Genomic DNA, 51,181 nt, shown 5'->3' with positions numbered 1-51,181 from the left:
CTAGTATTCTGTGCTAATTATCGAATAAATCAGAAAGTATTAGTCGTTAGTTATCATTAGTTATTTCAACTTTTGGAGAATCTAGAAGATTTAAGATATTTTGCTATTAATGAAAAATATCCATATATTTAAACTTCTAAATAACCCTAACCTTAAAATTCAATTTTAAAAGTATTAATGATGAAAATCTGTAAGATTCTCAAATGTATTAATTTTTGGCGTCTGAAACTCGACACACAAATAAATTTAAATTTTTTAATTCAAATTAGATATTACGGAGACTAATGTTGTGCTGTTAAAGACCTTTTTGAAAATCGACATTTTCAAAAATTATTTTTTTTATTATTTCGAAACAATTGTCAATTTACTGGCAGAACTTTAGGCTTGTTAGATGTAAGTCATATCCCGTGTTGAGCACTGTGGCAAGCTGACTACTGTCAACTCATAATTAGGGCGAATTGTCAAATGTCAGTGAACGATTTTACATTTTTTGTTCAGCGATTCATTTTGTAAAGTTATCACAAAATCATAAATTAATAACAAAAAGCAGAAAATTCTAAAATATAATTTATAATAACAGTAACTTTGGATTTTCTATTCTCTAATGAAAAAATCGTTGCTGAAATAAAATATTTATAGAAACTGATAAAAGAGCGATAAAATAACGGAAGCGGAGGCTGCTTGAACGGAGGGCTGAGTGGAGTGCTGTCAAAAGTGTACGATAAAAGACAACACGGAGCATAACAACCAAATTTGTGTTGGCTAATAATTAGAGCCATAGAAGACAACACACCACTTTCAACCTTGGCCATATAGCACATATTTTACAACCAAAGATGTCTAACATGTCTGTGGGGCAGATTATTATGGACGCACAGCGAATTGCCAGTCGCGTGAAAGATTTAGAGATGTTGGGTAATGCTTTGTTCGTAGAAGCGGAGGGCAATAATCGTTTGGTGGAAAGTTTACGTCAATTTCAAGATGACATGGACTCGTTAAACCAAATTTCTAACAATAAATCGAATTCCGAAATGGTCAATCGTATACAACAGCAGAATGCCACAAGTTCAGAAATATTAAAAGAAAATAGAGAACTGAAAATATGTATTGAAGATTATGAGCGCACCTTGGAGTTTATAATGCAAAAATATCGCGAGCATACAAGCAGTAAAATTCTCGAAAGTAAAATTAATTTTAAAGAAGTTTATAATGAAGAATTGTGGTTAATAATACGAGAACAGAGAGCTAAAATCAGGGAAATGGCAGTTGTTATGCAGCGTGCTGCCTCGGCAGATGATGATGCGGTACACCGAGATATGGAAACCATGTCTAGACTGCGTAAGGAGAACCAAATTTTACGTGAATTACTACAAATTTCGAAGCAATTTGGCTCTGCCAGCCAACCCATACGTGTTAATGAGCATATGTTGGAAGAAAAAGGTGTACAAACAGATGGTGCTGACGATTCGGCTGATGAGTTATCATTGTCGGGTGCATCAATTGAAAATTTCAATAACAATTCGGTGATTTCACTGCTACCTAATGCTGTTGCTGTAGCTAATGCCATTGTTAATGCTACTTCTAGCAGTTCTAATGCTAACACTGCCGATAATATCAATGTGAGTAAGGGGACGACGACACACACACTTGGTGAAAATAATAATGGACCTTTACCAGGTGATGAGTCGGTCACTATTTCATTTATGCCTCCAATAAATCACCCGGATACAGTAAACACTATAACCAACGCCAATGCGGGGAATACTAGTGTCATTGAAGTTGCTGCTCCTGTTTCTTCAATAGGCTGCCCCACTCCAGCTACGGGGAACACAGCTAGTACGACAGGCACGACAAATACAACCGGACCAGTTGAAGCACCAAAAGCTACAACATGATAGGGCGGGCAGTGTGGGCGACTACATCGTAGGCGCCTATCTTTGGTTCTATGGCATGAACAATTATACTTTAATTTAACATTTTCTTCTGTTCACATAATACCCATAATTCTACAACTTTTTTTTATTATATGAAATTATAATCATAAGCATTCACTACCACTAACTTATTAAATGATCATTACTACAACGCAAGGAAATTTGTATTTAGCACTTGAAACTGTTACTAATCTAACAAACCCAAGATCAACAACAAATGTGAGTCACATCTGCCTTTTGGATGGATGTGATGACCATCTTTATTCATATATATATTAAATATACATATATATATTTAAAACGTAAATAAATTAATATGTACAATATTTTTAGGCGTTGATTCATGGCAATTCGTTTATACTCTCTTTATATCTTTTTTGTAAATTTTTAAAGCTGAAGTGGTATTCTTCGCAAAATTACAAATAATATTATAAGCATGTCAATATTATTTTTAAACAGGAATACGGGCTTGATTTTGGTCGGACAGCTAAAATGACAGCTTTAGTAATTTAAGTTTGATTTCTCAAAAAAAATGGGGGAATAGTCCCCGTCGAAAATCATCGGTTTTTTTGAAGTGAACAATAAAATAATTAAAAAGGGGTCTCCGCAGGGTGGTGTCCTTTCCACGATATTGTTTAATCACTAACTTTAGAAGCTCTTACCACCACCAGAATAAGTTTCTATTACCTCAAACGCAGATTATTGTCCGACAATGACGTCGGGCAATGAAATTGATGACAAGTGTTCAAAAGTTACAGAAGTATAGAGCCGCAAGATGCTATCCGACAGCGCTTCTTCTTTTTTGGCGTAGACACTGCTTACGTGGTGATAGCCGACCTTTTCAATGGTAGTGTTTTTTACGTGGAGGGTCCCAAACCCAGCGCACAACCCTCTGGAGAGGATGTTTCTCTTTCTCACTTAATCTCGCCTTCAAACGGCTGTTTTCTGGCTACTCAGAATATACTTGATTTAAGATCGGAAGTCGTGAGCTGCTTGAGCTATATGTAAAAGAATCGTGTCTGCCCACTCCCAAGTGAATGATAATCGGAGAACTTTCCTCACTTGCGTGAACTGCTACACATGACTCCATCCTCCGGCAGTACTTGCGACAAAGAAAAAGAGACGTTGTTGGCAACACACAAGGCCGCTACGCCATCCCAATACGGTTGCCTGGATGCAGCAGGACGCAGATGGAGAACAGTACACCGCATTCCGCACTATAATAGGATGTTTCCCATCGAGTATTTACATTGCGATGCTCGCATGTTGCCTGAAAAGGAGCAAAATACGCTTCTCTTCAAGCTGTTTCTGCTAGGATGTTTTCGCGGAAACTATGCTTGCAGCGGAGTCGCTTGCTAGGAACATCAGGAGAACATTTCTCCAGCACGTCTACGAACTACTAATAATATACTTGGAGTGCAAATACCACCTATTTTAGAACAAGGGCCGGAGTTAAATAACACTTTACTCAGAGCTTCGAATATCAAAATGTTCGTGAACGATATTTCGATTTAGCTCACAAATCTGACTAGTTTCGTCAGTGCTCATTCCTATTCTGAGCATATGTTTGCGTAGTCTGCAGTGTTCTATAAGAAATCCTGTTAGTATTCTTATTTTTGCTAAATAAAGTAATATTTTTAAATCTTCTGGTGTTGTAAGCGTCTATTAGTTGCTTTGATAGTCTCATTCCGCCACTATACCAGTATCCGTTTTCTTCTTCGCATGTCCCAGTTTCCCTTTTATAGTCGGAGGACTCATTGGGAAAAAGGGCTCTAGTCCCGTCGACGACCACTTTAGCAAGTTTGTCTGCTAGTATGTCCCGGAACCAAATGTAGCTAAATTTCATTCTGTTCGCTTACTGCGTATAATTCCTTTTAACATTCCCATACCATGTTAGAATTTTGGCTGCCAACCGTCGGTATGACTTCTGTTTTTTGGCTGATGTGTTCTGCTTTCTGGATGAATTCTTTGTGCCCTTAGTGTTGTCCACGATTCTAACAGAGGTTCTCCTTCTAGTACTGGCGATTCCGGCATACAGTTGCGCTAGTGTTGTTAAAGGCACTACATTTCTACCGACTTTGACTACGACCGCCCCGTCTTCTCCTTACATAGTGGGTCTGATCTATATGTACCCTTGGCGGGTGACGTTTCCATGACTCTAGGTCCTACACTCCCAATTATAGTTGTGGGTGTCGATTTCGACCACCTTTCATTTCCCGACTCCCGACTCCATCTTTCCTCATTTGTTGTTTACGAAAAATTCTTAGTTCAATGGGTCCCACTCAGAGCCGTTATCTGTCCCCCGAAATGTAGCCGCCGAAAATGGTCCAAAGGTTGTCTCTCACATGGCCAAGGCGACTAGTGCAAAGAGTTAGTCAACTCAACCAAAACCTACCACACCAACTAAATTATGATAGGGGAGCATACTCTGAGGTCTGCCATGGTTTAACGGTACGGAAGCAGTTGCGACATTAGTCCACTAGCCTTTTCTGCTGAGTGTCACCGCAGCATACTCCGGTGACAGAATATCGCCACCGGCACAGCGTTCAAACCGAAATTCAAAACCGTTAATTCCTAATTAAAATCCATGTCAAAGTTGAAGTCCATTCCGGGAGTTGGTAAGGCCAGAGGCTATTTAGCGTTACCCAGGAGGCCCGGCACGTAGGCGACCTGCATTACATCGTGGCGTGTGTGATTTTTATCGTGGCAAGAGAGTACGCAACTCCCCATGTCCCTAAACTTCAGTGGCACATGGTTTACGAAGACATCAAGACGCATTATTTTTAGAGACCTGTTCCTTCGAGATGGAAAACATCACACTTCTGTTGGTTCTTAAATCTATTAGAGTAGGTGTGACTCCACAAAACTGCTTTAATATCTGTGACTCTTAACCGCTTGGTTTCCGCAACTCGGTTTATTTCGTATTCTCAGAGTTCTTGACCACTGTGCCCACCTACACAAATGCGTCCACATCGCATATGTGAACGGTAAATGTTCACAATGAGTGCAAATGTATGTTTCAACAAAACGTTGCAGTCGCTAAAAAGATATTAACAAAAAAAAAAAAGAAAAATTAAATTAAGTGTTCAGAGTCAAATTCTTACCACTAGTAGTTATGCAGATGTTGGCGCGTGTGCCTCTTAGCAACGGTAAATCCAATGATCATACCCGAAAAAACAACAAGTTTAATAAAAGGAAAACAGAGAGTGAGCAAATGACTACGAGAGATATACATACATTGGCAGCTCGCACTCAGTTAAGGAGCGCAAGATTTTCCGAATCTTCCACTTTTCTGCTTAATTTTTGACTTTTCACGAGTTTTCCGAGAACTTTTCGCAACACGAACATTCAGTTCTTCGACAGACGTACGAGAGTTCGCAACGATTTTCCCAACTTACCGAGCCGCTACAACGCCGTTACGAGCGAACGTGCAAATATCACTGTCTACTATTGGTGCGAAAGGGATGAATAGAGACAGTTATTTTTGAATTTTAGGAAGAATGAGCACTATGAAATATGTAGATTTTTTCAAAGTAAAAGCTGCAGCGGAATACAACCAGTGAATTAGCACAAGTTAATGCGGTAATTTCAAAAAAAAAAAAAGATATTTGAATTGAAAATTATTTAAAATTTGTACAAAAGAAAAATGAGGAAAGTAATTTTGTGGAGTGCAGAGTTCAAACGATTTATGGTGTCTGCAGAAAATTGAAATCTTCAATGCGATGTATCGTGTGTGCGTGTGTGTGTTGTCTGTGCCGCCAGAAACTTTTAAAGTATGCGGCTATTTTTAAAACACAGCTAAACATTTCTGCTGCTTTTCGACGGCACTTTTATGTGAAAATTTCAATAAAGCAGTAAAATTTCGATAGAAAATAAATACAATAAAATATGAAAATCATATAAACACAGATATACAAATATATTTAAAGATGTATTTTATTAGCAGCTGGAGTCGCGGCGGTTAGAAATTAGTCAAAAAAAAATTTAAAAAATTTGGAAAATTAAAAACAAATAAAATTACAGAAAAAAATAAATTAATTATAAAAAAAAATATTAAAAAAAAATTTAAAATTTTAAGAAAAATAAAAATGTTCTAATAGTGTAGTTGTGCATATGTTTGTGTGTATGTTAATACTTTTAGGGCAGTGCGTGCACACGTTCCAACTTGAGTTGCCAGTTTGTGTCTTTTGCCTTTGTGCCAGTGTCAAAAAATAGCCAAATATATAGCGTTCAGATATTTTTGTATTTCTGTTTGGAATTTCAAGAATTCCCTTCCAAAAAAAGAAAAAAAAAAAACAAAAAAGAATAACACTACGCAGCTCGTGTATGTATGTGTATGTGAATTTTGGTAACAACCGTTATAAGCATATTTTCAAAAAAAAACAAATAAAATAAAATAAAAATAAAGAATTACACTGAGAAAAAGTGTTACGCAATTTGATAAAATTTTGCTTTGTGAATGAAAAACGTAGTTTCTATTAGCGAGCAGCATCAATACAAGCAACAACAAGAACAACAGCAACAATTATCATAAACAATCGTCGCGTCAATGAGTAACCGAAAAGTCGAAGCAACAGCCAAATTGGCAGCAGCAACGACGAAATAATTAGTAAACGGTGCAAAAGAAAAGCAACAACAAAGTGCACTAGAATAGCTATAAGAAATTTAAAAAAAATATACATATGTACATAAGTACTATTTATTGAATAATATACGGAATAATTGCGGCGACAAAGGCGCTCATTAGGTAGTTTATTAAACTAAAGCAGCGCTTACAACAGCTGACAAACGTGCATTACATGCAAAAATCTTATATTCGTACATAAGTATACTATATATGCAAACATATGTACATACATACATATAAGTATGTAGTACATATGTATGTATGTGTATATGAAAGTAATTAAAAGTACCGTTACTTTGTTAAAATGTCCGCTATAACTATTTTTAATCACCGTAGAGCGTATCGGAGCTCTTGCGCCAAGAATTCTCGGCCAACAATATTGCTCACAAGCCAAGAAAATAAAATTAACAAAAAAATATTAATTATAAAACAAGAAAAAACGTATCTTCGGTGGCAGCGGAGCTAGAATACCCTTTGTTGAGAATTTTAAAATTCTTAATTTATTCTTCAAAACCTGTGTCTTACTCCTTGTATCCTTTACACTTGTGCCAACGTTTTTTTCCAATCTTCGAAACAGTTGTTAAAGTCAATTTCCGGAACCACCCGTAACGCGCCCAGCGATTCTCGTTTAATGTATTCAATTAACTCAAAACGGTTTCCCCGAAGCGATCGTTTAAGTTTGCTGAAAGCTAGAAGTCATATGTACGCAGCTAAATCAGGCGAATACGGTGATTGCGACACGATGTTGGTTGAAAATTTGGAAAATTTGAAAAACTCACGAAGAATCAATGTAGTATGCGACGGTGCATTATCGTGGTGCAAAAAGTGAAGAAGTTGTCGGTCTCTTCTTTTACGAATACCTTCGCACAAACACTCAAACAGTATTCCTTGTTGACAGTTTGGCCGGTCTGTAGGAATTCGGAGTGCACCGCATCTCGATAATCGAAGAAAACTGTCGACAAAACTTTGATTTTCGACCTGTTCTGACGTGGGTTTTTCGGCTGCGGCCGTGATATTCGGCCGAGTGATCGTCTGTTTCCGAGTCATAAGCATACATCCATAACTCATCGGCAGTAATAATACGTTTTATAACATCCCGGTAGTCGGAAAGCACTGTTTCACAGACGTTAACTCGACGCTGTTCTTGGAAAAAATTAGTGATTTTGGAACCAATCGTGCTTTTACATTTAGGCTCAAACGATCTTTCAAAATGGTTTTCACTGGTCCTTCCGATACTACAAAGATGCCAGTAAGATCTAATCGTCGCTTCTCAAGCACCAATTCCCGTATTTTATTGACGTGTTGATCAGTTGACGCTGAGGGTTGTCCTGGTCCTGGTTCGTGTTGAACGTATTCTCGACCCTCTTTGAATAATTTGTACCAACCCAAAAATCCAAAGCACTTGCTCTCGATAAACATAATACATTATAAGCGAAGGCCTTTTCCAACATTCTGAATGTTTCGGCACCAGAAATTTGATTCCGCACACAAAATTTAAAGGGGTATTCTAGTCTAGAAGCATGAATTTCAGATAATTTTTAAAGTGTCGTATTTTTAGTATCCATTTTTTATTAGTTATTTGTTAATTTTAGAAGAGTAGAGAAAAAAATTAAAAACTAAAAAAAGTAAAAAATTTCAAAAATTTTGAGCTGACGAAGTGGGGGGTCTCTAAAAATTTCCACATGACCATGCCCATGATTTCAACCCTCCTAGTTATCTGAAACCAAAAAGTAATAAAAAGGATTATTAATCTAGAATAATGTCGCAATGGTCGGAACTACGGAAAAGTGGAAGGAAAACAAATTTTTCACAAAATGGCGACTGCCTAAAAAAAAGTGTTTTTGGATCACTTTTCCTGACTTTTCGAATTTTAAAAAAATAATAAAAATAAAAATTTGGAGATGGGGCTAGTTCCAACCATAGACAAGCCTACAAAGAAGACTCTATAAAAATTTCAAGTAAATCGGTCCAGTAGAACCTGAGAAATCGTGGGTATCGTTCCGAAAAAGTCAGTTTTGAGAAAAACGCGTTTAAAGTTTCGCGTTCCGGCCGAACCAGTATGGATGCCGGGTCAGAAAAATGCCTATATCTCCGAAAATAATTTGAATTTTGAAAAATCCTCTTTTATACATATTTTTGAATAGTTGAACTTTGAAAATATAAACAAAAAAAATAATTTCTATTTTTTTAAATTTCTAAACTAGACTACCCCCTTAATGAGCTTTCTTTGTTGAATAATTTTCATTAAAAATCGCCGAATCCATTTTATGCACTTCAGAAAGAAAAAAGGAAAGGAAAAAGTATATGTGCAAATTTCTGATCGACTTTTCAAAAACTGAGGGACTATTTCGCGTACATACAGACGGACAGACGGGTATGGCTAAACCGGCTCAGTTCATCCGCTGATCATTTATATAAGTATATATGTATATATTTAAAAGAGTCTCGGAAATTTCCTTGTAATACAAACTTCGTTGCAGACTTAATATACCCCGTTCAGAGTATAAATAAAAAGCGTCCATTAAATATCACTAAAAGTCATATTAGAACTCACCAGACCGAGAATTCTAGGCCAGCAGAATTTTTCATAAAACAACGAAAAAAAAGTTAAAAAAAATTAAGAAAAACACTCCAAAAAATTGTAAATATCAATATAAAAAAAATTAGCATACGCTAAAAAAAAAATAATAAAAAAAATTATATAAATTTCCAATAAATAAAATTAATTACAAAATCTCCCACACCAGGAACCATAAATACCGAAATTTTGACGGCATATTGCTAATAAAATAATTTGTATTGCTGCCGTCACCATCACCATCACCAGCCGCCATAACATCAGCAACAACATCAGCATCATCGTCAGCGCATCATCAGCGCCCCACTCCCCGCATAATCGGTGAGTATCCAGTGGCGCCAGTAATGATTGAGCATGCCACCATTAGTGCATATTGCCATTGTGTGCCCGTTTTCGCGGTGCGTCTTTTGTGTATTTTCCAAATGCGTTTACGTAAAATTCGGGATGAGCGGCCAAAAATAGGTTACGAGGGAATGCAACCAAAAAAAAAGCAAAAACAAAAAAAAAAATAAAAATAATATTAAAAATAAAATTAAATTAGAGCAAGTATTTCCTGCTCGTATCTCTCCACGTAATTACATTTCGCGCAGAGAGCGCTTGCTCTCTTTGCTGACTTTGTGATTTCGTGGAATTATTTTTGCTTTATAAAAAAAACATGCGCATTGTTTGGGAAATAACCCATTGCGCATATATTTTATGCTCACGTCGAAAGCACTTCACTCTCCCTAAATAACATTCAGCGGCACCACTCAAACTTAATTGCCGAGCGTATGTTTTATCGGTTTCGTAAACAGTTTTGAAATCGTTCGTCCCGCTAGTTTGCGAAATACCACATGCACTCTTTTTTGTCTTTGTGTATATTTAGTTTGTATATTTCGAAATTCATAAAATATATGTATATCGAAATTATATTCACCTGTTGATTGATTTTATACTAATCGGTTAATTGGTTTTCATAGCAGATGGTTTTATCTGCAACAATTCGAATATCCGAGTGTATGATACAGAAAATAAATAAATAAGATAATATACATATTAATGTTTTTTTTTTGGAATTTAATCATTTATGACTTTTTCAAACAATAATTATAGTTCTTCCGCTTTCTGAAGTTCGAAATACTCCTTATGGAATAAAATATATAAACCTCAAAATGTAAATAAAACGCAAAATATAGTAATTAATTACTTATCAATATTTATTTAGCCGTCTTCAAAGTAATCCCCACCAGATATAATACACTTAATCCACCAATTTTTCCAAACTTCGGAACACTTTTCTTAAGCCTTTTTTGGAATGGCCTTCAGCTTCTTCATCGTATTTTGTTTTATCTCTTCGAACTGAAAACGGGTTCCACGGAACAGCAATTTCAGTTTGAGGAACAAGAGAAAATCACGCGTAGCCAAATATGGTGAATATGATGGTTGATCGATGGTATTCATTGCGTTTTTGGTTTTAAGTTTGGTCACAATGCGAAAAAAATTCAGCTTTATCGGGACGAGTTGAGCACGAATGCGTTTCATACTCAAAATATCCACCAAAATCATTCGAACGCTCTCATGCCATCTCTCCAACTCTTGCCTGACAATTTTCAAGCATCATTTCCTTTAGTTTTTTCATATTTTCATCAGTTAAAGAGGTCGAAGGTCGTCTAGAACGAGGCATGTCTTCAACGATCTCACGACCGTCTTTGAAGTCTTTGTCCCACTCATAGTAGGCTTATGTTTTTGATAAAACTGAATCACCGTAAGCAACATTTTCAACGATTACGCATACGAAATTTGGTTAGAAATACAAAGTTTGAGACAATTTCTTTGTTCGATACGCATACTGACGTGTACCGACTTAAACAGCTGCTGACTGACTTATTATTAAAAACATCGGTCATTCTTATTTACATCTTAATGCAATTCAGAGGGAATTTTTTCCTGCTAATAATGGATAGAATTGGGTCAATATCTCTCCTAGCTTCCATCTACCTGTTATAAGTATTTACAATCCTCCGTTTGAATTTACATACATTTGTATGTATGTATATCGGTCAATCTGTAAGCTATCTTAGTAAAATTAAGAGAACGTATAATATTGGTTATGTTATAATATCGTTAGAATGAGTGCAAACGATTTACGAGACATTCCAGCCCAATATAATAATAATCCTTATTTTAGTGGTCTTTATACAGAATAAAACGGTAAAATTATGAATTAACTTAATGAAATATAGTGAAGATATGTTCTAGTTTACTATAGCTTATTTCCTAAAGTAAGTAAAGGATATTTGCTCAGTTATTGATTTGCCAGGTCTAAAGCCACACTGATAAGGTCCAATCAGTTTGTTGACGGTGGACTTTAATCCTTCACACAATACGCTCGATAGAACCTTATACGCGATGTTGTGGCATGCTTTCGTCCGACCATATTCTACAAAGAACCAGATGCATGCTTCTTATCAGTTCTTCGACGCCGTGTTTAATGGCAATAGAACGTCTGCTCCATGGGGAATCGGGTTAGCCGTAATCGGCGTTATACTTTCACTACCATTCAGCAGGCTGGAGAAGTGTTCCCTTCATAATTTTAGTATAATTAGGACATCAGTCACTAGATACCTCTGGGGGTTCTACAAGAGTATGCTCCGGTCTTGAAACCTTCTGTTAGTCGCCGCATCTTTTCGTAGAATTTTCGAGCATTACTCCTGTCGGCCAGCTTGTCAAGCTTTCTTTCGGTCTTTCTCTTTTTTTTGTCTGCAAATACATATGTCTCGCTTTCCTCTTCAACTCTCGACATTTATTCCATCCCGCACGTGTTGTGGTCGATCGTAACGTTGCGAGGTAGGCAGTCTGTTTTCTTTCCGTTGCGACAGGGCACTCCTCGTCGTACCAGCTGTTCTTTTGCATTTTCCGAAAACCACTGGTTGAAGTTGTACGTAAGAAGCTTGAAATGCCGTCCCACAGTTCTCTTATACCGAGTTGTTCACGAATGCTCTCAGAGAGCAGAAGTGCAAGTCGAGTAGAAAATCGTTGGGCTATCTGTTGTGATTGCAGCTTCTCGACGTCGAATCTTCCTTGTCTTTGTTGACGTGCGTTTTTTACTGCATAGAGGCGGATGCGAATTTATGAACTCGCAGCGTACGTACATACGTCTAGAACACTTGAGACGTGTCTTCCGTCTATCACAACATGATCGATATGGTTGGAGGGTTTTTGATCCGGAGACAGCCAGGTAAAATGTAACGTACAATTTTATTCGACGCAGTCCTTAGCTTGATGTATTTTCTTATGCTGAAATTTAGTACTACTCTCATAGATGTGCTCCAAGCGGTTATAGAAGGCATCTTTGGTCATATCGTCTTTGTCGTCGGGGTGTGGGCGCAAATCAGCGATGTGTTAAAGAATCTTGCCTTGGTGCGGATTGTGACTCGGCGACGGAGTCTCTTCTCCACCACGAATCCCACGCCGAACTTGTGCTCCTTTATATGGCCACTGTAGTAACACACAAGGACTTACTCGCCTCAGTCCTTCACATTTTATGGACGGCGGTGATGACGTAATCCTTATTTCGTTTGTCATGGTCGTCATCAAAAGGGATGTTTCTCTTACGAGGCTGTTTATTACTTTTTATTGAGGGCGTTTTTTACGTGGCGGGTCCCAAACCCAGCGCAAAACCCTGTGAAGGTGATGTTTCGGCTTCTCACTTTAGCTCGCCTTCAAACGGATATTCTTAGACTACCCAGAGGATACTTGGTCAAAGACCGGAAGTCGTGAGCTGCTTGAGCCATATGTAAAAGAATCGTCTCTGGACATTTCCAAGTGAATGGCGATCAGAGAACTTTCCTCACTTGCGTGAACTTCTACACATGACTCCATTCTACAATGTGGTTTATAGCTGTATATAAAATAAATCGGCCTAGACCTTGGTATAAAGCCCATAAGCTTAATATATTGATTTGCTTCTTTTTTTAACCTTATCCTTATAATTATACCACATATTTATAGTAAATTCTGTTCCTTCTTTGAGTTTATATCGGATATAAAGGGGAAGGGTAATCCTTTCGACAGGTAACTCCTGAATGACATACGTGATGTTTCGCTCCAAGGCCTCAATCGAACCGGGACTGTCCGCATAGACTTAAGATTTTAAATATCCCCATAGAAAAAAGTCTAACGGTGTGATATCCCACGATCATAGTGATCAATCCACCGGCCCAAAACGTGAAATTATTTGCCACCAAAATGTTCTCTCAATAAATCCAGTGCCAGGTGAAATGTGTGGAAAGTGGCACCTCTTAGTTGAAAGCAAATATCGTTGAGATCACTAGCTTCTATTTCATGCATTAAATAGTCTGTTATCATGGCGCCATAGAAGTCACCATTGAAGATTACGTTCCCACCGGTATCTTTTTTGAATAAAAATGGGCCGATGGTTCCACCGGCCCACTAACCATACCAAACCGTTATTTTTTCTGAATGAAATGGAAGTTCTTGAATCTCTTCAAGTTACTCTTCCTTTCAAATTTAATACTTTTGCTTATTTACATACCCATTGAGCCAAAAATGGCCCTAATCGCTGAACAAAACTCGGTTCGAGCTTCGTATCTTCTTGAAACTTTCCAAGAGCCCTAGTGGGAAGCGATGGCGCTTGAGAAGGTCGACCGATTTCAGTTCCTGTATACGCTTTGAATTTAAGATCTCGACGTAAAATGCGCCAAGTCGTTCCGTACGTCAGTCCGAGTTGCTGCGAACGGCGCCGAATTCACTCTCCCGGTCTTCTTATACACACTCAGCTAAGGCTGCTATATTTTCTTCACAGCGCGCTTGACGAGATTGGTCGAATATTATGCAATGATGAATGCTGGGTCTCAAGATGGGTGATCGTTTTACGAATACTACGCTCAGTAGGGCGATTATGTTAACCTTAAGTTAAGCGTTCTTTACAGAATGTTAATTTTCGTAAGAAAGTTGAACGATTTGTAAACGTTGTTCGGGCGTAAGTCTTTCTGCGATAAAATGCCAAACAATACTGAACAGAAATAACATGAGAACTTTACACAACATCTCTCAAAAAAAGGCTATTGAAAAGAGTACCTCTACTTGGATAACACGTTATGTATTTCATTGAAAGATATCTCAATTAATGGAACAGATTTTTATAAGTAGGTATTATGGCATTTGATACAATTATGACTTTTGTACCTTCCCATAGCTATAATATATTCGCAATATGCTGAATATAGTCGTCTAATAAGTATATCTCTGACATGAAAAACATTTTACATATTTTCTTCTCTAAGTATTCATTGAAGACAAAGAATGAATGTCTCCCAAATGGAGACATACAACCTGAGATTTCTCAAACCATTATGTTCTCCATTTTTTAAATCATGCCTCGATTTAATTACTAATTTAATACAGCGTTTTTTCGAATACTGATTATTTTAGCATAATAATTAGGCGGGTACAGAGCTGTTAATAATCGATTAATAATCTTAATCATTAATAATTTGATTAAAGTATTTTCATAACTTGATTAACTGATTAAATTAAGATTAAATGCTATTTCCTTTTTAATTAATGATTAAAATTAAATTTAATCAAAATTTAATCATGATTAAAGGGAATTAATTTAGTTTAAGAATTATTTTACAGATTAAAAAAATTTAATCAAAAATTTAGTTTGATTAAAAATTTTGATTAATTTTGATTAAAGTGGATTAAATGCCAATTAATATTGCATTAATTAAAAAATAATAGTTTATTAAATTATTTCATGTGTTATTATATATCTTATATTATGAGTCTAAGATTTGGAAGAGATTAGTAAATTTATATAAATTAGTTACTTTCGTTAAAAATTACTAGTTTCTATTATTACAGATGCAGACGAGGAAACGACAACTTCACAGAGCTTGGGCTATAGTAAAGTAGAGCTTGAAAGCATTATCAGGGAGCAGTTGTACTCATATCTTGCGGACCCAATAAAAAATTGCGCAGTATGGCAGAAGTATGACTTGTTAAAACAAGCTTCGCTCTATTTTAATACGCCTCTGACATCCTCAGCGCCTGTGGAGAGATTATTCTCAATCGCAGGAATTATCAATAGCGCCAGAAGAAATGCTTTGAACGATTTTTCATTTGAAAAATTAGTATTGTTAAAAGCAAATAATTGAATCTTTTTTCTCTTTATGGTTGAAATTATTGAAATATTGTTAAATTTGTTTGTTTAAATTTTTGTTGAATTATTGTAATGACTGTAATTTGTTATTATTTATTTATTTATTGTATTATTAAATTCACCATATGATTTATAAATAACAATAAATTTAAAAATTAATGGAATATTAATTGCCTTTTAATCCACTTTAATCCAAATTAATCAAAATTTTTAATCTAACTAAGTTTTTGATTAAATTTTTTTAATCTGTAAATAAATTTTTCAAACTAAATTAATTCCCTTTAATCATGATTAAATTTTGATTAAATTAATTTTCAATCATTAAGTAATCAACGACTTGCGCAAAAAATTAATAATCGACTTAATTAAAAAAATATATTAATTCAATTGATTATTAATTTTAATCCCTTTTTAACAGCTCTGGGCGGGTATTGGTATTTATTAAAATTGTAACCTTATGTGTGAAAACATCCGTGTGAAAATTGATGAAATCGGCTTAGTACTTGGTAGCCTTTTTATTGTTTTGTTCAGAGCTCAATGTAAAATAATTCGAAGTATTTGCATGAGATTACACTATTTTCCAAAGGGCTTGACACCTCAGTTATTTTGAAATGTGTGATAAAATGAAAACTATATTTATTGAAAACAATAGCTTCATTTGACGAGTTGTTGTCGCTAGTGTTGCTCGTTAATGTATTACCCGATTGCAGAGGCTTATTATACAGCACCCTGACCCTCTAATCCTACCAAATAAAGGGTGATTTTTTAAGAGCTTGATAACTTTTTTTAAAAAAAAAAACGCATAAAATTTGCAAAATCTCATCGGTTCTTTATTTGAAACGTTAGATTGGTTCATGACATTTACTTTTTGAAGATAATTTCATTTAAATGTTGACCGCGGCTGCGTCTTAGGTGGTCCATTCGGAAAGTCCAATTTTGGGCAACTTTTTCGAGCATTTCGGCCGGAATAGCCCGAATTTCTTCGGAAATGTTGTCTTCCAAAGCTGGAATAGTTGCTGGCTTATTTCTGTAGACTTTAGACTTGACGTAGCCCCACAAAAAAATAGTCTAAAGGCGTTAAATCGCATGATCTTGGTGGCCAACTTACGGGTCCATTTCTTGAGATGAATTGTTGTCCGAAGTTTTCCCTCAAAATGGCCATAGAATCGCGAGCTGTGTGGCATGTAGCGCCATCTTGTTGAAACCACATGTCAACCAAGTTCAGTTCTTCCATTTTTGGCAACAAAAAGTTTGTTAGCATCGAACGATAGCGATCGCCATTCACCGTAACGTTGCGTCCAACAGCATCTTTGAAAAAATACGGTCCAATGATTCCACCAGCGTACAAACCACACCAAACAGTGCATTTTTCGGGATGCATGGGCAGTTCTTGAACGGCTTCTGGTTGCTCTTCACCCCAAATGCGGCAATTTTGCTTATTTACGTAGCCATTCAACCAGAAATGAGCCTCATCGCTGAACAAAATTTGTCGATAAAAAATTTTCGAACCGAACACTGATTTTGGTAATAAAATTCAATGATTTGCAAGCGTTGCTCGTTAGTAAGTCTATTCATGATGAAATGTCAAAGCATACTGAGCATCTTTCTCTTTGACACCATGTCTGAAATCCCACGTGATCTGTCAAATACTAATGCATGAAAATCCTAACCTCAAAAAAATCACCCGTTACCTTGAGGTCGTGGATATTCGTTGCAAAAACAACATCTTTTTGCAGCATTCAAGGTGTAAAATCTCTAAACGTCTATGGGCTTCAGTTCATATACCACCTCCTATTTCCTTGTTTCTGAATGTATCCGGTTACTTTTAAGCAGCAGTTGATGCTAAAAATGTGTGTTGGTAACTATCTTCATCGAATAATGTTTCCTATTTCTCATTTTTAGTGGTTTTGTTGTCCTAGATAGAAGATCGATTTCGGATACATTGGTGGAATTCATGTCTCTATCAAGGAATTTGCCAGATTTGCTCTCGTTAATTTTTATGCTCTTGGAACCTGTTGGTACATAGTATAATAGTTTTGTTTACTTAAATGAATGTATCACCTAAAACTAATCACCTAAAACTAATTGAGATAGATATAGGTTTATATATATATTCAAATAATCAGAAGATGAAATCCTAGTGATTGTCTGTACGTCTGTTTGTCCGTCTGTCTGTCAATGCAAGCGATAACTTGGTTAAAAATTGAGATATCTCAATGAAATTTGGTACAGCAAAAACAAACGCAAAGGATTACAACCACGCCTACATACCATATAACCCAATTTAATATTCCAACAAATCCTTTCACTTTCCAAAATGCAAATCAAGCACCAATGAATGTATCGAGATATGACTCTGTCCTAATAGTGTACTTAAAGTAGACCACCTTCTGACCAAAAAGTGTCCAAATGGGACCGAAACAATTCAAAGGACTAGCAACGAATATGCGGATCGGAGTTCCAATTGTGAATTTTTTAACGAAAATATCGGTTTGTCACAGGTTAGTATAGTATAGAAATTTGCATAGAATCCTTTCCTAATAGTAGTATGCCTGTATTGTTAAAATTGGATTAAATTGAAACAACAATTTCTTTAGCCCCAATAAACCCAAAGAAAGACTTTCGAATTCTAGTTGCCCTTATATCGCATTAATCGGCAAATGTTTGAGTGAGTGTAAACCTGCCCTACCTTGCACTAACCCCTAAACTTACCCTATGACGATCAACATGTGGGCCAATCAAAATCCGTAATCACCGGAGATTCCATCGAAACTGTGCGTGAATTCATCAAAAATCAGCCGAAATCTTCATTGAAATTCATGAAAATGAAATTGAACATCTCCAAAACATCAATTTATCGCATTTTGGGCTTATGAAAGGTGTGTGCACGGTTTGTTCTGCACAAATTGACTGACGACCAAAAATTGTTCAGAATCCAACATTCGATTCGACGCTTGTGATCGATTATTTCACCAAAAATCACATTTTAACCATTAATCACTCCCTGTATTCACCTGATATGGCACGGTGCGACTTCTTCCTTTTCGAAAAAATGTATTTGCCTATGAAAGGAAAGCGTTATGCAGACGTAGAGGCCATTCAAGAGGCTGGCACCGGCATACTGGGGCCATACCCGCCAACGAGTTAAACACTCGTTCGACATGCTTTTGGACCGCGAAAAAAGCTGTATTGAAGCAGAAGAAGACTATTTTGAATAAAATAAATTGATTTTGAAATAAACCATTCCATTCAATGTAATCTCTCAACTTATTCTTTATTTACAAGCCATTTAGTGTCGCCGTGTCACAGTATTTTTTTGCAATGGAAAAATTGAATATCATGCAGTGATAAAGTTCTTACTTTTGGAACGCGTTGCACAAAAAAAAAGTTACGAACGAATGTTAAAAGTGTATAATGATCGTTCATCTACAATTAGAACAGCAGCAAGATGGGTTGCTGCATTGAAACGTGGTCGTACAAGCCTTGATCCACGTGAGGGACGTCCAAAAAGCGTTTCAACATCAGAAATCATAGCCAAAATACAGGATATGGTTTTGGAAGACCGTCGATTGACTGAGAGAGATTTAGTAGAGGCTCTACACATCTTATTAGGCAGTGTGAGCCATCTTTTAAGTGAAATTTTGGGTTTTAGAAAGCTGTGTGAACAATGGGTGCCACATTCGCTAACTATGGAACAAACAGCATCTTAGCGTTTTAAAAAGGATAAAATGGATTTTGTGCGTCGATTCATCACTATGGATGAGACTTGAGTCTATCACCATTATACTGAATCAAAACAAGAGGCTAAAGAGTGGTGTTAACCTGGTTGTTCAGTTTCGAAACGAGTTCGTGTCCGGAAATCGGCCAATAAGGTTACGACATCAGTTTTTTTGGAATGCGAGAGGAATTTTATTTGTGGATTACATGCAAACTGGTGAAACAATTAATTCTGAATATTATTGCAAACTTTTGAATCAGTTGAAGGAAAAAAATCGTGAAAAATACCCGGTTTGCAGAAGAAAAAAATCCTTCTTCATCATAAATCCATTAATTAAAGTTCGAATTGTTGTAGCATCCACCGTATTCACCAGATTTGACACCCAGGAACTTCCAATTGTTCCCAAAACTCTAAAAATGTATGCGTGGCAAGCGTTTTTCATCAAATGAATAGGTCATAACGGCTGTTGAAGCGTATTTTGCAGACCTTTCGGATTCTCACTTCAGGGAAGGGAACCACAAATTGGAGGATCGTTCGAGCAAGAGTATTAATGTACAGAGAGATTACACTGAATAATAAATTGTATTTTGAATCATAAAATTGTGTTTTTCTTATCAAACAACAAAACTTATTGAATAAGCTGATAAAAAGCGGGTTGCATTCGTACTTAGCCCTTTCTTACTTGCGTTTATATATTTTATTACATATTTCGTTCTTCTCACTAAAACTTCACATTGGCCTCCTAAGAAACGTATGGATTATTTAAAACGTGTTAGGAGGATGCCATATAAATCCAATTCTGTTCACGTTGGTCAAATATTTTGTGAAATATGAAATTTCTCTTAAAGGTGTAAGGTGTCAGGAATGAATTATTTTGATAGAGTTCGGTATGCATAACTTTAGTTTCTGTGAGATAAGGTCACCTGACTCTTCGTAATTTGTAAAATTTAGAATCAACTAATTTCATTATCTTGATCATTTTGAGTTAAATATCTCTATTTTTATCCTAAAATACTGTTAGTTATTATTCAGTCGTCTTTATTGTCTTAATCTATACACACATGATCTACATAAAAAAATAAGCCCGACCCTTTACCAAGTTTTGGTACCGTTATGAAGAACACGAGATCGTCTCCCAATTGGTGTCTACCTAAGTTGTGTAATTTTAAGTACTTTGGCAAGGAATCAGATATCAACTCTACCCACTCTCCATATAACGGTAATGTTAAATGTTTATTAGAAACACTTTTAGATAAAAAGCTAAATAAATATATTGGCAGCTTTAAATTTTACATCCAAGACGCCTTGGGTTTTATAAGATGCCGGTGTCGATCCAATATCTCAAGAACGGCTCGACTAATTTCAACAAAATGCGTTATATAACATTATATTGGCATTCTAATATTTCCAAATAATACAATTTTAACTTTCATTCGGGTTTTCACTTGACAATACAAGTAACGGATGATTTTTTTGAGGTTAGGATTTTCATGCATTAGTATTTGACAGATCACGTGGGATTTTCAGACATGGTGTCAAAGAGAAAGATGCTCAGTATGCTTTGACATTTCATCATGAATAGACTTACTAACGAGCAACGCTTGCAAATCATTGAATTTTATTACCAAAATCAGTGTTCGGTTCGAAATGTGTTTCGCGCTTTTTTATCGACAAATTTTGTTCAGCGATGAGGCTCATTTCTGGTTGAATGGCTACGTAAATAAGCAAAATTGCCGCATTTGGGGTGAAGAGCAACCAGAAGCCGTTCAAGAACTGCCCATGCATCCCGAAAAATGCACTGTTTGGTGTGGTTTGTACGCTGGTGGAATCATTGGACCGTATTTTTTCAAAGATGCTGTTGGACGCAACGTTACGGTGAATGGCGATCGCTATCGTTCGATGCTAACAAACTTTTTGTTGCCAAAAATGGAAGAACTGAACTTGGTTGACATGTGGTTTCAACAAGATGGCGCTACATGCCACACAGCTCACGATTCTATGGCCATTTTGAGGGAAAACTTCGGACAACAATTCATCTCAAGAAATGGACCCGTAAGTTGGCCACCAAGATCATGCGATTTAACGCCTTTAGACTATATTTTTTGGGGCTACGTCAAGTCTAAAGTCTACAGAAATAAGCCAGCAACTATTCCAGCTTTGGAAGACAACATTTCCGAAGAAATTCGGGCTATTCCGGCCGAAATGCTCGAAAAAGTTGCCCAAAATTGGACTTTCCGAATGGACCACCTAAGACGCAGCCGCGGTCAACATTTAAATGAAATTATCTTCAAAAAGTAAATGTCATGAACCAATCTAACGTTTCAAATAAAGAACCGATTAGATTTTGCAAATTTTATGCGTTTTTTTTTTTTAAAAAGTTATCAAGCTCTTAAAAAATCACCCTTTAGTTAAATCAACTCTAAATGAAAATATTCAAATAAAACTTTGCTCCAATGGTGCTTTAAAGATATGCCACTTCTTGACTCGGACCAAAACTTTTAAAGACCTCAGAACCGATTTTAAAATGAAACAAAATGAATAAAATAGGATCAGCAATATCAAAAAGTCCTGTTTACTTTGGAAAGCACCTTGTATACTGTATATACCGGCCGATATGCAAGTTTTCTTAGGAAAATTAAGTGATGTAACACAGGATATACTATAGTTTAATGCTGGAAATGTGCGAAATCGATCACGAATTATGTCAACTACGAGGGCTGCTATATATATTTTGAGGTTAGGATTTTCATGCATTACTATTTGACAGATCACGTGGGATTTGGCATGGTGTCTTGGAAGAGAAAGATGCTCGATTGCTGTTTTGTTTCGGGCTCATGAATAGACTTACTAACGATCCACGCTTGCAAATCATTGACGATTTTATACCAAAATCAGTGTTCGGTTCGAAATCGTATTATTTTCAACAAATTTCTTTACACCAATCCACACGAGCCTTTTTTTGAATGGCTACGTAAATAAGCAAAATTGCCGCATTTGGGGTGAAGAGCAACCAGAAGCCGTTCAAGAACTGCCCATGCATCCCGAAAAATGCACTGTTTGGTGTGGTTTGTACGCTGGTGGAATCATTGGACCGTATTTTTTCAAAGATGCTGTTGGACGCAACGTTACGGTGAATGGCGATCGCTATCGTTCGATGCTAACAAACTTTTTGTTGCCAAAAATGGAAGAACTGAACTTGGTTGACATGTGGTTTCAACAAGATGGCGCTACATGCCACACAGCTCGCGATTCTATGGCCATTTTGAGGGAAAAACTTCGGACAACAATTCATCTCAAGAAATGGACCCGTAAGTTGGCCACCAAGATCATGCGATTTAACGCCTTTAGACTATTTTTTGTGGCTACGTCAAGTCTAAAGTCTACAGAAATAAGCCAGCAACTATTCCAGCTTTGGAAGACAAATGTTCACGAGTTAATTCCATTTTTTGGCCGAAATGCTCGAAAAATTGCCCAAAATTGGACTTTCCGAATGGACCACCTAAGACGCAGCCGCGGTCAACATTTAAATGAAATTATCTTCAAAAAGTAAATGTCATGAACCAATCTAACGTTTCAATGGAAATGTCAGATTGCACCTGGCAAATTTTATGCGTTTTTTTTTAAAAAAGTTATCAAGCTCTTAAAAAATCACCCTTTATTATGAAACGGGTGATGCATAATCCGAGGTTCTCCACTTTTTTTGAAGAAAAAACACAGAAACTCAAATTTAAATATTTTTTGAAATTTTTTTTCAAATCCTGGTCGCGGCTACGTGTTAGATGGTCCATCCGTTGAATCCAATTTTCGACGACTCGTTCGAGTATTCCGACTGGTTACTGGCGATTGATAATATGAATGCTGGGTGTCAAGATGGGTGATGGTGCTACGAATAGTACGCATAGTACGATCTATAGTCTTGGGCCTTGTCTTTAGGATTGTTTGAGCAAACGTTAAAGGTGGACATCAGCAAAGAGAAAATACGCCAGTTCTGCCACGCGGCTGAAAATATGAATAGTTTTAATTATCTTATACTGTAAGAGATCATTATGTGAAATTTTGGTTTCGTCTATTTCACGCTCTGTGAGGTTACTTGCCCAAAATACCGATAAAATAATTGAAATCGACACTGTTTCGATTGCCCAAAAAAACTCGATGAAGAAAACAAAATGTTGGGCTGAACTCCCGTTTATGAATCGCTACTGCATCACAACTAAAGCCAAACCTTTCGTAAAGGGGATGATTACTGCTGATGATGGTCACCTTCAACAACGCAAAACGAAAACGCGTGCGGTTGAATCGTGCTGATCTGGAATCATTTACTATAATCTGCTTTTATGTGATCAAACCGTAAATAAGGACCTGTACAGCAAACATTGGACGGTCTGAACGCAGCAATTGCCCAAAAGTAACCAGAATTCAACCCATTTTTGAAATACAGACAGGCAGTTGATCGAAGAGATAAAATAAAATTCGCTGAAGAAGCTGAAGGACATCACAAAAAGTGCTTATAAAAAGTGTTTTGAGGACTGGAAAAATCGTTGGCGTAAATGGCAAAACAAATACTTGTATTGATAAATAAGTAACTTGCGTTTTCTTTACAATTTCCGGGTACTTTGTCACAATGATATGTTATTTGCAAAATCTTTTATATGTTTTTTATTTTTCAAATTACATTTGCTCTTCTGCTAATCTATTTCTTTCCATTTACAGTTATATATTGAAAATTTTATATTCCACAACGATTTCCCCCCTAAATGCATCATTTGTATCCATCGTTAAAAGGTGACCAATTATGTCCGCTGGGGTTCCATCCCCAGACCCGCTATCCGACACGCTGCAAACGTTGCTTTCGTGACTACAAAGAGCATGGCGGACGGCGGGGTATTGAAGATGTGGCCGTCTCATCGCCTAACTTAACAGAGGGCAGCAATTCCAGGTAAATTACTAAAAGTACCTCCTTAATTTTTAGTAAAAACGAAATTTTTCCGCTTAGACCATCATCGCGCACGTGGACCTCTACACAGAATCTGTCGAGTTTTAATGGCACGGGGAGTAGTAATGATATCGGTATGCAATTGGATCTCGCATATATTTACATAATTCCATGAATTTTAAACTTTTTGAAAACAGGAGTATATATATATTTTTATATACAGCTTGCATATTTTGAATTTTGATCATGGTTGCAATACAAAAATCATGCACACATTTCGGTCTCACAATCCCATGTAAATAACGTTACAAAATTGCTAATACACACATCTATGTCTAATTTTTTTCTATATTATATATTTATTAAATTTTCGAAATTTTACTAATCCAACTTATACATTTGTATTCGATTTTTCTTTTCGAACTGTTTTTGGGGCCTAATATAAATTTTTAATGTGAACTGATTTCAGACAATAATTTTTGATAGACTATAGATTAGATATTAGATGGACTATTTACCCAATATTCTTCCAGAATAGACTATTTACTTTTGACTCTAAGAGAGAGTTGTTAGAGAGGAAGCTGATTTTCTTAAAATCTGACTTTTGTTGCTCTAGCTGAATTTTATAAATCGTATGAAACCACATTTTCCAATAAATGCTTGTAAGCTATAAATATAAATTTACGTTTCATTGACGTGTTCAAGAACATGCTATGTATTGACTTCTTCTTCTTCACTGGCGTAGACATCGCTTACGCGATTATAGCCGAGTTAACAAGAGCGCGCCAGTCGTTTCTTCTTTTCGCTACGTGGCGCCAATTGGATATTCCAAGCGAAGCTGGATCTTTCTCCACTTGGACCTTCCAACGGAGTGGAGGTCTTCCTCTTCCTCAGCTTCCCCCGGAGGGTACTGCGTCGATTACTTTCAGAGCTGGAGTGTTTTCGTCCATTCGAATAACATGACCTAGCCAGCGTAGCCGCTATCTTTTATTCCGCTGAACTATGTCACTGTGTTCGTATATCTCATACAGCTCATCGTTCCATCGAATACGATCTCATCCGAGACTGTCGATTAGTTTTCAGTAGTACTGGTTTTTACGTGGCGGGTTCAAAAGCCAGCTCACAACCCCGTGGAGGGGATGTTTCGCCTTCTCGCTTAATCTTGCCTTCAAACGGCTGTTTTCTGGCTACTCAGAGGATACTTGATCTAAGATCGGAAGTCGTGAGCTGCTTGAGCCATATGTAAAATAATCCTTTCTGGCCACTCCCAAGTGAAAACTTCTACACATGACTCCATCCTCTATGACTACTTAAACTATATTAGTCTAAAATCAGTTCACAACATATTATTTTAACATTACTATTTAATAACAGGTAGTACTATATGTTGGTTTATAACCAAGCTTCTGTATGTATACTATATTAATAAAGGGTGACTAAATTGATTTATTTCTTCCGAAATTTAATAAATGTATTGAAATTGCCGCGAAGAAAGGTGATAACACTTGGAAAAAGACTTTTTCAAAAAACTTATGATATTGCTAAAGCGAGCTCCATTTCGAGGTTCATCACTTTATTAAGGAAAAAAACACAGCAACTTCATTTAATGGGGAATGTTTATTTTTATTCGAAAGAATATTCTTTGGCATTTATTTTTGGTAGATTTGTGCTGGCCGAGGTTACGTCTGAAATGGTCCATCCGTTGAGTCCAATTTTCGATGACTTTTCGACGGGTAACTGACAATTGACACACGTGATGTTTTGTTCCAAGATCTGAATCTAAACGGGTTTGTCCGCATAGACATTAGGCTTTACATATCCCTACAGGAAACCGTATAACGGTGTGATATCACACGAACTTAGTGGCAATCGGCTGATTGAAAACGTGAACTTATCTGCTCAACGAAGTGTTCTTTTAATACATCCATTGATGAATAAGATATGTGGGAAGTGACACCGTCTTGTTGAAACCAAATATCGCCGAGATAACGAGCTTCAATTTCAGGCCCTAAGTCGGTTATCATGGCGCTTTTAACAGTTGTGTTCTTACTGGCATCATTTTTGAAGGAATGTGGATCGATGATTTCACCGGTCCAAAAACCACACCAAACCGTTGTTTTTTCTTAATGAAATGACAGTTCTTGAATCTTTTCAGATTGCTCTTCGTCCCATATACGTCAATTTTGCTTGTTACATACCTATTGAGCGAGAAATTGGCCACATCTGCTTCTTGGAACTTTTCAAGAATGTCAATATCGCATAACAAGCTCGGCTTCAGTTCTTACAAAAGCAGTATTTTGTACGATTATAGTTAAGATCTCGACGTAAAATGCTCCAAGTCATTTCATACGTCAGTTTAAGTTGTTGCCAACGGCGCCGAAGCGACTCTCCACGGTTTTCGTGCACCCTCTCAGCTTGAGCTGCCATATTTTCTTCACTGCGTGCAGGAAGTGGTCTATTTTGTTACATTTTTTTGTAAAACCTACTAGTTATTCCTTTTTCGCTGGTGTTTTTTCTTGTTATAATAATGCTATAATTTCCAGTGCCTAAAATTGATTACAGATATCGATATTTGGTCACCCTGTAATTGCATTTTTGATTACATAAAACGTAATATTATTTGTTTATTGTACTTTTTTCATTAAATTAAATTTTTCGAACATTTCACAACATTTTTTGTATGTTGGCAATTTCAACACACTAAAAACTATGAAAACACTTTCGTCGCTGTCGAATGTGGACAACAACATTTGGTTTCTACTGTAATTTTGTGGATACCAACAACAATATTTGTACGAACATAATTTCAATTACATCTTAACGTACTTAATCGTGCTCGTAAACGTAAACGTACTACATCTTTGGCTAATAAAAAAAATACAAAAACAAAACAATAATAAAAATCATATAAACTAAAAACAAACATCGTCATCGTTCGCAATCGTGTAATTGTACCGTAAATGTGGACTCACCGCACGGCAACGCACTGAACTGCATACAATTGCACCGCACTGCACCGCATCGCATCGTATTGTATCGTAAAAACTTGTTTAACATCGTAACATGAACGCTAAATGCATACAACAATGATATGTTGGTCTTATGATACTAAATAGTTGTTCACTTTAATGTAGAACTTAAGCGGCGTCCACAATCATGGGCCTCCACACCGGACATCGACGAAGCGGACGAACAGACGACAAAGGTCAACTCGCGTCCCAGTGGTCGTACGCAGGAAAACGATGTGGACGTGACATTGAAGCTACCGGTACCTCCACGGCGGCATACAACGGCGCTGGATATAAAGGAGGTAATCGATGATTTGTTAGTTATACAAAAATTTTAGTTCTCGAAACAGGCCCTGCGCTTGAAGCTTGCAGAAATACTCCAGACGACACTTGGCGGATGTTTTCTCAACAGTTTTCTCAATATGTCCATATTTGACAATATGTTCTAGAGCCAGCATAGCCCAAAGTAATTGTGGGCATTGTGGCTTTTCCATCATTGGGTAACTTAGTTCGATTTAAAGTTCTTCTCACAAAGTGTCTCAAAAAACATAAATGTAGTCAGTAGTTGGGGATTTTTCTGAAATTTGACAGATGTGTTTACGTTGCAACGCTCAAATCGGTGCGTGTGCAAACCGCGTCAGGTTAGATGAATAGACTGATTTATCGCGAGGCTACGAATAATCCCACTTGAGCAGTTAGAGACGCCTATCCGTTGTAATGCCTAGAGCTTCTAACTAAATAAAAATGACAATCGCATATCGACTAAACGTCTAGAGCGTAAAGGCGGTTTCGTAGAAAGTTCCTATATGCTTCTTTCTCATTGTAACTTTGACAAGTTGAGTACTCCAAAATCTTTAGCATCACCGTTTCAGTGCCAATGGCAAAGTGGCCAGTTAGAACATCTATCATTGCATAAGAGAATTAAATGCGAGTGATCTAATGAGGACTCGCCTTTTCATTTGAACTTTTTTTAATAATAAGTATTATCTCTATGGCTGTCATCCAAGTTCGAATAGCTTTACTCAAAACTAAAATACTAAGCTTTCATATCATAAAACTCCTTGTTCTTACTCTGGGTCGCCTTGCCACTGTTTACTCATTTACTAGGTGGGAGGTGACGATCATATTAAGATAAGAATGAAATATTATTCGCACGAGAAAGCTGTAAACTGTTCCGACTAACCTTAATTTCGTAAACAGCTTTGACTATATTATCGCTAGGTGTGGATTATAATTCTATCTTCGATCAACAAAAACACGTGTAAATGGAAGGTAGTCATAAGCTATAGAGCTTCTGTCCACCGCAAGTTTTCTGCGTTTAGTTTTCTCCAGTATCTCAAATGTTCCCTAATATTTTCCTTCAGAATATTAAGATTGTTCTATACATATATTTTTAATAAATATGGTTGATATATAGGTAGAGGATTCCACATCAAAGACAGCATCCTCATCTTCCACATCATCACCTTCGCGTTCTAGTATTCCGGAGGATCTAATTATCCTTTCCACTGACAGCCTCGCCGAACGGGTACGTAAAATGAATTTGTTGAAGAAGCAGCGCCAAAACTCCCGAGAATCCAGTCGAGAACGTTCCATACCCAAGAAGAGCGATGAGTAAGTTAACTAATAACAATGTGTGCATATGCCGCCGCTGTGTAGATATTGAATGTGCTAGTGCTTCATGTTTGGTTTTGTCCACGCTTTTTGTTTGTCTTTCCCCCCAAAAAAAATTTCGTTACTAAAGTAGTGATAACAATTCATCCAGCGATACTGAGAGTAAAGCGCCACCTGATCGACCAGAGCGCAGCAAATCCACCACATCCATGGCAGAAGCTGCCGCCAAACGCAATTCGCTGCCCCCGAAGAAGGCTACAACCTCCAGCACAGCATCCGCAACTTCCTCCACTTCAACAACAACTTCCACGACAAGCGCCGGTATCACACCGAAAGCAGTGAGTACAGCGTCGTCGACAACAAATGGCGCGCGTACAAATTCTACAAGTTCAACAGCTAAGTCGTCTACAAGCACTTCCACAACGACCGCATCAAGGCAACAAAAGGAAGAAGCAAGACGGTTGAAATCTGCCGAAGATGTGGAATTCATGCTGAAAATTAAAGATACCAAGTATGCGCATAAAAGACAAACGCACGATAATAGTTCCCTTACGACGGAAACGACAGAAACCACTTTGGTGGGTCCGAACGATAGAGAGCTGCATGATGAGCTGAAACGGTTGCGCACCGACTACGAAGCGATGAAATTACGTGCTGAGCGCGCCGAACGCGAAAAAAGTGATATTTTGTTGCGTCGGCTCGCCTCAATGGACACCGCATCGAATCGGACCGCAGCCTCCGAGGCTTTAGCGTTGCAGCAAAAGGTAAACGAGATGAAAGACCAACTGGAAAAAGTTAACGAGGAGAAACGTAAGCTAAATATACGCATGAAAGAGATCGAAAACAATCCGAAAGGTGGCGAGTATGAGTTAAAACGTAAACTACAGGCAGCCGAGCAGCTGTGCGAAGAGCTGATGGAGGAGAATCAGGATGCAAAGAAGGAGATTATCAATTTGCAGGCCGAAATGGATGAGTTGCAAGACACCTATCGCGATGATGAGGTGAAAGCGAAAACAAATCTGCAAAAGGAGCTGGAAAAGATGACAAAAAATTGCCGAATACTCAATTTCAAACTTAAGAAATACGAACGTAAGGTTGAAATAATGGAACAGGAGAAACAAAACAACTACAATACAGATTTATTGACCAAGGTCAATAAGCTGGAGGAAGAGCTGCGTTTTGCAAACGAACTAACACGTAAATTACAAGTAAGTGTTTGGAAAAACCGATTTATATTTGAACTTCTTTATATGACTATTTTCATATTAGGTTGAAGCTGACGAGCTACGCAATCCGGGCAAAAGAAAGACGCCTATGTTAGGCATTATTGGCAAGTCTACATCGGCGGACGCAAATCCACAGCCACCACTACAATTAATGCGCGACTTACAAGACTCTGTGGAACGTGAATCGGATTTGAAGGACCAGCTGAAATTTGCCGAGGAAGAGGTAAGCTTTCTTTTAATATCTTAGAGTTTATTAAGAAAGTCTCCATTGATGATAAGCGTCAAAAGTTGCTTGTGAAATTGAATGCGAACGTTGGCATAAACGTTGGTACTCAAACCTTGGAACTTCCCGAAATTTTATGTTTTCCGCGTGGCACACAAACGCGTCGACTGGCTTATGCGGATGCTAGCGTTGAAACACAACCACTGCTTACTAACGATGCGGCCACAGCAGTGCTCGTGGAGACATGTGACAGCTTTACACAAATGGCCGAAATGAAAAGCGCCGAAGTCGACACACAAACACAAACCACTGGAACACAAGAAGTTTCCACAGAAACTGTTAATAATATTTGCGATGCTTCCACTGGAACCGATTGTATTGAAGTATTTCACGTCAGCACTGAGACTGAGAGTAGAAAACTTTCGATTGACGCTCAAATTGCTGCAGAAAACCAGAAATCTTTTTGTGACCGTGAATGTTCACCATTTGCAATGGTGTTTGCCGCAGTGGCGCCTAGGGCAACATCTGCGCTACTCTTTCCTACTGCAATGTCGCAAGCGCTCATGTCGGGCGCTAGTGCAGGTATCTTTCAAGAATTCCTCAAAAATAATGTTTTTTATGTAGTTTTTAGGACTGACAAATTGTTTGTGGCAGTGTGTAATCGTTTTTACTAAATCTATTTCCCGTGAGGTTTCCATATGCAGAAGCAGAGTTTATTTGGAATTTCATGGCAACTGAATAGGATAATCTGATTTAACACTTTTTTTTTATTCTTAGCTATAAATAAGCCAGAAAACGTATTCCAAATGTGTTTAGAACAATCAATCAAAAGAAAGTAGGTTAGAAATGAATTATGACGAAATCGTTTCAATGTCCTCAAAGCCCAGTAAAGAGAGTCAAGTATTGAATAATGTTTGTTCTTCTTCAAATATCCTATCTGAAATACATATGTACATGTTTTAAAAAGCGTTGGTGTATTATATTAGGCCTAGTTATACAATATAAGAGATCGAAGCTGTTTTTTGTAAGAAAATAGTCGAAAAAGAATGGTAGAACTGAAGGTACTTCTTGGAAAGGGTAAGATAATACATAATTTAGATATATTTTTCTTCTTCAGCCAAGTCCATCAAAAATCGGATCGCCTTTCGGTCTTGGCATGGTTCTAAGGTCCTTTCGTGGTATATTACTCTTCTTTTTTGATCTGAGTCAAATACATGCAAAGGTAGCGCTCAATATGAACTGGCTTTTGATTTTATTTCATAACAAAATTCAGTTTCATCAATCCTTGGGCAGGACACTTTATCTATGTAGAAGAGTAGATGGTAGTTCTGTCGACCGTATTGTGTGAAAGATTAAAGCCCACCGTCAACAAACTGACTGAACCTTATCAGTTTGGCTTTAGGCCTGGAAAATCAACAACTGACCAGATATTCACCATGCGTCAAATCTTGGAAAAGACCCGTGAGAAGAGAGTCGACACACACCACCTCTTCGTCGATTTCAAAGCTGCTTTTGACGATGTCTGAATTTGGTATCCCCGCAAAACTAATACGGCTGTGTAAGTTGACGTTGAGCAATACAAAAAGCTCCGTCAATATCGGGAAGGATCTGTCCGAGCCGTTCGATACCAAACGAGGTTTCAGACAATGCGATTCCCTTTCGTGCGACTTCTTCAATCTACTACTGGAGAAAATAATTCGAGTTGCAGAACTTAATCGAGCAGGTATAATCTTCTATAAGAGTGTACAGCTGTTGGCGTATGTCGATGATATTGATATCGTTGGCCTTAACACCCGCGCCGTTAGTTCTGCTTTCTCCAGACTAGATAAGGAAGCAAAGTAAATGGGTCTGGCAGTGAACGAGGGCAAGCAAAAATATCTCCTGTCATCAAACATAAAGTCGTCGCACTCGCACTGTTGACAGTCATAATTTCGTCTACCTTGGAACCAGCATTAACAGCAACAACAATGTCAGCTTCGAAATCCAACGCAGAATAACTCTTGCCAACAGGTGCTACTTTGGACTGAGTAGGCAATTGAGAAGTAAAGTCCTCTCTCAACGAACAAAAACCAAACTCTATAAGTCACTCATTATTCCCGTCCTGCTATATGGTGGAAAGGCATGGACGATGACAGTATCTGATGACTTTGCCTTAGGAGTTTTCGAGAGAAATGTTCTGCGAAAGATTTAGGGATCGTTGCGCGTTAACCACGGCGAATGTCGCATTTGATGGAACGTTAAGCTGTAGAACCTGGCTTCGCTTGGCATTTCCAATTGGAACCACGTAGCGAAAGGAAGAAACGACTGACGCGCTGTTGTTAACTCGGCTATAATCGCGTAAGCGTTGTCTACGCAAAGAAGAAGAAGATGATAGTCTCGTTCGCCATATATCGATGCTTAGCAATGCCAGATGGAGGGTCATTACGTAGTTTATAAAAAGTAGTCAGGATGCCAGCGCTTGAGGCGAATATGTTTTCAGGCCCCCCTATCGATACCTCCTTCAGTGTCTCACACCTTGCCTATGTGGGAAAAACTGGGCATAAAAGCGTATTTTGCAGCATGACTGAAATGATTCCCACCTTATAGGGAGATTTTTATGGGTCGCAGGAGCGGATTGCTAATTCTATTTTTTTAACTTAAATAAAAAAAAATTCAACGTTTTAATTTAAAAATATTTGCACGATTGAATTAAACTCTGTTAATGTTATACTAATCGTTTGTCCTAATTGTACAATTGCAGGCTGAAAATTTGAGGAAAAAGGTTGCCCGCTACGAGGATGAGAATGATTCGCTAATGATGCAGTTGAAAAAAATGGCAACACGCTCCAGAAGTACGAATATATATATATATAGTATATACATGAGTTGGAAAACAAAATTTTGTATTTTTGTCATATTAATCAAATTATTTTTAAAACCCTGTAAAATTTTCACGTTGTATTTGGGCACATTACCCTTACGAAGAACACAGTTTGCATTATATAAATTTCAATTCTTACAAAATTTACCAATTTGAACCAAACTAACCGAAATTCGATGTATAACTGCTTCTTACCGTCAAGTACTTGCCATTTTTTACAGCTGCTCATCACCAGAAACTAATACATACTTAAATTGACTAATCAATATACGCTTAGAAAAATTTTATTTCATTTACACCCATCATTTCGAAGCTTTGCATGATAAAGTTACTTGACTGAGTTAAAAATATATTATTTCTGCATGGATTTAACACATTTCCAACTTTAACTTTACAGCTACACGTAAGCTGAGCCCGATACCACATCGTCTGATGCCTGAATCGGCGGCTGAACGTGACGAAGGTATATCCGATGAGGACGATCCCGCCGAGTTACGCATACTTTTGGAACTGAACGAGCAAGAGGCGTCGATACTGCGTCAGCGTGTTGACGATTTGGAGAAAGAAAATCGTGAAACTAAAAAGCATGTCAGAGAGCTGCAGGAGAAAGTCCATCAAGCTGAGACGGGAGACAAGAAGTCTTCTTTGCTCTCGTTCAACTCGACACCAACAAATGCCGCAGATAAGAAACTTAAAGCACTCACTGAGGAGCTAATGCAGTTACGTAAATCACTATCCGATAAGGATCGTACAATCGAACGCTTGCAGTCAGAGATTGCGGTTAAAACGGGCTCGGCGCTGCCACAAGATGTCAATATAGATGCGAAGCGTCAACTGAAATTGGTCGAACAAGAGGCGTCTGTGTTGCGCACGAAAATCTCGACATTGGAAAGTGAAAATGAGAAGTTGCTGAAAGATAATAAACGCATGCAATTGCAGGCGCTACGCAAGAGTACGTCATTGGATAAAAATGGCGCGAATGGGGAGGAACTTACAAAATTAAAGGAATCGCTTGAAAAGATGGAGCGTGAACGTAATGAGTTAGATGGCAAATTGAAAGTTATATTACAGGAAGCTGAAGAGAAACTGCCCATTCGAACGCCCAAACGTGTAACAGATTTAACGCCAAAGAATCACTTGAAGAAATGGATCGAAGAGTTGGAGGATGAGATACGGGAAATGCGTGTGATAGTATTGAATAGTGGAGGAGAAAAAGTGAAGATGCTTGAGACTGAAAAGGCGACTTTGGAGGAGCAGTTGCAGAAAGCCAAACAGCGTTTATCCATAGCTGAGGGTGATATTGGTGAGTTCAGCAAATCTAAAATTCATAAATGAGAATACGGGTGTGCTCAAAAGTAACAGAAATATTCGTTTTTGAAAAAAAATGTATTCATTCATCTACATTAATGCTGTAGTCTTCAATATGTCCCTATTTGATATTTTGCACTTATGCCAAACCTTCTTCCAATCGTCGAAACACTCTCAACTTTAATTCTTATGATAGCCTTTAGATCAGCTATCATTTCATTTATCTTATAAAACGACGGCCTTTCAAAGCCTTTTCGTGCCATATAGCCAACGAAATTATCAGTTTATTGAAGCCATCTTTTGGTGTGCGCATTACCTCCCGTTGTGGGCTTGGGGCGTGACCTAGGAAATCGTGTGATTTAAAACCGCTGGACTATTTTTTGTAAGGTTATGTGAAGTCGCTTGCCTACGTGGATAAGTTCAGGACTATTGAAGCCTTGGAAAGGAATATTCGTTAAAGTTTTTAAAAATAGGGCCTCTCTTGCCCGAAATTATTTTTAAAACATAATATTGGAAAGTAGGGTTTTGCAACGACTCGGTAAGACTTGGGATCTACAAAAACAATAGTTACTGAATGTAATAATTGAGAATTTCTCGCCGGAATAAATTCCACTTTAAACATACTGTTTAATCTACATAAAAAATGTTCTAAAATCTTATATCTATAATTATTTTCCAACAGATCGCTTAAAAGCACTGACAAGTTCTTCACCGAAACTCAGTGAACTGGAGCAAAAATTAAAGAAGTCTGATGATGAAGCTAAGAAACACAGTTCTAAAGTCAAAGAGCTGGAAGATAAGATTAAAAAGCAAGATAGCCAGGTAATCAGTTATAAAGCATATTTATTACAATTATGAAATATATTACCTACATATAGATTAAGAAAATTGAAGCAGCAAAGGCCGCGCTGGAAACGCAGACTAAACTTGACAAAGAAAAGCATACTACGCTGGAGAAGGACTACGAAAAAGAGCGTAAAGAGCGCGAGAAACTCGAGTCTAAACTTGCACAATTGGATGCCGATCTTGCCAGCGCCAAGAAGTCAGCGGAAAAAACAAAAATGTCGCTAGAGAAGGAAGTAAAAGAGCTCAAATCCAAATCCTCAAAATCCGATTCCAAACAAGTGCAAGAGCTTAAAAAGCAAATTGAAGAACTCCAAAAACAAGTAGCTGATGAAAATAAACGCTACAATGATTTGAACACACATTGGGAAAAATTATCAGAAGAAACGATACTAATGCGCGCTCAACTAACCACGGAGAAGGATAATATGCAGGTGGAGCTGAATTCGCTGCAACAAAAACTCAATGAAATGGATGAAATACGTTCGGAGCGTACAGAACTGGCGAGGAAACTGGGCGAAATGAAGCGCAAGCTGCAAGAAGCCGAGGCGAAACAGATTAAAAACGGCGCTTCTGAATATGAAAAGACAATGCTGAAGAACAAATTGGCAGAGAAGGAGCAAGAATATGATCGCTTGCGCCGAGAAAACGAAATGAATATAGATTTAGTATTTCAGTTACGTAAGGAAAATGATGATATAAGTAGTAAATTAAATGATTTTAGTCGCATCGAGCAAGCGCAGTATTCGATTAATGAGCACAGTAGTAGCTTGCAGGCCGAAATTAAAACGTTGAAAACGAAGTGAGTAGATAGAAATAGTAAAGCTACGATATTTATTAAAATAATTGCTTTCGCTTGTACCATTTTCCAGGTTACAGAACTCGGAATTACAGCTCAAATCTGAGGTGGCGTCCACACGTCTGCGTTATGAGCAACAAGTCAAGAATTTGAGTGCCGAACTGACTTCCATGCAGGTGAGTTAGGTTAGGTTCTGAAGAATCATAACTTTTAGGGAACAAGTCGTATTTTAATTTTAACAATAATAACAATTAAATTGTAGAAATCACTAAGGCTCTCATCGCTTATGTTGTAAGATTCCACTAAATTCCGTTTTATACAATATTTAGGTTTGCTTAAAATGATTCCCCTGTGGCACCTAAAACACCTGTATACGTACATCCTTATAACTCGATAAAACGTTTTGATCATCACGATTGATAGTCAACTAACGCCTGCTAAACGCACTCAGTACTAGAACGTAAGACGTAAATGGAGATCAATTTCGTCCCATTCCCATGTGAGCAGGGCAAGGGTGTCCCTTCTCTTTATCTCATCGGCGACCAGCACCCATACAAGTCGAATGATATTTCTAGTGACGTCAGACACTCCCTGACCAGCTTTGAGCACACAGTTAGTGAGCTCAGCACTAATATTGCGGCTTTGCTGTCACTGTGAATGCTCACCTCACTGGAAGGGGCTGCACTTCGTAGCAGTACGACTACCGCCACCTTCATATTTGTAACTTTTGCTTGAAAAACAAATTAGAGTGCTCCGGTAGCCTAAACCTAAGATTGACCTTACATAAAACAATCTTGCCAACCTTCCCTACCTTCTCTCCTCACTGTGACTAATCTGTGAAAATGCTCACTGCACCATTCGTCGGTATGTGAGCAAAGAAAAACCGTCACGAGTGGCCCTTGCAACGTAGTGATCGAAGTTTTCAGGAATGTAGTTGAAGGAGTTGAGAATTTCTGCGTGTTCTTGTCCGGGCCACTTTATATACCTGAGTCTTATAGCGTACTTCGTAGCAAAACACCTGCCGGCTATGTTGACGGGTGCTATATTTAAAATGGGAATAATGTCCTCAACCCCTAAGTTATTTTTGAAACATATACCCAGAAAAGAATATTCTAAGGTTTTTTGGAGCCTGTTTATATCATATTTTCTAATATATTCCTAATCATTTATAAACCCAACTGATCATTCCGGATGAAAAAAGTCCAATCACTTTACTTTATCTCAAATTTATATAGGCTGTGTTTCATTTGGATAAATGCACTTATACCATTTCGGTGTCTCATATTCTAAAAAACCCATATCGTGACTGTATTATTTACTTTCATTCAGCGCCAATGTGAGAAGTTTAAAAAGGATCGCGATGCCTTCAAACAAATGTTGGAATCCGCACAGAAAAAGATCGGCGAATTGAAATCGAACACAGGCCGCCAGAGTCGCAGTTCAATGCATAGCAGTGATGATGATGATAAGAGTAAAATTGCATATCTTGAACAACAGGTTTGCTATTACATTTACTTAGTTCCAACAATACCACAACTCAATTTTAATATTGAACCTTGCTAGATCGGCTGCCTAGAGGATCAGTTAGTTGAAGCACGTCTCGAGGTGAGTAAAGTAAAGACAGAGCTTGTGTCGGAGCGCAGTGCAAATGAAATAAAAATATCCGAGATGCAATCCAAACTTAATGAATTCGAAGAAGAGCGTGTCATCGGCTCGGGACGTACAAAAATACCAGGTATGAAAACGAAATTAGAACTCTCATGGCAAAAGGAGCGTGAAGATCAACAGCGACTGCTGCAAGAAACTTCAACTTTAGCACGTGATTTACGGCAAACGCTTTTCGAAGTTGAGCGTGAACGGGATAAGGAGCGACTGGAATCAAAACGACGTTTAGATCAATTAAAACGCTCAACCGAAGAGGAGATGGAGGAGGGACGACGAAAGATCGCCGAGTTACAGTGTGACTTGTTGGAATTGCGCGATGTACACGCTAAATTGCGCACATCCAATGAAAAACTGCGACGCGAACGTGAGCGCTACGAGAAGGAATTGGTGAAACGGCGTATGGAACAAGATGGTGGTGAGCGTAAAGTAGGCGCATTGCTACAAACCGTCGATGAATTAGTAAAAATAGCGCCAGATTTGAAAATGGTAACAACAAGTAGTCGCTCCACATCGAGCAGTGGCAACACATTGCGACCGGATGCAGCGGGTACAGCGCGACAACGCAGTCGCAGTCCATCGCCCAGTAGTGCGCTCAATAACTCACAAATAACTAATGTGCTGGCGCGTTTGGCTGAGGCATCTGAGGAGTTGCGCAAATTCCAGCGCCTCAATGAAGATGAAAACGAGCGAACGCGCATGAGGCGTAGCAATTTGCGGCGTGCAGCATCGCAGGAAAACGATCCACATGGCAGTCAAAGTTCGGTGGCAAGCGCTGCAGGTTCCACGCGCAATGGTTCCAAGCTATCGCGCTCATCAGGGCATAATGGTAGCTTAATAAGGAAGAGTCTGTCGCTGGATCATTCAATACAGAAGGATCAGGTTGTTATTTTGTTGTACTGTAATAGTTTTATTTTTATAATGCCACTTGATCTCTATGACAGAATATTTGGCGTCAAGATGACGGCAGCGTCTCATCAATGCAGTCCATTGATTCCGAATTGGGTGGCATGGTGCGTGATAGCAGCTTCGATTCACGTCTGGACTCACGTTTATCCGGTGGCTCTACACAGAGTGACATACCGCGCGGTCCGCGTAAGAAAAAGAAAAGCTTAATGGGCAAACTGCGTAGTCTAACAAAGAGTAGTCGTAATTCCGAGAGTGAAGTGTCGGTAAGTTTGTCGTTATCTGCTACTTTTAAGGACTCTACACTACTCAGACGTACATTTTTCATCATTTGATAGATTCAGGGATCTGACTCTGATATTAGTGTTGCCAGTGATATGCGCGCCAGCAAAAAAGATTTACGTGGTCGTTTATCAGGTATGTTTAAGCGCGCGGGTTCAACATCACGGAGTGAGAGCACCGAACGCATGGCAGCCGAAAATCGTCCGGTGGCAGTAATAGTAGTTGGAGATGAGAATGGTCCACAGCCGCGTGATCCACCGCCAGCAAATGCTGCCACAGCTAAGCCAATTCGTGCTGCGGTGAGTTTCGGAGATTTTATTGCCCTTTGATCTTAGCTAATATGATCGAGTGCTTTTTTCAGATAAAACCACCGACGCCCACAACGCCGCTGACTAAACGACGTGCCGCCAAGTAGTTGCGCCATTTTCTATATATTGTATTAGAAACTCGTTCCATGCCACGGTATTTCTTGTCCTACATCCATACATATTCTTACATAGTACATGCATACGTGAAATGCTTTCATTATTTGATATGTTGTAGAGAGAGTGCTTCTTTTTTGCTGCGTATAAGAGTCGGTGACGAACACGACGAACAAGCGGATATAATTCCATTTTTAATGGTTAAAGAGCTTGCCGTATAGTGTCCGACTCATTTCTAAAATATTATAAAATTAAAAAAAAAGTTTCTATTAGTTTTATTTATTACAAAAATATTCATTTTCTCAATGTATCATAATGTTTATGTCATATTATAATACAAAATCATTATATTAGCCAATATGAATCCATAATATTATTGCATTTTTATTTCATGAATGAGCATCATAACCTTATTTGTCTAATTGACTGTAACCCTTTGGCTTGAACTCCCCCAAAAGCCCTACATAGTATCGAAAAAATTTTGGGGGACTATTTTTATCTATTATTTTTATTCTATTCTTTCTCGAACAAAAAAGGTTAGATCGACAATACCGAATTTACCTATTCCTCGATGGCTTAACTAAAAGTATGTCTTTCGGGTTCCGATTATAGTCCGCTAAATCGGTTACCACTTTAACCAGCAATTTCACAAATTTTCTTTACAATAGGCAAACGGCAATCAAGGCGACCCTATAGATCAACAAAATCTCAGTGCGCAAAGTAGTTCATTAGCCTTGAGATTTCATCTTCAGAAGGTTAGGTTAGTCTAGTTGGCTAATGGGTTTTGATCCTTAGCTATATCAGATGGAATGCTGTTATGCAATCCTGAGGAGTAGTTATTCATTAGCATGATTGCGTTTGACTCGAATTTCAACCGACCCTAACGATACCTTTTCCAGTGTCTCATTACGTGGTGGACCAAAAGCTTAAAGCTTACTATTGTCAATGAGGTACAAGTGCAAAAGAGATATTCCATTGTTTCCATGCTGCCTTGCTTTGGATACTTCCTGCAATTCTCTCGATCTGCCAACCCCATTCCACAGACGTGTGCCGCCAAAAGATATTGAACAGTGAGTATTCCGGTCATGTTCCTGCAGTCTCCTCTATCACGTGCCAGTGGGAACTTTTTGTATGTCATAGCTGTCGTTTTATACACGATTTTTACTGTTTTGCACCCAATTTTTTTTTTGTCATGCATCTGTTCAGACTGTCGTATGGGCAAAACATGGTCTTTCCAATACTGATCGCGTTTTCGGATGACAGACGTACACCACTCTTGACAATCTCGCCGCCATCTCATTGCGTCCGATGCCTATGGGCCCAGCAGAAGTGAAGTCGCTTGTTCCTGGCGACACTCTCCACTGCTGCCATGTTTTCCAAAACACTTCTGGCAGATATGCTGCATGGCTGTTCACGTAGATGTTGACTGCGTAGTTGATTAATACCTAACTTTGTACAATATGTATATCTCCGCACCAACCACCAACTCAATTACAATTGCAATTTAAAAAAAATCTTCAGTTAGGAAAGAATCACTTGGGAACACACTCACAATGAGCTTAATTGCGACTTCTTAAGTGCAGCCGCTTGCAGTAGGGCGATTTTAGCCCATTTCAACCAATCTATTATTAGTCATTTAGCTTTTAAAATTTTACATTGCGAACTACTAGAGTCCGTGTCACAATGCTTGACTGATGTTACTTAATATGTCGCCAATCATACCGGTAGATATTTAAAGAGACTCAGTTACTGGGTTAAGAAGTCTCTAATTTAACTTGTTCACATGTTTCCGTGAATCCTACAACAATTACGTGGGATTCAAGCAGAGTTAAAAAAATGGTTCTTGAGTTTATGACTCAATGTGGCTAATAATAACGATTGAACGTGTCACTTACAATTAATACATGTATATACATATATATATAAATGATGAGGATGACAAAACGAGTTGAAATCCGGGTGACTATCTGTCTGTCTGTCCGTCCGTCCGTGCAAGCTATAACTTGAGTAAAAATTGATCGGGTTCCTTAGTATAAAAAAAATTGCGAATTCGTAGATGTGCTTAATCGGATCCATTAACCATAAACTCATAAAGTGCCATAACTAAGGACTAAGTTAAGATATAAGCACAGGGGATCGCAATAGCAGAGGGCACTTGTGGGTAACAAGTTTTGAAAAAGAGGTTGTGGCCGCCATCTAATAAGTTTAATGTACATATCTCCTAAGCTAAGCTCGAATATTATAGAAACTCCAACCGGCAGTGTGAAAATGGATGAAATCGGAAGATAACTCCGCTCACTCCTCCACTCTTCAGTATTCTTTTCAAGCCCCTAGGTACCGAATACGTATAGTTGACTTTTGACCGATAATCTCATTCAGCGTGCGCGATATACATGTGTCATGTGTAGAAGTTCACGCAAATGAGGAAAGTTCTCTGATCGCCATACACTTGGGAGCGGCCAGAAGCGATACTTTTACATATGGCTCAACCAGCTCACGACTTCCGATCTTTGACTAAGTATTCTCTGGGTAGCCTAAAAACATCTGTTTCAAGACGAGCTAATGTGAGAAGGCGAAACATTCCCTACATAGGGTTGTGCGCTGGGTTTGAGACCCGCTACGTATAAAAAAACACCCAACGAAAACTATAAATAATTTTACGCCACCAAATATATGGACCGCAGTACATATAACTGATTTTTTACAAGCGCTTAACCACAAGTATCCGAATTTATTGTGCTACACTGCGTCACTATGGCTTAGCTTACGCCTTTCAATGGCATTGCTATAGATTTAATCAGCTCCATGGAATCTATTACACAAACGTTTGGTTTTCTTTTACTTGTATTACTAGTGCAACAAACAAACCATACTTACTAAGACGACTGTTTTAAAAGATTGTGGTTTTTAAATTTTTTTTTTCTTGATAAGGATTTAAAATACGATTTAAGTTTCTTAAAGCCTACCAATTCGATATTTATTTATTTATTTATTATTTGTAAATATTTTAATACATTATACACTTAATTTAATTATAAATGACTTAAATAATAAAGATGGAACCTTCCATGTAGGATTTAGTTACAAGCAATATGTTTTTATGGACTAAAAATTATATGTTATAATTAAATTTAAAAAGGAAGGATAACTTAAATATATTTCTTTAACTTTGTACGAGATATGAATTCTGATATTTTAGTGATGTTTACAATACAAGTATTCGGGCCGAGTAGAACAAATTCTTTGTGGATCAGCATTGTCTTCACTTTTGACTTTTCCATGCGCGATTTTTTGGGTTTCGGCTCGTTCGGTGCTTTCCATTCAGCACTGTGGTGTTTCGTTTCGGGATTAGTTCGGAAACACCACGTCTCGTCACCAGTCACAATATTATAAAGGAAGTTTTTGTCCTTTCTGACCTCTTTAATGATGTCCTTCTAATGTTAGATTCTTAGCAATTTTTGGTCGTCAGTCAATTTGTGCGGAACAAACCATGTACACACCTTTCGTAAGCACAAATGTTCGGTCAAAATGCGATAAATAGATGTTTTGCAGGTGTTCAATTCCATTTCCATTAATTTCAATGATGATTTCGTCTGATTTTTGATGACTGTGCGTGAATAGTTTCGATGGAATTTGCGGTGATCACGGATTTTGATTAGCCCACATGTTGATCGTCATTTATGTCCTCACGACCACTTTGAAAACGTTGAAACCACTTGAGCACTCTGCTAAGGGCTGGATAGGCAATCATCGCCATAAACTTTTGTCATCAATTGAAACGTTTCAGTAAAAGTTTTACCAATTTTAAAACAAATTTTAAAGTTGGCTCTGTGTTCGAAGCTCATTTTCGCACAAGCATACTGACATTTAAAACGCAATAACTTCACTTCCAATCAATGAAATGTCATGAAATTCACTGGACAATCGATAAAGATAGCAGATTTTTATATTAGAGTTTTGTACTAGGGATAGCGCATTACCTCTGTGGTATACACTGAGCAGTAATTAGGCAGGTGTCCAGCTTTTCAACGTATTTCCAACGTAAAAATGAGTTTCCAATCTACGTAGTGGTGTACAAATGATTTAGAAATAGTGGAGGAAGTATTGGAGTTTGTCTCGTCGGTCCATTTGGCTTTTACTATCGTATACCATATAAGAGCTTGTCATTGCATAATAGTTAGTAGTTTTGGAATAAGATTTTGCGAAGTATGTATAACTCTTTCCCCGATAGATGGGAGTACGACTTTCGTTAATATGAACTTTATTGGTGATGTTGGGAAGGCCCGAATACTTCTTTTAACAGCTGCATGATATGGTGTAAAGATTTGCTTTATGTTGCTTTTGCCACAATTGCCGTAGATAGGGAGACCATAATCAACAATCTTAGATAAAACTAAAGCTCTTATAATATTGATGAGAGAAGAAATATGAATCAAACAGTATTTTGATGATAGTTACTTTATTATATTAAGCCTAGAAACTAGTTGCCTACGAAGATTTGAACAATATTCCTTAAAAGTAAGTCTCTTATCGAATATTAAACCTAGGAATTTAAGACTCGCAGTATTTACAATATTTCCATTATTATAGATTAGATTGAAGTTATTACATTTGTGTGTTTCAACAAATATGGAATAATTTGTATTTGTTTATAGAGATATTCGCACCTGAACAATTGGACAAATTTGAAATATCAGTAAGGATTTTTAGAAAGTATTTTTTACAGTATTTAGCTTATTTTGTTTGGAAAAAAACAGCACATCATCAGCATAAATAATATGCTATATGAGTTTATGTTTAGAGATTATCGTACTGATTTCATTAAATGCGATTACAAATAGTATAACAGACAATGGTGATCCTTGTGATATCCCATTGTACATATTGAACGTATTAGAAAAAGTGTAATTGATTTTGGTCCTGAATTTCCGATTAATTAGGAATGGTTTAATAAAGTTAAATATTTTTTCACCAATTTGCCATTTCTCAAGCTGTCGAAGAATAACAACTCTGTCGAAAGCTTTTTCGAAATCCAAACTGAGAGTAGATATGTGGTTTCTTTTCGTTAAGGCAGTTTTGGCGAAATCATCAAAATAGAGTAAAGCATTCATAGTGCCTTGCCCTGCCTTAATTGTCAATTGTTTTCGACTAAGGAGGTTTTTACTTAGGTTTTGATATGATTTTTGATAATAGTTTGCCTATACAACAGTGGAGTGATGTTGGTGTGTAACCAAGAACATCTGTAGACACTTTATTGAATTTAGGAATGGCTGCTATCACCGCATTTTTCCAGGTTTGCGAGTAGATACCTTGAAGTAAAATATAGTTATACAATTTAATAATTATTCTAGTTTTGAGCATGGGATAAAAAATTATGTCTGCACCGGGAGTCTTACCTGACATTGAAGATAAAGTTAAATCGAATTCAGCGATGGTTATATCAGATTCGGTAATATATGGGGGTGAGTGATCTTTCCTGTATCTTCTTCTAAAAAGCTCATTTTTATTTGATACAAACGAGGCGTGGAAATTTGAGTCGCTTGAATAATCGGACCGTACAGAGGCGAAATGATTAGCAGTCTTTTGAGTCGAAAATTGGGCCATTTGGAGTGTTTATACAATAAGATTCACTTATAGAAGCCTGAGAGCATTTTTTGTCAGCCCATAATTTTTTGGGATTTTTTAACGTTATGATAGCTTAGGTAAATTTTTGTAAGCAAGCCCTCTTAGCTTCTTTGATATTTTTCCGAAATATTGCATTGGATTTTTATACTCTCGCAACAAAGTTGCTAAGGAGAGTATTATAGTTTTGTTCACACAAAGGGTGACGAGTAGAGTTGAAATCCGTATGTCTGTCTGTCCGTCCGTGCAAGCTGTAACTTGATTAAAAATGGAGATATCATGATGAAACTTGGTACACGTATTTCTTGGCTCCGTGAGAACGTTAAGTTCGAAGATGGGCAAAATCGGCCCACTGCCACGCCCACAAAATGGCGGAAACCGAAAACCTATAAAGTGTCATAACTAAGCCATAAATAAAGATATTAAAGTGAAATTTGGCACAAAGGATCGCATTAGGGAGGGGCAGATTTGGACGTAATTTTTTGGAAAAGTAGGCGTGGCCCCGCCCCCTACTAAGTTTTTTGTACATATCTCGGAAACTACTATAGCTATCTCAACCAAACTCTATAGAGCCGTTTCCTTCAAGCATTTCCATGTACAGTTCAAAAAAAGGTTATGTTGAAAATCACTAAAAGTGCGTTAACCGACTAACTAAAAACGCCAGAAACACTAAATTTTACGGAAGAAAGCTGCACCCAGGCCTTTTTTAAAAATTGAAAATGGGCGTGGCGTCGCCCACTTATGGACTAAAAATCATATCTCAGGAGCTATTCGACCGATTTCAATGAAATTTGGTATATAAAATTTTCTTAACACCCTGATGACATGTACGAAATATGGGTGAAATCGGTTCACAACCACGCCTTCTTCCAATATAACGCTATTTTGAATTCCATCTGATGCCTTCTCTGTATAATATATACATTAGGAACCAATGATGATAGCGGAATAAAACTTTACACAAATACGGTATTTGAGCTGAGGTATCCCCTGTGGAAAAATTGTCGTGATCGGACTATAACTTTTCAAGGTCCCTGATATCGAACACGAAGAACTCAGTGCCTAACCTAACCTAACCTAATTTTTCACCGAAAATATCGGTAAATCTCTCAGAATTTAATTCTAATTAATTTTACAGCAAAATAAAAAATATGTAAATGACGGATAATGAAATCTCGATAATAACTTTATCATGCGAGAGTATAAAATGTTCGGTGACACCCGAACTTAGCCCTTCCTTACTTGTTCATAATTTAAATGTTTCATTAAGATTGGTGCATCAGTTCTCGAGCCTTAGCGTTACTAACAAACAAACATTCAAGAAAAGGGCTGTTTTTAGGATTTTTCCGGCAAATACTCGAATCCCCGTAAAAACCATCTTTGAACATCAGCGAAAAAATTGGCCCAGACGTTGTTCAGTTATGTGCTTATCAACACATTTTGCGATTCATGTTTATGTTATAGATATTATACGTTCAGTTAGTTTTACAAAGATATCTTACAAATATTTACCGTTTATAAAAAATCACCGATTAACTAAATATGGAATAAGGCAACCCGGAAGTTTTAAAAACTTTTATTATATGACGGCTAGGGAAAGTGTTCACCCGATTTTATTAATTTTAGGCAAAAAGATGCACCGTTAGGAGAAAAGCACGCTGCTGGTTCCTAAACAGACGAAATTATCTACAACCTCGAAGTTATGCCTGTCAACAATGTATTGCCTTCGTTCACCACGAGACCCATTTGTTTCGCTGCTTTATCCATTCTGGAGAAAGCAAAACTAACGGCGGGTTTGTTAAGGCCAATGATGATGTCAATATCACCAGCATATGCCAGCAGCTGTACACTCTTATAGAAGATTGTACCTTCTCGGTTTAGTTCTGCAGCTCGAATATTTTTATAAATATATATATTTATACTAGAGGACCCGCCTACGTTTTACTGTAGCTGATACATAGGTAGTACTACTAATACCATCTATATGATTTCTATTACTTAGATTATAAGTATTAGTTAAGGAATAATTTTTTGATGAAGCAACAAAAATGAATCAAAAAGCATTTCGTGCGTTAAGAAAGAATTGGTTTTTGGGGTAAAAATACTACTGAATTTGGGCATAGCCCAAATCAATCGAGTCCAATCGATCAGCCTAGTGGACTGCATATTAAGAAACGGTTCTCAAGCGTGGAAAGACAAAAAAATCGGCTGGCAAGGTTATGGCATCAGTCTTTTGGGATGCCCGTGGTATATTATTCATCGAATGATAAATGAGCCAGTTTTAATTCACTGCATTGTGTATTTGATTGCAGTTCTATTCTACCATTCCCAATATTTAGCAATTTTATTATTTTTCAGGAAGGATCAGTTTGAAATTGTACGCATGTATGTATTCATCATTCCCGTTTAAATATTGTATTGCTCTGTGCAATGCTTCGAAAAGATTTCTGTATATCTCAAATTTTTTATCAACACTTCAGTTATGCCGCTATATTTTTATGCCAGACCTTTTGCAATTTTAAATTGTCTGTCAAGATACCCCCTCCAATAGTTAGCAGGTATGAAAATAATGTTATAGCTACCCATAGATGTATTGAATCACCCAATTTATTACTTAAGAACGAACAACTCTGTCCACAATATAAAAACTTGATCCACAGATGTCGCCTTTTACTTTGGCATCGTTTTGTTTAATGCACGTTTACGCCCATTTAAGGTTTGAATATTGGATACTGCGCCATCTATCAGTCAAACATTTCAAAATTAACAATTGATTAAAAATGAAAAAAATAATTTAAAAAACATTTTCCAGTGGACCAAATTGTAAATCTAAACCATTCCTGAATCTCCTTGAACATACACACAAAATTTCATCAAAATCGGTCCATCCGTTTAGGAGCAGTTCAAATGCAAACACACGGTCAGAAGATTTATATATATAAAGATAAACAGATATCATTGTATTATTTATAATATATATACAGCATAAATTAGTAATTTGTATGAAATTCGATTGCTTGGGTTTGCAGGTCGACCAAGATTCTCTATCTTTCTCTCGTATTAGCAATATCTTGAATGATTTTTCGTTTCACAGAAGAAAGTGGATGTTTTATCGTCTAAAATTAGTAAATACAACATATTTGTATTTTCAAAAGAAATATGTATATTAACGATAAATCATACCTTATTCCAATTTTAAATATTCTCGTCACGCAAACGATTTATCTCAACTTGTCCCATAACATACATTCTACCATTAACTTCAAGCATATCGGAGTTCTTCTCTCCACCCAATTTATGGGGCATGGCGTAGCGTAATTTGTTCCAAAATCTATCATCTTGCCAATCCAGATATGTATTCATATCCAAATATGCCTTTAGTTCTCTGTCCAATAACTGACTGTTCGAGATTTCCCCATATTTAATCATTATTATGCGCGCACGACCCTCGTTCAACGAGCACTGATGCGCTGTTCGAAACTCCATGCGCGACCAATCCGACTCGATGAAATGCTGTGAGAGCACAATGATCGTCCGACGTGACTGCTCCACCGATTCGATGATTTGTTCAGGTATATAAGCGCCAGCCAACCAATTGCGTTCGTGCGTGCATACACGAAATGGTGGTTCGCACTGTTCGAGTTGCGGCAGTAATGTATGGTTGACGAAGTCTGCATCCTGATGTGCATATGAAATAAACGCATCGAATCTTTTATGCTTATCCAGTTCACATTCATGAATCCAAAATCTGAATATGTTGTGATTATATAACCAGACTTTCAATTCCAGTTTATATTTATAGAAGAGTGCGATAATACAAAGAAAAATAATTATGGTTAACGCTACAGAAATCACAGTAACATTCACGTTCTCATAATATTTAACATTAACGGGAGTTGGACATAATTCTGTCAGATTTGCTGTTAGGAGTGTAAAACTCTGGTGATTATAACAGAGTAACGAGTCAGCATCGGGTATGCGTGCCCGATGTGTACGTATGGTGTAAAGCAATTGCTGCGTGGTACAGTCGCAAAACCAAGGATTTTCACTGAGATAGAGAAATTGTAGTTTTGTGCTGACATTGAGATATGTACGCAAAAATTCATTACTTAAAGATTTTAAGCGATTATTTCGTAGATCCAAAACCGTCAAATTGGTTGGCAGTTGAGCGAGACTAATGTTCGTAATTTTATTGTACGACTCGTTGAGTTGCGAAACGTTACCATAGCCGAAGGTGGTGTTTAGCAGCAATACAATGAAATTATTATCGCTAATATCGAGTACCGAGCTATTCAGTCCAACTTGCTCGGGACGTGGGAGCTGTTCGATATGTTGCGCACCCTTGCAATTGATGTACAGGAATTCAGATTGTGCGTAACAGTTGCATTTGCTGGGGCACATTATTGGTTTCCAAGCACACAGTTCATTACGTTCCAGCTGCGTGAAATCTGTTTTTAGTTTGGTTGACCTCTGAACGCACTGCAAACCATTAAAGAGCGAACGATAATTTTCACTGTAAATCCAAGCAAATTTACAATCGCACTCGACCGGATTTCCAGCCATTTTGATTTCGCGTACACAATCGTCAGTTGTACTGAAGAAATTTTGTAAAGCAAATATGTTTTTAATCAAATTGTGCTCTAGGTTTATTTCAAACGGGCATGTAATGTCTGCTGCCACAAGCCAATCCAAAGTGAAGTCGCGCAAACGATTGCCACTTAAGTTGATTACTGTTAAGTTAAGCTTCCCACCCTCGTAATTTTCTGGTTGCAACGTTGAGATATAATTAAGACCGTCCGCTAAAGCCAAATCGTTGCTCGTATAGCTGTATCGAAATATTTTCAGAAACCTACGCGTTGTATTGACGGAAGTCTCGTTGCTCCAAATAGTTTTTAGTTGGTTCTGGCTTATGTCTAACCTATGTAGATAATGAAGCGGTTTTAGATTTTCCATAAGATTTGTAGTGTCGTGCAAGAGATTGCCACCAAGTTTCAACTGCCATAGCCAAGGAGTTTGATCGAAAAGTTGTGTCGTTAAATATGTCAATAAATTGTGACTCAGATCCAGTATTAAAAGTTGATGCTGATTTGCAAATAGACTTGCGGGCAATTCCTCAATCTCATTACGGCTTAAATTCAGACAATTCAATTTCGTTAGCGCTGTAAAGATATTTGCTTCCAACCTTCGCATATTATTTCCAGCTAAGTCAAGGTGTCTGAGCGCAGCAAGGTTTTGAAAGTATGTTTGCGTCAAATTTTGCAGCGATAAGTCTTGGCCTCTTAGACCTTGTAAGCTAAGCGTAAGCGTTTCCAGTTGGTAATGATTAGAAAATATGTAAGTTGGTATGCTTATAATATCTGCTGTTGATTTTACAATTAATTGTAAATGAAACACATTTGGAAGAAAGAAAAAATTTGGTGTTGGGTTTGCAGCAAGGTCAGTGTTATAGACAAGTGTTACTTTTCTCGGCTGACCGATATTTATTAGAATTTGTTGCACTTTGTCATTCATATAGATTTCGTGCGAAAAATTCTTGCAATCTAGCACATCAAAAAAACGGGTTTTAAGTAAACTTGACTGAAATTTGCGCTCGAGTAGAAAATTGATATTAGTGTTTGTTTCTCCGGTACAATGTACCCACAGTGTCTGGGGGTTTGAGAAAAATACGATGTTAATATCACTGATCCCGTTGGAATCACTACAATAAAGTTCGTCATCGCCATTACATTGACAAGTAGTCTTCTCATCCCTATAGCAATCGGTAAGCCCCGTGTAGACTGGTTCAACAGTAGTGTTAATTAACTTCATTTCGGTAGTGTGTGCCAACAGAAATTTGTTATTTATGATCAGTTGACATAGTATGTAGGCGAGTGTTATATACATCTTGCTCACTTTTAGTTTATTTAAATTTACTAATTTGCTGTTATTTTTTTTTATATTTCTTCCACAATGAATCGTGCTTGCTGACCAACTCACTTACACTTACTGAAATACCAAAATATAATATCGAATTGGTATGCTTTAAGAAACTTAAATCGGTTTTTTATTTCTTATCAACAAAAATATTTGTAAAAACCTCAAACTCTTAGTACTCTTTTTTGGGCGGTAATTAGTTTGTTGCTCTAGTAGTAGAATAAAAACAAATTTTTCCCAAAATATTTTACTCATCCGTATGCTGATTACATCTATAGCGACGCCACTGAAATCCGTAAGCGAAGTGACGTAGTGTATCACTATACATTGGGATATTTGTGGTTCAAAACTTTTAAAAATTACCGTGTTAAATCTACATTTCTCTCCTGACAAATCGCTGAAAATGAAGAGAGAGGTTTAAATTAATATAATGATTTTAATATAATACAAATATTTGAGCTATAAAGCGAGAATGTTCTAACTTAACTAGCAAACGTTATTTTATCATAAATGTTATTTTTTACATATTTAAAACTC

At 37.4% G+C, this 51,181-nt stretch overlaps 3 protein-coding genes across 10 annotated transcripts; 2 read left to right on the top strand and 1 right to left on the bottom strand.

Annotated features, from left to right (window-relative positions):
* Positions 1–438: 438 nt before the first annotated feature.
* Positions 439–2,213, top strand: LOC105234281 (FGFR1 oncogene partner 2 homolog). The gene is made up of 2 exons (XM_049446886.1): positions 439–579; positions 640–2,213. Exon 2 carries the CDS (start codon positions 837–839, stop codon positions 1,893–1,895), a length of 1,059 nt encoding a protein of 352 aa, XP_049302843.1. The 5' UTR covers positions 439–579; positions 640–836; the 3' UTR covers positions 1,896–2,213.
* Positions 2,214–5,278: 3,065 nt separating this feature from the next.
* On the top strand, positions 5,279–39,480 carry LOC105234279 (myosin-11). Of its 8 annotated transcripts, none has more exons than XM_049446885.1 (18): positions 5,279–5,516; positions 9,309–9,460; positions 23,734–23,959; positions 24,017–24,090; positions 27,091–27,266; positions 28,382–28,578; positions 28,730–29,786; positions 29,848–30,027; positions 32,768–32,858; positions 33,285–34,190; positions 34,878–35,017; positions 35,074–35,840; positions 35,911–36,013; positions 37,167–37,334; positions 37,401–38,381; positions 38,444–38,671; positions 38,744–38,986; positions 39,049–39,480. In XM_049446885.1, the coding sequence occupies exons 3-18, from the start codon at positions 23,778–23,780 to the stop codon at positions 39,100–39,102; spliced, it is 5,547 nt and encodes a 1,848-aa protein (XP_049302842.1). In that variant the 5' UTR covers positions 5,279–5,516; positions 9,309–9,460; positions 23,734–23,777; the 3' UTR covers positions 39,103–39,480. The 8 variants fall into 8 exon arrangements, with proteins under 8 accessions (XP_049302842.1, XP_011214885.2, XP_011214882.2 ...); XM_011216583.4 differs by having other exon boundaries at positions 28,709–29,786; XM_011216580.4 differs by lacking the exon at positions 32,768–32,858 and adding an exon at positions 30,084–30,609 and having other exon boundaries at positions 28,709–29,786.
* Positions 39,481–47,806: 8,326 nt separating this feature from the next.
* On the bottom strand, positions 47,807–49,921 carry LOC125776897 (protein toll-like). The gene has a single exon (XM_049450638.1). It carries the CDS (start codon positions 49,919–49,921, stop codon positions 47,927–47,929), a length of 1,995 nt encoding a protein of 664 aa, XP_049306595.1. The 3' UTR covers positions 47,807–47,926.
* Positions 49,922–51,181: the final 1,260 nt, after the last annotated feature.

This window comes from Bactrocera dorsalis, chromosome 1, assembly GCF_023373825.1.
Source record: "Bactrocera dorsalis isolate Fly_Bdor chromosome 1, ASM2337382v1, whole genome shotgun sequence".
Classification (NCBI taxonomy): Eukaryota; Metazoa; Arthropoda; class Insecta; order Diptera; family Tephritidae; genus Bactrocera; species Bactrocera dorsalis.
Note: the sequence above shows the minus strand (reverse complement) of the source record. Positions and strands in the feature narration are given on the sequence as shown.

What these genes read in the sequence shown, in the direction of transcription:
- LOC125776897 (XM_049450638.1), bottom strand. Translation starts at nt 49,921, where the DNA reads ATGCGAAGGTTGGAAGCAAATATCTTTACAGCGCTAACGAAATTGAAT.
- LOC105234279 (XM_011216579.4), top strand. Translation starts at nt 23,778, where the DNA reads ATGCATCATTTGTATCCATCGTTAAAAGGTGACCAATTATGTCCGCTG. An exon ending in CGGCGCTGGATATAAAGGAG is followed by an intron (nt 27,267 to 28,381) that starts GTAATCGATGAT and finishes GTTGATATATAG; the next exon opens with GTAGAGGATTCCACATCAAA. An exon ending in ATTAAAACGTTGAAAACGAA is followed by an intron (nt 35,841 to 35,910) that starts GTGAGTAGATAG and finishes ACCATTTTCCAG; the next exon opens with GTTACAGAACTCGGAATTAC.
- LOC105234281 (XM_049446886.1), top strand. Translation starts at nt 837, where the DNA reads ATGTCTAACATGTCTGTGGGGCAGATTATTATGGACGCACAGCGAATT.